At 33.0% G+C, this 58,227-nt stretch overlaps 4 protein-coding genes across 6 annotated transcripts in view; 3 read left to right on the top strand and 1 right to left on the bottom strand.

The window, feature by feature from the left end:
* LOC147395338 (phenylalanine ammonia-lyase-like) overlaps positions 1 to 1,333 on the bottom strand; it is a 3,582-nt gene extending 2,249 nt beyond the window's left edge. The window contains exon 1 of the mRNA XM_086450647.1: positions 491 to 1,333. Coding sequence (XP_086306773.1) covers positions 491 to 873 — 383 coding nt within the window. The 5' untranslated portion in view covers positions 874 to 1,333. The remainder of the gene's footprint in view (positions 1 to 490) is intronic.
* An 8,970-nt stretch (positions 1,334 to 10,303) lies between these two features.
* RRP41L (3'-5'-exoribonuclease family protein) lies at positions 10,304 to 18,264 on the top strand. 2 transcript variants are annotated; one of them, XR_015180705.1, is made up of 8 exons: positions 10,304 to 10,750; positions 11,585 to 11,663; positions 12,891 to 12,993; positions 13,082 to 13,202; positions 14,380 to 14,468; positions 16,076 to 16,225; positions 17,669 to 17,841; positions 17,968 to 18,264. XR_015180705.1 is itself a non-coding variant. In XM_086451094.1 (7 exons), the coding sequence occupies exons 1-7, from the start codon at positions 10,615 to 10,617 to the stop codon at positions 17,759 to 17,761; spliced, it is 771 nt and encodes a 256-aa protein (XP_086307220.1). In that variant the 5' UTR covers positions 10,304 to 10,614; the 3' UTR covers positions 17,762 to 18,217. The 2 variants fall into 2 exon arrangements, 1 of the variants encoding a protein (XP_086307220.1); XM_086451094.1 differs by having other exon boundaries at positions 17,669 to 18,217.
* A 1,455-nt stretch (positions 18,265 to 19,719) lies between these two features.
* LOC147395340 (RNA-binding (RRM/RBD/RNP motifs) family protein) lies at positions 19,720 to 23,600 on the top strand. The gene is made up of 5 exons (XM_086451093.1): positions 19,720 to 20,146; positions 20,477 to 20,578; positions 20,995 to 21,318; positions 21,614 to 21,720; positions 23,340 to 23,600. The coding sequence occupies exons 1-4, from the start codon at positions 19,787 to 19,789 to the stop codon at positions 21,674 to 21,676; spliced, it is 849 nt and encodes a 282-aa protein (XP_086307219.1). The 5' UTR covers positions 19,720 to 19,786; the 3' UTR covers positions 21,677 to 21,720; positions 23,340 to 23,600.
* Positions 23,601 to 24,923: 1,323 nt separating this feature from the next.
* LOC147395341 (protein CNGC15b-like) lies at positions 24,924 to 31,922 on the top strand. Of its 2 annotated transcripts, XM_086451091.1 has the most exons (8): positions 24,924 to 26,428; positions 27,264 to 27,342; positions 27,495 to 27,921; positions 28,554 to 28,766; positions 29,204 to 29,499; positions 29,752 to 29,863; positions 29,959 to 30,195; positions 30,948 to 31,922. In XM_086451091.1, the coding sequence occupies exons 2-8, from the start codon at positions 27,314 to 27,316 to the stop codon at positions 31,680 to 31,682; spliced, it is 2,049 nt and encodes a 682-aa protein (XP_086307217.1). In that variant the 5' UTR covers positions 24,924 to 26,428; positions 27,264 to 27,313; the 3' UTR covers positions 31,683 to 31,922. The 2 variants fall into 2 exon arrangements, with proteins under 2 accessions (XP_086307217.1, XP_086307218.1); XM_086451092.1 differs by lacking the exon at positions 24,924 to 26,428 and having other exon boundaries at positions 26,470 to 27,342.
* Positions 31,923 to 58,227: the final 26,305 nt, after the last annotated feature.

Here is a 58,227-nt window from a genome sequence, read left to right on the forward strand (position 1 = left end):
TGAGTTCGCCCTTGAAAAGCACTTACAAGCATGGTTTTAAATCTTGTCAGAGAGATCGAGACGACTTGTCTAATATGTCTCGGTATCATCTACCAACGAGAGGAATAGACAAGTCAAACATATCCGACGAGATTTAAAACTGCAGTTCATTTTTCTCATTGTTGAACTAGATGACTTAAACGTATTGGAAAACTCGGCCGAGACGACTCAGTCTAATTCATGGATGAGACGAGACGTCAAAAAAAAATTACAATAATATTTTAATTCCAAGAAGTTAAATTAAAGACTGGAAGAAAAAAAAAAATCAAAATTGGTAAGATAGTTATCAAAATCTAAAAATAAGTTATTTCCCAAAAAAGCACTTCCTACAACTCTCACCAACCCACAAATTCCGCAATTGTGATTCTTACCAAATTGCTTATAAGGTTCATTAAAAGCTCATCAATTATTTAAAAATTAAAATTAGAGTTAATGGTTTCTTAATTCTTACCTAATGAGTTCCTTCTGCAGAGCTCCTCCTTGCTTTGTTCTCCTATGTGAAGTTGCCCCAAAACCAGTTGTGACACCATAGCTATCCGTCCCTTTGTTCATGCTTTCCATCACCCAATCACTGCTAGCTTTCACTCCCGCTCTTGCTGATTCCGAAAGCTCCACTTTTAGTCCAGAACCTCGAGAAGCGATTGCTGCAACTTGAGAGATGCTTAGAGTCTCTCCTCCTAATCGAACAACAGGTTTGCGGTACTCCTCGACCATACGTTTAACCTCATCGAGATGGCTACCCTTTAGAGACTCTGCTGCGACTCCCCAGTACAATGGGTCGACATCGATGCAGAAGTTGGGTTCGTTCGAAATATTGGGAATTGGATTTTCCATGACGTTCTTCGATGAACCTAAAAAAACAGAGTATCTCGAAATGTTGGAGTAGTTGAAGAAAAGAAGGGATTTTTAAGTTGAAAATCGATTCGATTAAGGATTTAAGAGTGAAATTAAGAAAACCCAGACGAGAAAAGAACTCAAATCGATCGATTTCAATGAAACCGAAATGGAAGAGAAAGAAATAGGAAACAGAGACAGAAAATGTATGAAACAGATTTAACAAGTTGAAAAAAAGGGGTTTTTTAAGGATTTAAGAGTGGAATTAAGACGAACCCAGATAAGGAAAGATATTAATCGATCGAATTTACTGAAGAAATGAGCTGTTGTGGCTGAAAAAGGAAGAAAACAGAGACAAAAGCAATGGGTAAGATTGAAAAAAAAGGAAAATTTGATGAACTTTGTTCGATTGAATTGAAACAGAGGAGAAAATTCGGATTCGATTGTTCTTCCTGAGTCCTGATCACCTGCATATGGGGGCTTTAAATAGAGATTTCGTCTGATTGAGAGTTGGGTGTGAACGAAATGGGGTTAGTTGAAAATAATTTCTGACCGTTAATCTGAATATAATCAACTGACACGTGGCATCATCGTGGAACTATGGCTCCCTCAAGCGAGTTATTCTTTCCTAGTCGCCCGAAAGCAGCAAAATGGTTGGTGGAGAGAGATCGCGAAATCAAAACGTCATTCTACGTCCCACAGAAAAGTAGAAACCGGGAAATTACCTCGAATTTCATAAAGGTAAAATGACTAAATTAACCTATTGATTGATTTTAATTGGCCCAATATTCTATTCTCTGATTTATAACGAGGGTTACTGTTGCTACACCAACTTCTACTAATACTACTCCAAGACGTGTTTTAAATTTGGTGGTGTACATATTAATTAGGGTGGCGTTAGCAAAAGTTGGTGTGGCAATAGTATCTCTCTTTATAATTGGGTTTCATGTGCCATGAGAGCACATGTAAAAATGCATTAAATACATCTTAAAAATAAGTATTTTGCCAACACATGTAATACTTTCGTTATTTTTTAAAACTTCAGTAATTATTTAAAAATTTACCTAATAATTTAACAAATTTCCAAATTCTTTGCATAAAAGAAATACTGAAAGAAGCCAACAAAGAGAGCATGAAGGAAGGGAAGGAGAGAAGATTTTTTTTTCATAGATTTAGGAAGACGGGATGTGATTTGGTGTGTCAATAAATTAGCGACATCTTGTAGGATTGGGAGATTGGATCTAAGGTTGAAATAAACATTGAAAATAAATTAAGAGATATTTATGAAAAAGTGATAAATTTTTGACGAATTTACAATTCTGACTCATTGTTCATTTTAATTACCAAAACATATAACAATAACAAATTTAGAGGTTTGTAAAGTGAATATTTCACAGGTTTAAAGTGACAATTTCACTTTAAACATGTGAAATTATCATTATAAACCTATAAAGTAGTCACTTCATTTTGAAATTTCTTTTGATGGAAATATGTTCATTCACGTTTTGATAAGTAAATCGAATAGTGAGCTGGAATGGTAAATAACTCATTTTCTGCTAATGATTACACCCATAAATTAATTGAAACATGGAGAGAATTGAGAAGAGGTAAATTATGGGTAGTGGTAGGTAAGGAAATGTGACAACAAATAACCACACTTAGAAGTCTTCTAACTAAGTTAGGTGGGATCCGTCATCAAACTTGTAGGTTTTGGGAGATTGGATCTAAGGTTGGGATAACAATTGATCCAATCTCCCAAGACCCACATGGACAATTTGTCAACTAATTGGAACATGGAGAGAATAAAGAATAGATAAATCGAGAGTAGTGGTAGGTAAGGAAATGTTTCAATAGATGGCCGCACTTAGAAGTCTTTTAATTAAGTTAGGAAATGGTCAATTCCGGATAATCCAATAAGTGATGATCCTTATTGAATCGAACTCTACTTGGAAACCAAATCCTCAATCTAAATCCAAAGTTATCGGATCAAATTTCGAGTATGATCTTATCCATTGATAGCTCTACATTGGACTCACCATGAATGAGTTTTATTTATTTTTAATCTGTTTCAAAACAAATTTTTAACTTGATAAACAAAAATAACGAATCCTAATTTTGAAATAATTATAAATGACAATCATTTTTTCATTTTTTTTGCCCTTTTTTCCAATGTTTGTGTGACATTTTCGGATCAAGACATCATACCAAACGTTGAGGTTGCATATTGTAAGAGACAAACAAAATTATTAAGAATAATGATTTCCCAACTCTCCCCTCTTACATACTCTCCTAACATGACATGTGATAGAACCATGGATTTTCTTCCTTGAGATACACAACTACACATGTTTATGGAGATGTGTTGTTGTGCATCCCGATGAAAGAAAATCTACGATTCTATCACATGCCACATCAAAAGAGTAAAGGGGAAATATGTGTGAGGGGAGAATCAAAATATCACTCCTCAATTATTAAATCTAACATTACAAATGATTATGTGTCCCGTTCCTTTTTTTCTCTTTGTTTTCATGATAGGGGTTCATGACCTGTTTTTATGATAGGTGTTCAGGATCGTAGGTCCAACTAGCCAGGGCAAGGCATTAGCCTCTCCGAACACCATATCTCGCCTAAATCACTTAGTACATACAATACCCCACTCATTTTATCATAAGGAAAGTGACAACTTCAAAGGAAAATAAGAAATTTTTATATAATGTGCACTATGATTGAGTGGGTCGATGAGAAAATATATTAGAATATATAAATTTGAGAAAATCTAAAAGTAATTTTAATAAAAGATTAAATAAAGAAAAATAAATTGAGATATATTTAAACAAATAAAATATAGATCAATATTAAAGAACGTGTTTGTGTTAATTTTTTAATAAAATCTATTTTATTTTATTCTTTCTCTCATTTTTTAATCTTTTCAGCTATAAAAAGAGGAAAGTATCAGAAAACAACATGTCCTTAAACATTATTATTATTATTATTATTATTATCATGGGGAATGCTAGCATCTAATACTTCATTGGGACGTTAGTATTGTCCAACACTCTTTTTTTTTTCAATAATACTCCTCATCATTTTGTCTTTTAGTAAAAAAAAAGACAATGGTGCATTGGTCTTTTATACAATAAATGCTTATTTATTATTAAGAGCATTTAAGTATTTTGAATTATATATATATATATATGTATTTGTAAATGCTTTGACAATCAATACCAATATAATAAATACATTTATTATGTAAAAGACTAACATATTCTTGTATTTTTCATTAAAAGATAAAATAAAAAAGGATATTATTTAAAAAAAAATTGTTGGACAATACTAACGCCCCCATGAGGTATTGGACATTAGCATTCCTCATATTATTATTATTTTTATTTATTTCATCCATTTGGCCTACAATCTACTGTAGAACAAAATCATTCTCTCCCTTTGTCGACGATAGAACATATTTGAATGCAAATAACCTATCCAATCTTCTTTTATTTTATTTTATTTTTATTTATAGTTTTCTACATTTTATGAGAGATGCAAATTAAAGATGTTGGTTTTAGGATTCATTTTAGTGCCAAAAAAAAAAAAAAAAAATCAACAATAAATTGTATTGGATTGTTGTATTGTGGGAGTGTCATTGCCAATTAAACCTACAACTTATTTTAAACATACAATGAGGTCGAATGAATTAAAGAGTTCAACATTATCGATGCCTTGTACCAATCAATCATTTTCGTATCAATTTTTCAGGTTTGATCGAGTAGTTCCCATGATAGATAATTTTAGAAAATCGATTGAGTTGTTTGTATTTATTACAACTGAGTTTTATTTTAAAAGAGATCCTAGTGCCACACCAAATTTTTCTATGAGCACTCCAATTCATGTGTAAATAGTCAAAGAATTAGAACACATCTTGGGATGATCTTAGTAGAAGTTGGTGTGGCAATAGAATTATAAAATTGACAAAACAATAGAATATGTTTCATTTGAGATTAATTTAGAAACTTTTATCTTTTTTAAAAATTATTAAAAATTCAAAGAAAATAACACAAAAGGACAAAATGGTCCAAAGGACTATTTTAATTTTATTTTTTTAGTGGGTCAGGTTGTTTGTTGGTTGGTAATGACTTAGTTGTACAGGGAGCACCAATAAGACTAAACCTAAAGAATTAGGTGGATTGTACGCACGACTTTCCATCCTCCCTTGGAGGTTGATGCCAAGATATTGGGATCTCGAGGAATTTTGTGGATTTAACTTTTAATTATCCTAATATGGTAGTTCTTCAAGCTCTGTTTGGTTAGTAGTCAATTATTGGTCAACGAGTTGAACCAATCTTCCAAGCCACTTTGTGTGTGGGTCCATCAAGAGGTGGAGAAAGCGATTATCGGACGGTCAGCATTTTGATAAAGATGTCTTTATTCTAGATTCTATTGGTTAAGATTGTTCGAAGGAATTGGATCCACTATTCTTTGGGTCCCATTGGCTGATAATCTACTATTAATATTGATTTGATTGGTTGATCATAATCATTCGGTATTTTGCATTGTTAATATTGAGATACATTCATAATTATCACACCTCGAGATATGTATTGCAAATCATTAGGAATATAGTTTTCATAGTGAAGAGGTACCCACCTAAGATATTTCGATGTTCAAGTTAGACAATTAATAATGATTATTTTAAAATAAATTTTAGATCTCCATCGAGTATTCATGATCTGAAAGATTTTCTCTCGATAAGTATTTTAACTTCTAACCATCATATGTATCTCAAACGTTTATCCAACACGAAGATCGAGATTAGACTGATACATATAACCAAGTCGATTTAATGCAATTCTCAAGGTCACAAGCCATAAGACACCATTGACTTAATAAAATTTAAATTAGAATTTATACAATTAAAAAAATAAATTAACTTTTATTTAAAAAAATCTGTTAAAATGATTGGCTCTCTCTAAAGTTCAAAGACATAATTGATGATTTAGACAACAAATCTATATGTTGTTGTTCTTTTTCTCCTATTAGTTCCATGAATTTGTAGATGAATTGCTTGAGAAATTGGATAGAAGAAACTTGGTCTTGGTTTACCAAACATAGAAAGTTAAGGTTTTAAAAATCTTGAAACGTAGGATAAAGGTTTCTTTGGTAAGTTGGTGAGGGATTCCTTCCAATGGCCCAGTCAACCAAGACCAACGAAACTTCAAAGAAACAAAATATGAAACTTCACCTTATATTCTATACAACTTTAAGGTAATTTATGGGGGGTGATTTAGACATACTCCTCAAAGATTAGGTGAATTATTTAAGATATCCTTTTGTATTTTCAAAATGATGACACACACCTTGACCTTAGTCTTTTATAAGAGAATAACATCAAAAAGCTCTCTCGACTTCAATTTATATTAAAAAATCATTAATTTTCTCTGAAATATCAAACATCTTCGTGCTCTTTAATCTCAAGGATAATTTTTTTTCCCACCTATTTTGTAAATAAAAAGATTTACCTAACTTCCAATCCAAACTCGAATCTTGATGAAGATTTTCTTCTTAATTCTCGTAAAAAATCTCAAATTTAGAAATGATTCTCAAATTAAGAGCCTTCGATAATTAAATTAGTAAGAATAGTGAAAGATTGAATTAAAGAATGAATAAAAAATCCTTACTTATGTGTTAATTCTCTTATTTATAGAATTTAAGATAGAAGGAAAGATTAAAAAAAAAAATTATTCTAGAGATTGAACATGATTGATTTTCAAGAGAAAAATCAAAATTTGTTAGCAAGGGTTTAAAGAAGATGAGGGAATTTAAGTGAGTTTATTATAAATCTTCAACAATAGACCAAGGTCAAAGGATGCATGTAAATGGTTTGAAAACTCTTCACCAAAACATTGAGGGGGCATGTCTAAATAACCCATAATTTAAATATCAAAGTAAGTTTCGTGTGAATCTCTCTTAGTCGAACGGAACGTGTTTTCACTCGTTCTTTCTTTATTATTTGTATTTGTAAGTTGTCTCCATCAATGTGTAAAGGGACATGTATGTCATTCTCATGTTTTTCTTTAAACTCCTAAGACCCACACCCATAAAGAATAATTAGGGTTTTGGTTTAAAACTTGCCACGTGGATAAAGGACAGATACACGACATCGAACACACAATCCACGTTGCCATGGTGTGGTCGAGTGTGTATTAGTGGAGAAATATTGCCAGCCCTTCTTGACCGTCGTCCCAAGACTAGACTATTGGATGGTCTTCGAATTTGGAACTCATGTTGACCCATGATTTAAAATTCATGGACACCATCAGATGCTACGAGCTAAAATTCTAACAACTTAAAAATGAAAATCAAAAATTCTAATTATATTCTTATAACTTAAAAAGAAAATTAAAATATATATAATAGCATTTTAAATTTATGAGTAAAGTGGTCGATGATTTTCTCTTTTAAATATAATCTAAATCATGAACCCAGAAGGTTAAGGTGTGTCATCTGGGTGTCGTTCTTCACTTAACTAACATTAGATATCTTGAAAGATACTTTCACAAGTACCGTCTATTGATATAAGAGAGACAATGTTTATAGCATTGGAGGACCGATGTCAATATCCTTGATGATATTAAGGAGAGCATTTGTCTTAGTGTACTTCCACTTCTTATGCCTACTACAGAAATTTAAAGAGAAAAGCAAGGAGAGGAAGAAAGTCGGGGCTTAGAAAATGCTGAATCGAGAATTCCTTGTTTCCAACAAGATTCAAACTACAACTATCATTCAAATTTACATTTAAAAAAAAAAAAAATTGAAACAATGATCCTTGGAATAACTAAGCGATGAACCTAATAAGGATGAGATGAAACTTGCAAAATGTATAGGTTAAGGTAATTAAAAAAAACATTGAATGGGACAACAAGCATCAATGATGATGATGATGATGATGAATCTGTAATATATATATTAATTAGGTATGATGTAAAAGCCTAACAGGTAAGGCCTATCTACTCAGTCAAATATTTCCTTGAATAAGAGGTAACTTGTGTAAATGTTTAGTATTATATTTTTGGGTGATTTTTACTTTTTTGGATTATTAAAAGGAAAATTATGTAATATTTTCTTAAATTTTATTTATTTATTTTAGGATTTTCTATGTTTTGGGAGATAGATGCGTTTAGCAACTCCTAATTTTATAAATAGAGAAAGCTAAAACTGTAAAACCTAGGAAAGAAAATAGTGTTTGTTTTTGTTCTGATTCATGGACTTAACCACACTGTAAAACCACGTAAATACTTGTTTTTTCATGCGTGATTTATATTCTTTTTAATTCTCTTTATTGCTTCATTATTTTTACAAATTACACTTATTTCTAATTATGTAACACTTAATGAGTAATTCAATATTAAATACGGAAAAATCATGTATTAATTTTTTTTTTCTGGAAGGTGGTTGAGAATATTAGTATACTTTCCCAACGACTGTGGTTGACTTTCCATGAGTGATGGCTCTAGGATCCTCTGAATGCACCACACCCCCAAACTCATGATCATATCGACTTGCCAAATGCATCCCTCTCCACGGAGATAAAAGATAATCCAAAGTTTAGAAAATTGAAAAGAAAACTCATGTATTTTTGTATTTCATACTAATTAAAAGTGGAGGATCAGTTCAAATTGTGCCTTGAACTAAGTTTAGAGACAAATAGTTTGGTAAAATATCAGCCATCATTCTATGTGTCCATAAGTTTATGACATAAGAGCGACAAAAGAGAACGACATCATAGCCATCATCTACACCTTATGGGGTCAGCTGCCGACACATGAATCATAGTTCTCCATTCAACTCCATCTAGAGTTGTATAGTTTGTCATCAAAATAAAAGCAATATTAGACAAATATAACACTGCAAATAACTATATCAATAGGAAGGAAAGTAATATACTTATTTTTGAGGGGATACAAAATGATAAATTCTTTATTCTTGAAAGAGTGGGAGAAATTTTTCTTAAAAAACTGGAATTGTTTTGCTAGGTTTATGCCGAAATCTATGAAGAGTTTATATTTTGGTCTTGTCCTCAAGAAGGAGTTGTGAAAATAAATACAGATGGGTCAATGTCGTCTTTAATTTCATTGGTAGAGATCATGAAGGAAAGATTACATTTGCCAGTCGGTCATATTGAATGACAATGATATTGTTGCCATTGAGTTAAAAGAATTTGTGAATTGAAAGGGGTACACGAAAATTCAGATTTGTTCTTATTCATTGTACGCCATAAATTGTCTAAATAATGTGTTGATCCTGTCTTGGAAATATGAAGAACTTACCATAAAATTCCAGATTTGGGTGACAATGTTTCAAGGTTGTAGCTTTATGTTTCATTGGAGGGAAACAAATAGAGCGACAGATTTTTTGGCACGACTTGGAGCATATGGCGATGAATTTTTTGAGTCAATTCCTCAAGCATAAAATATTTGATATAACACAATATATACAGAAAAACGAGGAAAACACCCTTGAAGACAAAGTGTTGAAACTAGAGCTCCCATGGCATCGCATCAGTGCAAAATCAGCCTAAGTAAGGGCATTGTTTAAATCCAATTTTAACAACAAAATGGTGTCAAAGTTAAGGCAAAAGCAACGACATTGTTAAAAAAATCTCTCATTGAGTCATCAATATGAAAATGCCAGCTTAATTGAGGCCAATGAAAGAAAAAAATTATACATGGACAAATGTAGAGTGGAGGTAAAAATTATACATGTGTGGGAGTAAGCATGAGTGTGTGTGAAGAAATCAAAATTTTATTGAGAATTTTTTGATGAATAATACATGAACCCTACTAGGGTATTTATAGAAATTACATCAATCAAGATATGAAAATAATCTAGTATAAATATTATAATTTATTAATAATTGATATTCCTACATATTTTATTCTCCTTTATTATCTTCGTTTGTGATGAGATATATTAATAATGATATTATGTATCTCATGTATCATAACATGTTGCATCCAATTCTTTAACATCCCCCTTCAATTGCATGATCTTTTGAGAGGAATGTACACTTAGTTTCTCTAAATAATTTCTCTTGATCTCATCATGTGACATGCTATTATATCATCAAAAATCTAATTGTAAAATTCTAAGTTGTTGAACTATCCGATACGACAAGTTATTAAAATGCTAGACATTCCAGCGTTTTAAATTGTTTTTAGAAATTTTTGAAAAAATATAATCTTTTTTTTAATTAATTAAAATTTTAACCCTCTTTTTGTAAATTTTTTTAATTATCTAATCTTTATTAGTCTTTCACAAAAGACCTCAGTCAAGGGGTATGTCATCTAATTCAAAACCCTGGGGTATCTCATATATTCACCAAAATTCTGGAGGGGTATGTATAAATAAAGAAAACCCTTCTTGGCTTCACTCGACTACTGCTCATTTTGCTTGGCAGCAGAGAGTAGAGAACTATACCCCTCTCTCTCTCTCTCTGAGTACTTGCAAACCCTAATTTCACCCTTGAATCGCCCCGAAAGTCGATCAGATTGGCTATAAACTAAGAATCCAAGAAAAGATTTCGAGATTCTGGCGATTTTCTGTTCGTTATTTATCACTTTTTGGCGGTAAAAGGGTGAGTTTTTTTCAGCGCATGTTAGGGACACACACAGAGAGAGGAAGGTGCGTAGTGCGCATAGAGCCATAGATAGAGTAGAGGAGCCAGTGAGAGAGAGGAATAGAGATATGGCTGCGAAGTCTTCATCTGCAACTGCTCCAACCACGTATTCTCCGTCTCCGACACAGAAAACACGAACCATCTTTAAAGATGTAGATTGGGTTCGTCCCGATGGTCGAGGGTTTCATCAGTGCAGGCCTGCATGTCAGTTCTCGCTCCCCATCATTTACTTAATCTTCTTGATAATTTCGTTTTTAAATCATGGTGGGGAAATTATTTTTTGATTGGATCAATGTGTATTTTAATGATTTTAATTGCTTCTAATGCTTTTCATGTGTATTAGTAGGCGCCAAAGTTCAATTTATTTCGTATCAGAAGTGGTTGTTATTAAACTGTTTGATTTGATTCTTTGTAATTTTTATTTATTTGGGACAATTTAATGGGTCGTTATATTTTGATCAGATAACAATGGGTTTTGTGGATTTTGTTCTAATTTGGTCTAATTTTGTAGATTATTCAACTAAAGGGCCTTTAAAGACTCTACAATAGATGGCACATAGTTTTAAAACTCAGTTTTGCGTCTCGTCTCATCCATGCCAGATACCGAGTCATCTCGGACAAGTTTTCCGATACGTTTGAGACTTCTCGTTCAAAAATTTGTAAAATGAACGTGGGGTTTTAAATCTTGTCCTAAAAATTGACTTGTCTGTCAGTCTTGTCCATGCCTGACACCGAGACGACTCGGGTGGTACGCCTCGGTCTGGGACAAGTTTTGAAACCATGAGATGGCACTGTGTCAATGCTTTAATTTCTTTTTCTTTTAAATTTGTTTTACTCCAATTGAGAATTAATAGGCTTCATATGTATTACTGGCACTTTCTATTGTCACTCCAACCATAAAGAACTTCCATCAAATTCTGCTTGATTTACCTTTTTTTCATTATGTTTTTTAGCATTAATTGGTTTGAATTTAATGGAATGATATGGTTAAATTAGGGCTTACGTAGAAGAAGAATGCTAAGTTTTTGTGACTTGCAGTTTTGAGGACTGGCGCAGTAAATGCTGCATCAGGTTCTGCTTATGCCGAGTTTGGAAATACAAAGGTCATCGTATCCGTGTGAGTACCTATTTTACCTGGTGGAAATTCTTTCTCACTGTAATCTTTTGCATTTTTATATAATAATTGTTTGTGAACTTATGTAAAAAGGGATGTGGACGTGTGTGTCAGTATCCAACATTCGACTAAGTGACAGACACACTGACCCGATATGCTAAAATGCTCATTCAATTTGTTCTGTTTGTCGAATTTTCTCCAAAACACTTCTGTTAATTCTAACCTATGCTACACAGACACAGACCTGTGTATTGGATCTGCCTGCGCACTAGGTCTTTGACATGACACCTTTTAAGAAAACTGAAATGCGGACTTGTCAGTAATGGTTTATAGTCTAATATATTTTAGCTATGTTTAAGTGTTTAATTCACAAGTCTTTTCAAAAGAAATAACGAATGAACTATAAGAAAAGAAAACACATCTATACACCATAATTTAATAAAAGTATATTTTTAATATCAAACCATTGTTGTATATGGTTTGTTATTTATTTATTTAGTTTCTGGGAGGTGTAAGTGTGAAGGAGGGGTTTTGATCTCTGGTCTATGGTATTACCACACACAAAATTTACTGCCTCACCGAGGTGGCACTTTCTCAAACCATGGTTCTTTGTAACAACCGAGTAACTAAGTGTATAGAAACCCTCTTGGAACTCTCTCTCTCTCTCTCTCTGTTAAATTTACAGAGAACCATTGGAATAGACAAAATGATACTAGATTATGTGTTAGGATGCCTGTCGCAATAAAAACTTAAAAGGCTCGTTGCCTTGTAGTATGGAATATATTATATAAAGAATGGATTTAGGTAAGTTGAAATGCATTAAAAATCGTAAACCAATGTGTTAAATAATAGTCCAAAACATAATATAAAAAAAATTAAGAAATATTGAAAAAGTGTGCTGGCATGTCTCCAACATGTAGATGTCCGACTTGGATTTTTTATTTGTTTTGGAAAAGGGAGTGTCCTTAAGTACAAGAGATTGGATTTTCTAAAGAGAATTGTGGCATGATTTTCAAAAATTTCCTCCATATTTTGCCAGTTCTTGTATGCTCTATGCCTGATGTGCCATGTCTACCTCTATGTTGTTTGTAGACTATCCTCATCGTCTTCATGTTGGATCCCATTAAGTTCCTCTTAATTCTTAAGACTTTTTCGTTTTTTTTTTTGAATTTTTTTGTTCTGTTTGGTCGGTATTGTATCACAACATTGTATGGTTCTTTTCTGGTTCAGATTTGGTCCAAGAGAGAGTAAGAAAGCTATGATGTATAGTGATATAGGTCGGCTGAACTGTAATGTCAGCTACACAACTTTTGCTTCTCCTGTTCGTGGACAGGTATATCGGTTGTCCATCTTTTCCCATCCTGCTTGTCCTGTTTACGCAATATTTCTATGTAATAGTTGTAAAATTTCTGTGCATTCAGGGCTCAGACCACAAAGAGTTTTCCGCTATGCTTCATAAAGCTTTGGAGGGTGCTATAATACTGGAGAGTTTCCCAAAGACTACTGTTGATGTTTTTGCATTGGTGTTGGAATCTGGCGGCAGTAAGTTTGCAGTTCCATTTTTTTATGCCATTATTGAGTATAGTCACCCAATGATTGCTTTTATCATTGATCCTCTGTATTTACATAAATTTCTTTTATGTTGAGGATCCCCTATGTTTCGCCTGTCTTCCATAAAAGTTATATATATAGGGTGGCATTTGGAGGCCTTAAAGAGAGCCAAACATTTTTTCAATCTATGGGTTAGAAGTTTCGGAATGGGCTGATTTTTTGTGAGGGTGATCTCTATGATGAGAAGATCATCCTCACAAAAAATCAGCCCATTCTGAAACTTCTAACCCCATCAAAAGTGGTTTACAAAAATTGGACGGTCCACGATTCTTCAACCTGTAAACTAGGGTTAGAAGTTTTGGAATAAGCTGATTCCAAAAAATCATAGAGATCATCCTCACAAAAAATCAGTTCATTCCGAAACTTCTAACCCCTATTTTGAAAAATGTTTGGCACAATGTTTGACTCTCTTTAGGGCTTTCAAACACTTCTCATATATATATATATAAGAAAACACAACGGTGGACCTCCACTCCCTTATCTATCCCCCACTGTAAAGAGAGGTTGGGATTTAATCTCGCTACAAATCTCATGGACAACGTTTACCAATATCGTATTTCCTCCTCTTCCTTTCCAAGAGTACCCTTCCAACTTTATTGTCTTACATCTTCTACTTCCCTTTCTAAGAATACCCTTCCGACTTTATTGTCTTTCTCCTCTACTATCCCTTTTCCCATAATACCCCTCCAACTTTATTTCTTTTCCTCCTCTACTCTCTTAGTCCCAAAAGAGGATGCCTGTGCAATAGGCATGGGCAAGCTCTAATATATATATATACATATATATGTTTTCTATGGACCTTCTCTTTTTCATCTTTCAATTAGATTAGTAAAAATTCCGTCTCTTGTTGTTTTCATGATTTTGGACTAAGCATTATTACTGCTGTCAGTGCTGTCTTGGATTGGAATTTCTTTTTTCATCATCTTTGTTTTAACACATCAAAGTGAAAAATTCTCTTCAATGAGTAATACAAGCCCCATTATCGCAATTATTTAAATGGGAGAGGTTGGTGCTTAAAGAAGTTTTAATTGTTTTTTCTAATAACGCATTAACAACATCAAGCGTTGGTCCTGTTTCTGAGATTTTTTATGTGCTTCTACTCATGTAGGTGATCTTTCAGTTGTGATAGCATGTGCAAGTCTTGCCCTAGCAGATGCAGGGATTATGATGTTTGACCTTGTTACTTCAGTTTCTGTGGTATGGATGGCATACACTTTTTCCCCCTTTCTTCTTTTTATTTGCTTGTAAGCATGTGTTTTTTTTTATATAAATATTCTTTACAAGTACAATTTCGTTAAAAGAAGAGGAGGTTGAGGAGACCTGCCTGAATGCTATAGAACTAATGACTAACTTGACTCTGAGTGTAAGGTCCGTTTAAAGAAAAAATCCTTGAAAAATATGCAATTCATCAAACATATTGCACGAAAACATTAAGAGGCCTAAATAATTAGTGACTTGAAATTATTGTTCCTTCCCTTCGAAGGTTATTCTATACCTTTCCTTCTAGATCCCCCCAACTTATTGCAAAAAGAGTTAGAACCCACAAAATTCTCTCTGCCTTTGTCTGCTAACTTTGCAACAATGACAAGATTTAGTTAGTAAACACCCAAATGAGTATGGTAAAAGGTAAGGAAGTGTACAAGGTAACGATGAATCAACACACGATCATTGATTCCCCATTATCCTTACAAAGGAAACAATAATTACGAATAGAGAAATCTTTTTTGATAAGATGACTGCAACTCTAAATTTTTCTACACATTCAACCATATGAAAAAGATACCTTTGAAGGAACTCTAGGTCCCCAAATGGAAATTGTAGGAAACTCCATGGATTTAGAGGCCGCTGATGGTGAATAGAACGATTTAACAGAAAATGACCTTTCTCGATTACATATCCATTCCCTTTGGGTCCTCTTCCGATCGCACAATAAGAATTTGGTAATAGAATATTGGTGAGATTGGCGATACCTTGGACCTCCCTCATCGAAACATCTCCTAAAGCCAAGATCCCATGATAATAACTCACTCCCTAAATGAGTCAGTAAAGCTTCCACTGGAAAGTCTCTTCTAGATGAAATGGAGAACAAAGAAGGGGACTATAGATATAAAGATGACATGCCACACCACTCATCCTCCCAGAACTAAAATCTGTTCACGACCGACCCTAAATGCTATCCTCCTTAAAGGGTATAAAACAAATCTTGTGCATAACTCTATTTGAGGTCCCATTGTCAGAAAGCCCAACTTAGTTAAAGAAAACATCTCAGATTTGTAAGCATATGATTTTAATCTATGTGCATGTACAAATTAATTAATTTTCTTTAAATTCCTTTTTTTGGTTACATAGAAATATTGTCACCATTACATTTATGCAAGGAATCATTTTCTCAACTTTGTGTTCTATCTTTCTTTGGTGCGAGGTTTATCAATAATCAAATGGGGTCTTCTTGGAAGGTTTTGTAACAAAATGGGTCTGGGTGTGTAGTATTGATGTTTAGTCTGGGTTATTGTTTGTTTGTTTGTTTGTTTTTCTTTTTTCTGTCCTGTTTTTGTAGTTTTCTTGCATGGTCACCTCGACCGTGTTTTTTAATAAAGATTCTTGACTTATTCCAAAAATAAAAAAGATCGACATTGTTGAGCATGGACCACTTTGGTTATAATAGCTTGAATGAGCTTATTTGTGATAGAGTCAATATATTCTAGCTACCCTTCCTAATTGCTTCTTCCCCAAAGACTACTTGTACTCCTTTTCTTTTTTGCTTCTTGTTTTAACTCTCTAATTTTGCATTTTGGTTGTTCTAGTCTTCTCTTGGGACAAACCTTGTTATAGATCCTATGACCGACGAAGAAAGCTACCAAGATGGAAGTCTTATGATCACCTCTATGCCTTCTCGTAATGAGATCACTCAACTAACACTCACAGGAGAATGGTCTACCCCAAAGATTCATGAGGTATGGAATTTTCCCTGTATGGTGTTGTTTATCATTTATCTTTGAAATTCTCACTTGGGAAGAATTTTTTTACCTATCATCATCGAAGTCTTATACCTAGGATTGGGGCCCGCCTAGTTTTTACCTAGTTCTTTGCATTAAAATTGATTATAGCCAACTTCCAATACTCCTTTTAAGGAGTCCACGTAGAAAATCCTTAAGAAATAAATATAAATGTGATTAGATCATCCACTCCATTTCCCATTTCCAATTTGTTAAACTGATTTGCATTTGGGTTATGAAAGTTGGCTTCTATTCAATCAAGAATGTTGTGTTCATTTGATTTGAAAATAAAATTAATTAATAAGTGCGTATTAAAAAAAAAAAAAAAAAAAACAATGGAATTACTGGGCAGATTCCTGAACCTGTATTAAAAGTTAAAACAACGTAAGAAAGGAATCAATGCCCACAAATGAGAGCTAGTTTTTCATTCTTATTGATGGCCAAATAAACGGAATTAAATTTGACAGCTGCGAGGTATGAACCCACTTATAAGTAGGGCACGGTTATAAAACTTGATCATAACGTGCTGTATCAAAAAAGTTGGAGTGCCCATGGAACTTACCGGTCCACTGTTGGATTCCGACTTAATCTGAGTACAACAACAACAAGAAGTATCACAATTTCTTAATCCAAACACTCAACTGAGTTTCAAGTTAATTTGGACAGGACCCATTAGAGTTCCTAATTGCTGAATTTTCATTGGTACTGATATCTACAACTTTTCGATATTATTTTATTATGCCTGGGAGAATCTTGTTCCTCCCTTCAATTCTGTCTTGAAGTCATATCTTCTGTAAATTTATGTGCGATCATTTCTGCTTTTACTACCGCAATTCATGTAGTTGCCGATTAAATCGCCAAGTATTTTTTTCTTTGCCTTTTCTTCTTCTTCAAGGTTCATTGGTCTTTTTGAAACTTTGATTTTTTTCCCTAAAAGCCCATCATCTTCAATCTCAAATTCTTCTTCTTCCAAATCTTAAAAATAAGAGCAGTGATTTTTCCCTGAAATCTCAATTCTCTTCAACCTTTGGAGTGAAATTCATTATCCCTGAAATTTTCCCGATCTTTTTCTGAAACTTTCTTAGATCTGTCCGAATTAGGCCGATTAATTTCTGAATCAATACTTGTTTATTGTGCTTCAACTGGAGGCTGTTATTGGCGTTCGTTGCAGCTGAGCTGCATCAACTCAAGTTCCTTAATATAATCACAAAATAGAACTCTCTAAGACTTCAACTGGAGGCTGTTATTGGCAGAATTGTTAATCCTCCTTTCCACAAATATTGCCTTTGTTGACTTATAACCAATTCTGTTGATTTATGTCTGACTGTAAGACTTCTCACATATTTATTGATCACATATATTTTGCATGTTTTTATTATTATTATTTATAAATATGAACAGGCTATGGAGCTTTGCCTCGATGCTTGTTCGAAGCTTGGGAAGATAATGAGATCATGTTTAAAAGAATCTGCTTCTGCATCACAGCAGGAATAGGAAATTTACTTCTCTTTTCGCTCGTCTTCAAACGATTCTGTTACTTGGAACCGGATTATGTGCTTCAAGATATCGATCAAGTAGTAATCCCCTTTATTTGTTGGTAGAATCTCTCTTTTTTGTTCCTAGGAGATACCTGGGTGAGAACGACAAGAACATTAAATGGTGAACGTTAAATAGTGCAACTTGTGTTTTTTCTCTTACAGATACACATATGAGCAGTACTTCATCTAGGTTTGAATCCTATTGAGAGGCCCAATAGAGATTAGAAATCGTTGGAGCAGCATTACCCTTTTCCCCATTCTAGTGCAACTGGTTCTTTGGGAATATTTTTGAAAACGATCTGACGATGATTGGGTCGAAAATTGCTAAATGTCAGACTTTTGTGTGTTGGTTTGGACAGGTTTGTATTTATTACAGTTCATCATTTGTATTGAGATTTAGTTTTTTTAACTAGTCTTAATTATTATTTTTATTTTAATAAAAGGCTAACATAAATTTAATATTGTATAATTCATAAAATCCTGTTCTCTCTCTCTCTCTCTTCAATATTTTTTTTTTCATGAAAAAGATAATATTTGTGTTTTTTTTCATTTGGTTCACAATAAGTGGTGGATTGATAGTTCAACTACTAGTTTTTTCAAAACAGAGGATTTGATGGTATCAAGTTTGAAGTTTGGATTGGAGGATTGTTTAGTAAAAAAAGAGGAGAGTTTTGTAATAATATGTCAATTATATAACTAAAAAGCAAATTTTAAGATTTTAATGTATATATATTTTAATTAATGTTGAATAGGTTTGAGATGGATGGACTAGGATGTTTATATTACAGAGTCAAGAAACAAGTTGTTTGACCTGACAAAGAAGATAAATGATTGGTGTGATTTAGGGACTATGGTCCACCTTTTGTATTACGTGTCATGTTTTTAAATCTTGATATTGTCTGGACGATGTCTTTACACATTTTCATGAGAAGATTTATCCACGTGTCAATAAATATCTAGAATTCTCCATCTCTCGTGGGAATGTGGGCCCACCAACGTTAGTTACACTCGCACTTAACCAAATATGGTAGCTCACATTAAAATGGACATTAAAAAAAAAAAAAGATTCTCGTTATAGTAGGCAAGCCATATCTCTTCCAAACTTAAAAAAAAAAAAAAAAAATATCTATCCTCTCTGTCTCGGAAATCAATCAAGATAAGGGTGATTTAGACGTACCCTTCTATGTTTTGACGAATACGAATATTTGAGATACTCGTGTTTTCAAAGTAGACGTGACCTACCTCCTGGACTTAGGTATGTAATATATAGTACAACATAAAATAACTTAAATGCCCTTGTCTTCAACCACAAAAAGTAATCCCTTATCTGAAATTTCAAATTACTGGGCCTGTTTTTGTCTTTGTTGCTAGTAGAAATTTTTTTCTTTTTTTCTTTTTTAATCTGAAAATTCCTTTTTCAAAAATCCCATCTTTTCTTAAAGTTTGAAGGTTGAAGACTCATCTTCAAACTGTTAATATTAAAATAAACTAGTTTTAATTTATTTAATCTGTTGTATTCAATCCATGGAAGCTTGAAAAATTAAGGTAACTGTCTTTGGGTATAACAAAAATAAAATAAAAATCAAGGCCTCCTTCTATTTTATTTATGAAGATTGAAGGTAAGGGTAATTAGGTCATTTTACATTACCTAAGATAAGGTAAGGTGGGGGCATGTCGTTAATTTGACCAGGCTAAATGACGTTGGACATAAAGTGTCCAACCTACACTAAACATGTGCCACCGGTGTTCCCTTCGGTCTTTAATAACTCGTTGTTGTTCAAAATACAGAGCTGATTCTCTACCATTCTTTCCACGTGTTAGTATGTCATTAGTCATCGTACAAAATTACGTCCAACATCGTTTTACTAACATTTTAACGTCGAAACCCTATCCATCCTCTTTATAAAATCCCACTCTCCCTCTCCCACACATTCTCGCCCCGCGAACCCTGAACCTTATCGCGAGCCTTCGTTCTGCATCCATGGCTTCTTCTTCTCTCGTCCTCTCATCTCTGTCCCCCCAAACCCTAATTTCCCCTAAAACCAGAACCATTTCTCTTTCTTTACTCTCCCATTCTCTTTCACTCAAAACCCAAATCAAACCCATTTCAATCTCCTCTTTCTTTCTCTCCTCGCCAAGGTACGAGAGATTATCTTCTCGTTTCGTCCGAAACGTAGTTGTTTCTTCTGATTTTGACCAAGAAGAGGAGGTTTCAAGTGGAAGAGACCAAGCTAATTTCTCTCCAGATTTGAAGATTTTTGTGGGTAATCTACCCTTCAGTGTCGACAGTGCAGAGCTCGCTGGATTATTCGAACGAGCTGGTACTGTCGAGATGGTTGAGGTGGGTTTCTGTTTCAATTTCATTTTCTCAAGTTTAATGTTCATGAATTTGTTACAATGTTTGACTTTTCGGGGGTTTAGGGTTTAAGAGCTATTGGGTTTTGGTTTTTTTTTTTTTTTGCGAAAATTTTCTAGTTATTTTTATTTAGGTTGTAAGAGTTATTGGGTTTTGGGGATTTTGGAAAAAAGTTCATTTATTTATTTATAAATGGTAGATTGAAGTTGTTTCCATGGCCAGGTATTTCATTTTTCTCAATTTTAATGTGTGGGAATTTCTAACAATCTTTGGATTATCTATGAAAGGTAAGATTGAAATTGTTTCCATGGGCAGGTAATTTATGACAAACTAACTGGAAGAAGCCGAGGGTTTGGGTTTGTGACGATGTCAACAGTCGAAGAAGTTGAAGCAGCTGTGGAGCAGTTCAATAACTATGTAAGTTTGTGTGTGCGCCTGTGCGTGTGTGTGAATAAGTTACAAATATGTTAAAAAGTGAATAAGTTACAATTTTGTTAAAAGAAATATTTTATTGCAGAGGGGAAGAAAAGGGCCAGTGAGAAAAAAAAATCTTATCTTTTCTCATCATCATAAGATTTGAAAAGCAAAAAAAAAAAAAAAAAAAACCATTGTTCACTTGTACATCCAGTAAAAAATCTTGACCATTTACTCGAAAAACTAAATTTGAGACAATGTAATCTCTATACAAGACAAGTTAATTAGGTACCTTGGTCTTTATAAAGACTGCAAAATTCCAATCGATTGGTTTCAATTTTGAAAAATCTTTTTCATGTTTACTGGTTGAGTTGTGATTCTTCTGGGTCTTTAATCTAGAAATCATCATGTTGTGGCAGGAAATCGATGGGAGGCCTTTAAGGGTGAATTCTGGACCTCCTCCTCCTAAGCAAGATTCCTTTGGCAGCAGGGCACCTCGAGGTGGGGGAAGTTTCGATTCTCCCAACCGGAGAAGTTTTGATTCTTCTAACAGGGTCTATGTGGGGAACCTCTCGTGGGGTGTTGATGATTTAGCTCTTGAGACCCTATTTAGTGAGCAAGGAAATGTTACGGAGGCCAGAGTGGTTTATGACAGGGACAATGGTAGGTCGAGGGGTTTTGGATTTGTCACTTTTAGCTCTGCTGAGGAGGTCAACAGCGCAATTTCAACCTTAGATGGTGTTGTAAGTATACATGAATTTTCTTTTTCATTTTCTTCGAAGCTAACCCAGTAACCATATTAAATTAGTTTGTGATATTTAGCCTTGCTAAAAATATCTCAAGTTCTATAGGAATTAAGCTTATTCTCTAAAATTCCTACATTTTGCTGTTTTGTAAATTAGTTCACAATCATTTTGTGTATGTTTACTTCTGATTTTCTTTATCGTCATCATTATATATTTTGTGTTTCAATTTATTTGCCATGCAATTTGTTTTTTCCTTCTAATTTAGCCATACCTCATTTTGTTTATGATTCAGGATTTGAAAGGGAGACCGATTCGAGTATCCGTGGCTGAAGCTAAACCAAGGCGCCAATTTTGATCATTGGATCTTTCCAATTTACTTCAATCCAGAAAATGCTTATGGTATGGTATTAAAGTGTTCATTATTATTGCTTTTTCAATTTTTATGCAAGGGTTTCATATGTGTGTGTGTGTGCAATGGAAAAAATATCTCGTGATTGTTGTTTTAATTTGTTAATGAAAAGATCTAATTAGATCAATTTATGTGGATTGATGTTGTGGAATGAAGTAATTTAATTGGTTGTTTGTTTTCCACATGGATTAGAAAGATATATATTGTTTTCTTTTTAAAATATTTCCTCTTGGTTCTCAATTTTTCACCATTGTGAAATTTATTTTTAGGGAACTTGGATTGTGAAAATCATTTTGGAGGGGAATTGGACTCTAAATAGGAGTTTGACCTCCCCTTATTTCTCACACCAAGACTCTCTTTGGGAGTCCCTAGTGGTTACTTGGCCATATGAAAAAAATTAAATATTTAATGTAATGTAATTAATAAAATACAACGGTGGACCCCTCTCTTCTATCCCCCATGTAAAGAAGGGTTGGGATTTAATCTCAATGAGAATCTCAAGGACAACTTTTAACTTTATTGTCTTCCCTCTCCTACTTCCCTTAACAAGACTACCACTCCAACCTTGTTGTCTTTCCTCTACTACTTTTCCAACAATATCCCTTGAACTTTATTGCCTTTCCTCTTTTACCCCTTAACCTCGAAGAGGAGGGAAATTCTAGTAATACTAAAACATATAATATAATATAATGAAAGAAAATGAGAGAGGCCTATCCAAATTGGATGGCTGTCTTGTGGCCCCAAATGGGCCCAAGGCGGGTGATTAATGAGTTTTAGACTTGAAAAGGTGCCTCTAGTGTGACCAGGTAGTGCGAAATGGGTTTTGGTCCCAAAGGGTGCCTGTTGATGGTCTCGCTCCAACATTTAAAAAGAAAAAACTGAAGGGCACTTCCAATGAGTTTGGCAACCCAATTGATCCCCGAAGACTTTGTGATTGATTCTCTCTGTGAGACATTCATCTGTATATGTATGCATATGAATGCATATAAAGAGGACCTATTCGGTCTAAAGAATGCATATGAAAAAACCCCAGAACATGTCTCTCTCGGTTTCTATTTGATTCTAATATTTCTCCCACTGTAATGACTTTTAAGAGAGAGTGTGGTATCATAGGAAACACATGACTAGCTCTGGTGTAAAAATTGAGAGAAGAAAGAGTTTTGGCAAAACTGGGTTTTGTTGTATTTTGAAGGCAGATTTGTCAGAAATCTGATTGTCCTGGGGGATTTGCTGTCTTTAAGACAACATGGTAAAAGACATTACTCAACAATTTTTAATTGCCAGACTTTTTTTTTTGTAATAGTCTTGAGTATTTTTTAATTCCCTCAGGCAAATTTGATGGTTCTATTATGTATTATGTTAGGAATCTCAGCCTCACAAGCTGATGTGTTGTGATTATTAAACTAGGATTCTCAAATGTTAGGAATCACTCTCGTCATAGTGTAGATTAGATGTGATGATCAACATTTAGTTAATTCGGAAGTCCAAGCTTCCCTCTAAAAGATTCTTGCATGATGTTTTAAATATCAATTTTAAAGGTTTTGTCCTGGCAGAGCATTGTATGAGTGGGTATTGAATTTGTCCTAAAATCTGTTTATGTTTCAAATAGGTTGTTTTGGAGGAGCTAAAGTGGTAAATTAGCAATTGGGGATGGATGTTGCTTTTGCTGCCACCAATGTTACAAACTTACATGCTTTTAGCACTGTAAGTTCATCTCTCTCACCTCCAATTTGCTTCTGCCTCGGGGTGATTAAGTTGTACTGTAAGCTGCATTGTATTGGTTCAAATACTAAAAAACTCGATAATTCACGCCAGTAAACAATTTGTATCTCAGATTTGATATGGCAGAATTTTGTTATTATTTCTTTAATCTGGAATTGAATGGTAGAATGAACTTGAAATTCATGTGTTGAGGCAGCAGCAGTGGCGGTGGCTGTGGGTGGGGCTTCATTTCTGACAAATAAAATCACTGCCAACTTATGTGAATGGTTATCTTTAGATCTAAATTCTAGGTAAAAACAAGTTACTCGGGTGGTTTGTGAGGTTATTGTTATTGATAATTATTTTGCTTATCATCCCACCCTTTGAGAGAAGACTAATCCCACCTTGGTACGTGAAAAATGTGAGAATGCTTATCGTTGAAAGCCTAACGATAACCTGACTCAATTTTCACTCTGTTCGTCGTGGCAAGTACACAGAATCATATTTCTTTTTCTTTGCGACTCTTGTAGAAATGAACAGTGTCTTGGGGAGGAGGAGGAGTTGATCTGATATGGTATTGGATTGGATTGGATCCGATCAGGTTAATCTGAGACCAATTTGGTAAAGACCACCCAGAGTGGATCCAAATCAGATTTGATGGTCAATCAACGAGTGACAGCATTGGGATCATATTCCCAAGTTGTTCTCCTTTGTGAAATAGATACCTAGAAGATGTGGTCTGATCCTCCTAAGGTTTCTTCTCTCTTCTAACCTCAAGGGGGGGCCCTATAAACGCAATTATTGTCACAAATTGTTGGGTTGGGGTTTTATTGGACCCGGTATTATATTGTATCCTGCTTGAAAGGGCAAATTCTCATTCTAGACCTTAAGTTGTTGGATTGATTTTGGGTCTGACCTCATCCATAGGTAGTGTATATTAGGTTGTATATATGAAGTGGTTTATTATTATTATTATTTTGTATATTAAATTGGATTTGATCTCTCATCCGGACAAAATCCTAATATTGAAATTTGATAAAATAAAAATACCTTATCCAATATGGATCGATTCCAGATCTACCCTGATGTGATCAAGACCCGATCCATTGATAGCCAATAGAAATCAACAAATACAATACGTTTTAGTTGGCCCAAAATAGTTGTCCACGTGGCAGTTTTTTGACCCTAAAATCTAAAAAAATTGTCCAACCGTTCCAACACCGAACCAGCGACTTATTCAGCAAAACCTGATAGTCAAACAATTAAGAGTCCTTTTTGTTTTTAAGGTAGGTGTAATATATAACAATAACAATGAAGAGTCAAGAACTACTACTCCGCAGTCTTCACGGTTCAGTACCCCCCGGCTCGCGACCAAAATGTTTGACCCATTCCTTCGTGGGTCAGTTATTCAAAATAGCCTTGGAAATCAAGAGAATTTACTAAATTTACCCTACTATCTGATCAAAAAAATAAAATAAAATAATATAATGGATGAGATTTCGTCTGGCTGGTGTATATTGTTACACACTAACCAAACCAAGTTTGGATTTGATAGGATTTTGATTCAATTAATTCAAATAAATTTATCAAAAATTAGACCTTCTTTTTGAGGATTATACAAATGGTACTTTTGGGTTTACCCATTGAGATCTGAAATGTTGAATAATATATAATTTTGAAGACAGGGTGCAAGTGCAAATTTTTACACTAGTCCATGACTAATTGATAAATTGTTGATTTAATTGACTAATCCCTAATTGAAGAATTTTATGATTTTTTTTTTTTATTAAAAAAAAAAAAAATAGAAAATTTAATGACTTATGTTCCTATAAGATGTAGATTGGGTGGTTAGGGACGGTCTTTAACTATTGTATTCTAATTAAACGGCCTAGATTAATTTAAAATATATAATATTGCATACAAAGCCGGCAATGGCATTCTAGTAATATTTTATCAAACCCAAGGTTACTACTTTTGACTTAAACCTGTGACCTTGATTTTGAACCTAGAATTTTACACATGGCATAATATTATAATTTTCCGAGAAATCTAACGTAGTCAACTGGTCCAAGATTTTATTAGAATTAAGGAGAACTTAATTAACTTCTTTCCTCAACCTTTGAACCTTCAACCCTGTTTTTGTACAGCTCAGAGTTGTTTACTTACTTTACCCCCAGGTCCACTAACTCATCAAAGCTTAGTCCACCTTTTGAAGGAACTGCACACCAAAAATGAAATTGATTGGTGATTTCTGATTATTGGATTTGATGGGTTTTTTTTTTTTTTTTTTTAGGTACTTCGTAAACCCACTTACAGATTTGAAAGGCCAAATATTTATGGATTAGTGGATCAGAACCAAAATCTAGTCCGTTCCATTTCAATAATTTTGGATCTCAATCCACAATTTTGGGTTGCGATAAGGATTTGATTTAATTAACCTATTGGACTAGCTTTAGATAACAACGTCCCGATCAAATTTTTATTTGTTCTTATATCTAAATAAATGGCGAATCTGGTCCAAGTAATAAATGCCCAAATTTCCTAGGGATCAACCCAATTCTTATTAGATCGGTTCCTGCCTTGGGGTCCAATTCGATCCTTATCAGATGTGTCTACTGCATACAAATGAACTGTAGTAAATTAGCTACCCAAGTTCCTATTGTAGAGGATCGGTTAGCAATTCCGCTTCTTCAAAAGTCAACGGATGTATGTCAAATATGTTTTATTATCTAGGGATGTAATAAAAAAGTCAATTAATAAGTCTTATTTTTGAGCTCAAGTCCTTTTGTTTGGAGATCCATGGATTCATCTATATGTCTTTCTCTACCAATGTTTCAGGGAATAATTAAAATTTTTTAATCTCCTAATAAATGTATGTTGTCGGCTAAACTACAAACATTTTGTAAATTCTTAAGCTGAAAATAATTAAAACCCATCATTCAGGAGATAAGAACAATGAACAAGCAGATAGAGTTGAGACTGGCCAATGAAATACTTGTAAGTTCTTTCATAGTATCTGTCTTTCTAATTTTAATTTTTGTTTAAATTGAAATTTTAATTAGACCCATTTGTATCTAACTAGTAACTTTGATCTTCACTTCTCTCATTCAATATGAAAAAAAATCATCCATAATTACATCATAATTTCAATGAAACAGTACTACATCAATGAGAGGTTGGTTCGATAAGTTGAGTTAATTCTTTTTCCCCTTTTTAATTATTCTTAATTTTCTAAGATTCTAAATTCTTTCATTTTATCTGTTTTTTCTTATTTGTTTATGAAAAATTAGATCTTTTTTCAATATTTTTTGTTTAAATTAAAATTTTAGTTATACCCATTTCTAGTCCAAGAAGTAAATTAGATTTAATTATTCTAAATTTTCGTAATTAATCTTACTAATTTAGATGAGATGTTCTTGGTAGTAAGATATAAGTACTTGTACCTCCAACTAAACCAGTTCATTATTTTATTGTATTGAAATCTGGAATCTCTTTGTGATTTAAGATATTGGTCTTGTTTCTTTGTTTACTATGGTCATAAATTACGAGGTTCGAATACATATTATATGCAAATTTTATTTATTTCTACTTAAATTAAGGTTGAAGAATTAAGAAAATTCATAAATTAAGGGGAAAATGTTTAAACATATTGATCTTCTTGTATCTTTAGGAAGATATAGATCACATGTTTGACCTACACTTTTTGTTCACATGGTCCTTGATGAAAGGAGTCAAGAAGGTTCTTTAGTTCTTGTGGCTGAGAATTCAAATCTCATTCTTTCTACTAATCCATGACTCGATGTCTTTATGAATCTCTTGTTGCCCTTTATAGCTGATCAAAGCCACTAGTTGAAACCACGACGAGAACTTCTTCGAAGAACAATGCCTTATTGCAATTCAAGACCTTTAAGGTTGGTCATCAGTCGCTACGTTTTGGTTTCAGTAATTTAAATTGATATTTGTTCTTTGCCCAATTAATTTGAAATGGGTATTAATTTGTTTGATTCTATCATGTAAGTATAGTTAAATTAGTTTGATTTTCACACAATTCTTTTTTTAAAAGATTTCAAGATGATCATGAAGAAGCAAAGTTCCGAAAAAGCAAAGGAGATAATGTGCTTAAGTTCATGCACAAGGAGAAGATATTCGATCCTCGAGGGCCCGCCATACGTCGATGGAACAAAATTTTCTTATTTGCAAGTTTAATTTCTCTTTTCGTAGATCCACTATTTTTTTACTTGCCCGAGGTTCGAAAGGAGATGTGCATTGCTATAGGGATACGCCTTGAAATAGTCCTCATGATTATACGATCTCTGGCCGATATCTTCTATATGATTCAGATTTACGTGCGCTTTCGAACAGCTTATATTGCACCATCTTCTCGTGTATTTGGAAGAGGAGAGCTTGTTGTGGATACTTCAAAGATCGCCTCAAGGTACCTACGCAAAGACTTTTGGATCGATCTCATAGCTGCAGTACCCATTCCACAGGTAAAGGACTAAATTTTCCCTTTTATTTCGGTAATTCTGTAAAAACTCGTAAAACTCAAAACTCTAGTTTGACCCGATGACCAAAAGTCCTTTATTAATTTTTTGAGTTTTCGTTCATCATCATCGACCGTTTGGGTATTTTTCTTGCTCTTTCAGAGCCTTTGATTGTATATACCTTCTACCTAGGGCTATAATCGGTCATTGTCAGATCATCTTAATCGACTTTCTCTTAATTTATTGTCTGTTGGAGCAACTAACTCAGTCGAGTTTCGTTGGTCCCAATAACTTGAGTTCCCATCTGGACTTGTATAAAATTTTGCTTGAATAAAATAGATAGAGGATTAAAAGATTATTAGAGATGGTCATTTGGCTTCTCTTGGGATATGGTCTCATCCAATCTATGAAACTTGTTTACATGATAAAATGACCAAACTACCCTTTCCTTCGAAAGGAAGGAAAGCCCATGAATGTTAAAGCAAGGCATAGGATAGAGTATTTCATTACTTTTGTTGATGATAGTCCTTGAAAAGTTCAAAGAATTCAAAGTAGAGTTTGAAAAGTTGAGATTGCCTTGTAATTGTTTGATTGTGTTTTTGTATCTAATTGCAAGAAAATCCTTCTACATATTACAGGTGCTAATTTGGGCTATAATTCCCAATCTAAGTGGTTCGACAATTGCGAATACCAAAAATGTCCTTCGCTTCAGCATTATTTTCCAATACTTCCCAAGGCTATTTCTAATATTTCCACTCTCATCACAAATTGTGGAGGCTAATGGAGTTGTCACAGAAACTGCATGGGCCGGGGCTGCTTATAACCTGATGTTATACATGTTAGCAAGCCATGTAAGTATATCGACGGGAATTCAATATAATATACTAAGCTTATTTCGAGAGTTTGGTAGAGAATTAAAATCAAAATTCTATCGGCTTAGATTAATCTATTCTAGATGGGTGTAACTTTGTGATCGGTTATCAGAATAGAAAGTTAACGACAAGTCCATTGTTTCAGAGACAAATCACAAAAAGAGGTCGTTTCAAGGATCAACTTTCATTTTGAATTCAAATTTTACGATTAGTAATTTTTATTTCTTGCTTTATAGTTTTTAATGATTTTTGGAGTTCAAATTACAAGTCTAATATTTTGGGATTAGATACATGCACAAACATGTTTTACATGGTAAAATGGCCCGTCGATGAATTTGCCTGAATAAACATTCTTTCTTCCAACATTTTGGATTAAACAAAAACTCTAAACTCATTCATTTTCCTTGCTCAATAAGGTACTTGGAGCTTGTTGGTACCTCTTATCGATTGAGCGACAAGAAGCATGTTGGAGAAAGCTCTGCGGTCTTCAGAGCTCATCTTGTCGGTTTGAATTCTTTGACTGCCATTATAACATGGGTAACTCTAGTAGGGTTGATTGGTACAAAGTGAGCAACATCGCAGACTTGTGCAGTCCGACGAGCAACTTCTTCGAGTTTGGTATATATAAGGATGCATTAACTTTCTATGTTACATCCTCGACGTTCTTGGACAAGTACTTCTACTGTCTTTGGTGGGGACTTAGGACTCTGAGGTAATAATTCTGTTTTAAGTCCTTGCTTACTTACCTCTGTAAATGGAGATTACGCAAGATATAAATGCATTTATTATGTAAAAAAATCAACATACCCTTGTTTTTCACTAAAAAACAAAATGAGTAGGTGTATTATTGAAAAGTGAATGTGGTAAATAAATGTTAATGTCCCCGTGAGGTCTTGACGTTCCCAGTATATATATTTTTATTTTTATTTTAAAACTGAAAATAAGTTTCTATCCATCTGTGCAGCTCGTTAGGACAAAATCTCTCAACAAGTACTTACGTTGGTGAAATACTCTTCGCTATCATCATCGCGATTCTTGGGTTGGTGCTTTTTGCACAACTTATTGGAAAGATGCAAGTAAGTCTATCCATTCAAGAGAACTAAGTATCAATACTTGGTCTTTTGGTTCATCATCATTGCCGTTGTTGATTCATCGTAAATTTCATCGACAGACATACCTTCAATCCACAACGATTCGTTTGGAAGAATGGAGGGTCAAGAGAACAGATACAGAGCAATGGATGCAGCATAGGCAGCTTCCTCAGTTACTGAGACAATGTGTACAAAGGTATGATCAATACAAATGGGTGGCGACCCGAGGAGTGGACGAAGAAGCTCTTCTTAAAGACCTTCCCATGGATCTTCGCAGAGACATCAAACGCCACCTATGTCTTGATCTAGTTCGACGTGTAAGCCTACTCTTTCTTCGTTTCTTAATGTCATTCTAACATCGAATTAAGTTCCATTAAAACTAATGATGTTCATGCAACAACATTAAACGACACGAAATATAAATTACTATTGCTTAGAAGTATGAATTAGATTGAACTATACGAAAAAAAAAAAAAAATCTATTAAGTAACATGAAGATTTATGTATTGTTTCTTTAGTGATATATGGTCACATTTATTTTTTAAAATTTGAAACCATAATATAAGGTCCATTTTACTATTTATAAATCATTATTTTTAATATGATGGGTGTTATAACAGATTTTTTATCTTTATCTAATGGCCGTTAATTGCCAAACTAATTAGCTCGTTTAAATCTTGATTGGGCTCACTAAATGACTTGGCTACACCAAGTATTTCAGAAGAGAGCTGCTATTGCCACACCAAATTTTACTATCACCACACCAATTCCTATGTATATCACCAAAGAATTGGTTGGTGTGGTGTTTGTAAAAGTTGATGTGGCAATAGTAACCCTCTTTTAGAAACCTAATTCCAGACTCGGGCCCAAGCCCAAGTACACAATTGTGATTCAGATACAGTCTGCAGCAAGTTACCAGCCCATGGACAAGCCTTGGTCTTAAGACCTTGCTTTAATAAATTCATGGTTATGTAGAATTTTATTGGAACAATTATTTAATTCTAATCTGATTTCCCAGTACTGATGGATTGCCCATTTCTCTCAAATTTGAAAAAAAAAAAAAAAAAAGGTACCGCTCTTCGATCAGATGGATGAGCGGATGCTAGATGCCATATGTGAGAGGCTCAAGCCCGCCCTATGCACCCAAGGCACTTGCCTAGTCCGAGAGGGTGACCCCGTCAACGAGATGCTATTTATCATCCGAGGCCACCTTGATTCCCACACCACTAATGGTGGTCGAACTGGGTTCTTCAACTCATGCCGAATAGGTCCAGGTGATTTTTGTGGTGAGGAACTATTGCCATGGGCCCTGGACCCACGCCCGAATGTCATTCTCCCATCATCAACACGTACCGTCAAGGCCATCTCTGAAGTAGAAGCGTTCAAGCTTATTGCAGAGGACTTGAAGTTCGTGGCGTCACAGTTCCGAAGACTACATAGCAAGCAACTTAGGAACAAGTTTCGTTTCTACTCACACCAATGGCGCTCCTGGGCTGCATGCTTTATACAAGCAGCGTGGCGTAGATTTAAGAGAAGGAAAAATGCAGCCGAATTGAAGGCTAGGGAGAGCCCAGTGACCATGTCACCCGAGCCCACATTGGGATCCATAGACACATCAGTGCCCCCACAAGGGTCAAGCTTAGTGGTTTATGCAGCCCGACTAACAGCTAACAATAGGATGATTGGAGGTAAGCCGTATCGGTCAGATTCCAACATGCTTAGCCCATTACGAAAGCCTGCCGAGCCAGATTTTTCGGAGAATGAAGAATGTAGACATTGGGTTCAAGGAGGCCCACATGTTTGAGCCCACACTTTCACTTGGTATGCCTTTACATATATAGGTATTATTTACAAGTGTTTTGTTGGTCTTTTTTTGGGTGAAAGGAGCCTCTAGTAGGTTATTTTATTGTTATATGTACAATTACAAATTACATTCTAATAAAAGATCATTATTTTCCTACTGAGACAAAAAAGTTTTTTTTCCCCTTTTTTTGTAAAATATTAAATTATTAATGGCATCTAATACAACGGAATTTTTTTTGTATTATCTTATTTGTAGGGGTATTTCAGGGAAAATAATCAATTAAACTCGATTACAATCCGAAATAGAAGAATTATTCAAAATGAATGTCTCAAAGGTACGAGAAAAAGACCAAATGAAAATATGAACTCACTTGTAATAACAGAAGACTTGGCTCTGAACAGAATGGAATGAGGAACATGATTCATTTAATTGACTCCAAATCCTTGGGATAAGGCACTGTTGTTGTATTTTGACAGACAAAAAATCGTTGAAGTTCGATATGTGAAAAAGGTTAGAGGTTCAAGGTGTTTGGGATGCCATCATGATATTGTTCGGATTAATGATAAGAGAGGTGACGGCGGCGTTGCAATAATGGCGCTTCGGATTTCGCTGGAGTTGAATAAAGAGGATTTAATTGTGCTAGGAAATGGTGAGTCCCACTATAATTTTTATTAAAATTTATGGAAAAATATATAGTACAAAATATTTAAAAATTAAGAATTAAAATTTTAATTTAAATAACAGAAATAACTGTAAGTAACTCCTACATGTTTCAGCCATCATCATGATCACCATCATCAAAGCCTTAACAAAACTCTAACATGAATCATTATCAAAGTTTTGCCCAAACCAAGTGGCCCAACTTTTGGTCTGGACCATATAAAGATGTTTGTGCTTTAGCACTTTTTTTTCTACCAAAAGAGCCCTGTAATTGTTAATGTACTTTTGAAAAATCTTCTTTTGACCAAAAGCCTGCTTCAAGCTTTTTATTAGTCCTCATAACTAGTTTTGTGAATTTTAATACAAGTTTCAAAGCCATTTAATATTTAAAAAATTAATATTTCTTAAAAAAAATATTTAAATTTTTATTTCCCTCCATAGTTTTTTTTTTTTTTTTTTCGAAAAATGTAATTTGTAGGAAACCCATATTCTCGGGACCAATTTCTTGAAAAATTGATTTTTGAAGAAAATATTTTCTTCACAACCATGGAGAATTGGAGATCTAAAATGTTCATTATGTTTTAATTTCTCCTTTAAACATGCTTGAGTTCACCCACATGGATCATCTCCTTTTTGCTTATGTTGTGGCTTTGAACAAACTAACAAACACAAAGTATTGAGAAGGTACATATAGTTAGTTTACCTCAAAGTAAGTTTGGTTGAGGTGAAAGAGTGGTAGACATGGTGATGGCGTAGAGCAACATATAGCATCTCAAAGGGAGACATATCAATAAAGAGAGGCAACAAGAGTGGGGCCAATACAAGCTCAGGTATCTCCCATGTTCTTCTCTGTCATCAAACCATTTATATGGGGGGCAAGGTTTGGGCTCTTGTGCCTCTTATCACATTACAACCCATTCCCTTTTGTGTGATTGGTCAGTAGATATGGACCCACTTTGACTATTGGCCTGGCTAGGGTTAATTAGCTTCAAGTTTCTATAGTAAGAAAAAACTAAAAGACAAATCAAAATAATGACAAGGAGAGTAAAAAAAAAGAAAAGGTCAATTTTTTAATTTTTTTTTTTAATTTTTTTAATTTTAAATTATGGCTTAGAAATTAAGCAAAAAAATAGCCAAACTAAATATATGTCCAAATGTATAGAATGGGTCCACCAATATGATAATGCCACGTCTTTATTGTGATGGTTTTGATTATTATCACATCAGCATTTTATAGAAGCTTTTGTTTATAAGTCGTGATAATCTGACTACCTCACGTGGTACAATCAATCAACTCTTTTGATTTGACAAGTTTGAGAGTTGTAGATCTATACACATCGGGATACACATTTTATGAGGAAGTGTAGTTGGGTATCCTGAAGCATAAAGATCTACACGCCACCCCCAAACTTGTTAGGTTAGGAGAGTCGATTGAGTGTGCCATGTGGGGGTAAGTAGATTATCACATTTATTTATTTATTGAGTTGTGCTGGAGTGACATTAACAATGACATTGATTTATACATTGATGATGTGAAGGTGCACACAGAATCATAGATGACCTAAACATTATTAGATATTTCAAAACATTTTTAGGTAATTTGCAATATTTTCAAAGGAAAATGCTAGAATGACACAAACAGAAGCACAAGGATGACAAAAATGATGTGGTGGTGCATACATAATCGTAGATGCTTTTTACTCGTATCTTGCAAAAAAAAGCATATACGGTAATGTGCACGACACCACATCATTTTGTCACCTTTGTGTCTCTATTTGTGCCACCCCAGCACGACTCATTTTCAAAACATTCAATGTTTCACGGAACATAATTTGTTTCCATTTCGACCAAACATTTTAGGGAAAAAATGAAAATTTGAACCTAATTACAACATTTAAGTTCTAAATTAGGGTACAATTAAGATAGAAAATCATGTTGTATGGAAGTTATGGAGACCATTTTATTTGAAAAATAAAGAATTATCAAACTACGCCATCATAGTAGACATGTTTGGAAATCGAGGAAGACCATGCTATCAAGGTAAATCATGTTTCTGTACAAAAACCGATGCAAAACCCAATCATATATAAATAGGCTCTTATACTATCTTGAAAACAATGAGAAATGATTAAGACAAGAAAAATCATACAATGTGGTCCAACATGTTTATTTTAATTGTGGGGTGTATCCCAAGGTAATCTCATCTGCCCAAAAAATAAGGCTATTAACCTAAAAATTAATCAAAATTAGTTACCTTGCCCTAGCATGGCCAAGGAATTCGACAAATTAAGTAGAAAATATTGTAGTCCTCTCTCTCTCTCAGTCGCACATATTTCGTAAATTTGATACATTCTCGTATTTGTTATTGGGGTATATCTATGGGTGTTCTTTGACGTTCCTAAAAAATACGCCATTGACCTAAAAAATGAACCAAAATATATTGTCTTCTCTCTCTCTGTCCTTTTCATTTCGTAAGTCCGATACATGCTCATATTGATTATTGGGATGTATATTATGACATTCTCTGACGTTCCTGAAAAATACATTGTTAACCTAAAAAATGAATCGGGAAATATTGTCTTCTCTCTCTTTCTCTCATATTATAAATTTGATACTCATATTGATTATTGGGGGGTATATCGTAGGGTGTTTTCTGGCGTTCCTACAAATATGTTGTCGACTTAAAAAATGAATCGGACTTAGTTACCTTGCCCTAGATTGGTGCATTAATGCTTTCGACTCGACCCCATGATGTTAGGTAGGATGAGACTTGGATCAATAATGGACCATTTGCATTGTCACTATTTTTTTATTAGAAATTAGGTAAGAAAAAACACTTGAGTTTCAAAGATTATCATGCAACGTAGTGATAAGTTGTGAGAGAACCGAAAAAAGATGATGATCACAAGTGGGGGGGGAGGGAGCATATGTGATGTGATGAGTAGACTCTGCATCAATAGACCAAGACACCCATCTTTGAAGAACCAAACAAAACTCTAAGCCCTAGAAAGCTCTTCACCCATTATAACCAAACCCCACACTTTGTTCATGCTTCCATGTGAGATAAAACAACAAAGGCCAACAACCCAAATCATAACACAAGCCACATTTTTTTTGGTAAGGGTGGTTGGTCGGTATTAATTTGTCACCTTTCCATATATATATTTTTTTAAATTTTGGTAATTTTGAAGTATCCCTTTGGATTTTGATGAAAATTTGATATACACACGCTTTTCAAATTGATGAAATACCCTTATACTTTTGTCTTCATTACATATATTAAATGACCAAAATACCCTCATCTTCAATCATCTGATAAAACCCCTAACTTCATCTTTTTTTTTTCCCCCCCTTTGAAACCCATAATTTTTTGTTCTTTTAATTTCTTCAATCTCTTGCTAAAAAAAATCCATTATTTTTAGGTTTTGAAGGTTGAAGGTCAATTGTACAACTTTTATGCTAGAGATTAAAGAGAATGATTTTTTTTTTTTTTTTTATTTATGAAAGATTATAGAAAAGGGTATTTTGATAATTTTATATTAATCTCTTATAGAATATGGATGTCAAGGAGGGTATACTAGTTTGAAAGAGGTAGGAGTACCTCTAATACTCACCAGCGTCCGTGGAGCCAGCTCAAAATTACTCTCTTTGGCTCCATTATGGGGGGAGCCCCTTACAACTTTGGAGCGGACATCGGCTTCAAAATTTCGAAGGAACCCTCTCCTTTGATTTACACGTGGCATTTTTAAAGAGGTATTCTAAATGAGTTGTGATCCAAGATAGTGTCCCGTTCCTAAAAAAAATTAGGTGTTTATGTGAAAATTTTTTATTGGAGTTCAAACACATCGGGCTGCATGCGCAATTTGGTTAAGAGCAATAGGTATTTTAAACACCAATAAAAACATGTTTTGTTGACACCTTAACTTTATTATAAGAATGGGACATTATTATGGATCCTAACTTATTATAAATATTGACAAAAATGTGGGGGTATAACTGCCACATGTCTTGTAATGAGGAGGGTTCCTTCAAAATTTGAAGCAGATGGCTGCTTCAAAGTCAGGCTCCGGGCTGAGCAGACTGTTATGATCATTATAGAGATGAATTTATTAAAGTTAAAAAAAAAATTGCTGAAAAAAATTGAAGTTTGAAAGATGAAATTTAAATTTAAAACCTTTATGACGTCATTATAATTTCCTTGGAAGTTGGAAGGTCTGTATTTATAGTTAATAATAGCATTGAAAAATGAATCCATAGGAATCATTTCGAGATACCTATGAAATTTGTATTGTTCCTTCCATCAAGAGGTAATATATTTGAGATCCCTCTGAGATTTCAAATTGATTGTATACCCCTTGATTGTGGTCTTCTAGATGACACATAAAATAATCAAATTACCCTAAATTTGACCTCAAAGATAAATTTTTTATGAATAATGATAAATTGACGCTCTTTATACGTTCTCTGACGTGGTAGTGCATAAAATTATAGATCTTTTTTTTTTTTGGGATACACAAGGAAAAAGATATGTGGTTTTGTTCATTTTTCACGTCAGAGAACGTACCAACAACGTCAGTTTTCACTATCCAATTTTTATCATTGCCTTCAACCATAATAGTATATCCTTCATCCTCAAAAATTCAAGAAAGCAATATAATTTTTTTATATATTTTTGCATAAGTAAAAAAAAAAATTAAGGATCTTAATAAGTAGATGAAATTTTATAGAATAATGATTTTTTGATGCCCCCTCTGACATACATACCCTTGTACGTCCCATGACATGGCATTGTGCTATAACCATAGATTCTTTTCCTCCGAATACACAACTGCATATATTTATAAGAATCTACATTTGTGTATCCCGAGGAAATCTAATGCTTTTAGCCCATGCCACATCAAGGGACGTTAGAAAATCATGATTCAATTTTATAGGATGGTGATAAGATCAACTATGCTTTTATAGAACTGAATGTTTTATTATATAGAAGAATCATGTTAATAAATTAAATTTAACATATATGATGATAATGAGAAAGATTAGTGAAATAGTTTAGAAAGATAAAATTAAAAACAAACTCATTCGAAAAGAAAAACAAAAAAAAAATGTAACAATAACTCTAATAAGTGATAAACTAAGAGAATGCCGACTGAGATTGTTTAGTCAGATTTAATGAAAATTAATTATAATCTTAACTAAAAGAAATATTCAAGTTGGTCGTCTTAGAAGATTAAAATGAAAACTTTAAATAAAAAAAATGTGAATAAAAACAAACATGAACTAACTTTCAATAATAATCGGAGACTTGACTCTAGAATGTAATAGACGAACAAGATTTGATTGACTAATGGCAGATAATACAGAGAGACAAGACTTTGTTGTGATTACAAGAGGTTAAAAAACTTTAGTTTTTTTAATATATTTTTTCATGGGTGGGTGGGGTGGTGGGGGTATCTCAAATAAAGTCAAAACCTGCAGGGCTATATAAAAATATGCCCTAGAATTAGCATCAATTCATTCAATTGGTGTGATGGTTAGTTGTGATTGCATCTTGGAGATGGTCCATTGATTTAACTCTCAAGATTTCGTGTCGGATATAATTTAAATTCTACCAATAAAATAACTTTTTGCTACAAACAAAACCAGCACTATTTTGCAGTCACGCATGGGACAAAGGTATCTGCTCTCCAAATAAGAAAGATTTTGTTTCGGTTAGGGTTGCTTCCAGTCAAAGCACTTTTATAAATCACTTCTACAAGAATCAAAGCACTTTTATAAATCACTTCTACAAGAATCTTAATTGCAAAATTTCTCAATTGATTTCACTTCTTAGGAAGTAGTTTTGAAGATCTAGAGAAGTCGAATGGTGTTTAACAAACAAATAGCTTCTTCGGACTCGTAACTCAATTGATTGGCATCCTGCAATGCAATTTTGAAAGTGTAATGATTTTCTGACGCTTCCCTATGTTCTCATCACATAATTGTATATCATTTGTCTCGGGATACATATAATCATAAATTAAAAAAATGTGTATCCCGAGATAAATGATTTTTGATTCTGTGATGGGGACGTCATGTGTCAGACGGGGTGTCGTATTATCATGACTCATTTTGAAATCATGGTAGGTTCAAGTCAAATTACTCATCCAATAAAAAAAATTTATATAAAAAAAATCTAGAAAACATCTTCATTCAAAAATAGTTGAACATAAGTGTGGATCGAATTCTTATAAAAGTTGGTTTAGGCAACTTCGACTTTTATTCATTCTTAACTTTTATAGCTTCTGCAAAGTCGAAAACTTAGGAAAGGTCAAAAAAATGAGTCGTTATCAAAAGTCGATTTCATAGCCTAAAGCATTTTTAAGGGTCCAAAAAGTGATAATCTAACACCAAAACGCGTTTCTAAAAGCAGCCTAGACCTACTTATAATGTTTAACCTGACACGAAAAGCTACCAATACCAATAAGATTGTGCCATGGAGATGGGAAACCAAGAGGGTGTCCGTTGATTAATGGGTAGATTATGACTTTGGTGGTTGATTGGATGGAAGTGTGTCAAACATGACAAGCACAAGATATCTTATCCTTGTCCCCCTAAACAATACAAATATCGGCATGCCCTAACTTAACATTCTTCCTCCCCTCCTTTCCCATTTAAAGATTATAAACATGACGTTTGTCTACTCCCACCCATGGGTCACATGACCCCCACAATCTAAGTTATGGTTAATTGACAGATGGCATAATTTTAATGGGTGATCTTTGATCACATAATACGGCCAATCTCAAAATTAGGTTAAGATGTCCAGAAGGGGGATCCTAGATGCTTGTGTTTGATAAAATCCCAAAAGAGATTGGTAGAATCTACGATACGTCATGCTACAAAAACAAATTTTAATTTTGTTTTATTTGAATATCACATCTCGAAAGTTCAAATTACAAATAAGAATTTACGCCGTGCTCATATGCTTTTTTTAAAAAAAAGTAAGTTGGGGGTTAGGCAAACCCCCGATCAACTATATTAAATTAACAAAAAGAACATTACATTCTCAAGAAAATTTTCCCATAGGCATCTCTCTCGATAATTTTATTAAAATCCCTAGACAGAAGGGGACACCATTGAATTAGATCAGAAGACGACATAAATGAAGCTAGGTGATCAATGGTTCAGTTGGCCTCTCTGTAGGTGTGCTCGTAATTATGCCATTGGAATTTGTTCGCTATAATTTTGATAGTGTGCACTATGTCTTTGATCCTCCAAGGGACCTCCCATTTGCCTAATAAGCAGTTTATAGCAATGAGAGAGTTGACAGCTCATAATAGAGATTGTTTGAATAATAAGATGTCTTTAGGATTTATCTAAAGAATATGTGATGAATTCTTGGGATATATGTACTATCTCAATAGTTAGATTTCATGTTTAGGCAATCTTGCTCCCAATTATATTGTAATGGTCAATAACAACAAAGCCTCACCCCAAAGATTTGATGTCAACTAAATGAATCTTGTTCCTCTATTCCATTCTGTTCAAAGACATGTCTTATATTATTAAGAGACGATTTAGAGTTTTTTTTTTTTAAATAGATAATTGGGTATCCCTATAGAAAATGGACCGGGCCCGTATCTAGGCTTTGCTCAATCCATAGACCATGGTCTTGTCCAAGGACCAGTCCCGAGACATGTGCCATGCCCGCATATCGCACACACCAAGTAAGTGAGGGGCCACCTTGAGGAATTAATGCTCATTGTCTCCATTCAAGTTCTTTTGGGTCTTCTTCTTGCACTTTTATAACATTTTTGTTAAAATTGGGAATGTAATTTGACCTATGTTAAATATGGCTATACCGTCGCAATTGACTTTATTTTATCTTATCGTCTATTAGAGTTACTCTAATATTTTTTTTCGAATGCGTTTGTTTCTAATTTTTTCTTTCTTAGTCTTTCAACTAATCCATCTCAATATACTCATCTTGACTTTGTATGCTCAATCTATTAACATGACACCACTTGTAACTACCCAACACTCTATAAAGGGTGATTGTTCTTACTATCATCATATACAATATTCCTAGGAATATATTAGAAATTTATTCCCATTTTTTTGACTTACTTCTTTGCTAAATCTCTCAATAGATTCACTATTTTCAATTCCCCTAAAGTTGGGGTCACCAAGATTAGATTTTAAACCTTTAAGGCTCCTCACACAGGATGAGTTTATATTGCCACACCAAAGTTAATTATAACACACTAAGCAATGAAAATAAACTATATGACGTACGTTTAGTGTCTAGATAATCCTTCCAATTTTTAATGATATCTTCCTCTTTTCTTTTATTCTTTTTATCCGAAGAAGCTCTTCAAATCAGAATCGAAAATGGTTAAGAAAAGCTTTGAGTGCTAAAGGACTGATATTGTGTGCTTATGTCACCAAATAACTAATTAATTAATTTTAATATTAATTTAATTATACTTTAATTTGAAAAGTTTGGATAACTTAATTAGTTCATGGTGTGTAGTTAGCAGCCACTAATTAATAGTCAAAGACTTTATCTACAATAAGACTTTCAAAAGCTTAAGCAACCAATTAAGCATGTTAACTTCTCTAGTTGGGTCAAAAGGAGACTAATATTCTAATTCTAGTTATTAGTCATCAATCATCACTCATCATTCTCTAACTGCAAACCTAAAGTGTAATTCACCCAAATTTGACTTTCTTGTCGGAACTGTCCAAGTTCCTATAATTCAGGGATTCCAAGGAAGTTTTTGGGGGGGTCCAATGATATATGTGGGAGGAGTATTCCTCGAGATCTATAACACATCACTCGTCTCTTATCTTCTTTATTTGATGTCGAACACTGGTGTGATATTTATCATAAACTCTCTAATCTATAATACCTAAATCAAAATCATATGATTAACTTAAGTTTTGATGGATCAATTAAGCATATTTTACCTTTATTTATAAGTTGGCTACGTTAATCCTTTTTAGGAACTTTCATCAAAATAAGTCATCCTTAATTATCACATTTCTAAATGTCCTGAATTTCCTAGGATCGGTTTTATTCATTTTCATGAACCACACTTTCTATTACAACTTTTAGAGTTCTTGTCTAGATCGTATCCATGTATTTAATGTAGTGGGATCCATATTAGTTACCAGGTTGCATTCATTGGGATTTGGTGAATAAATCCAAGATAGAGATTTATTTGACATGCATCTCGAGGTGATATATGTACAGTGTTCTTCTCCTTTAAGATATTTCTCTCTACAATACATATTTTTATTATTATAATGAGAGAAGGAGTAAAAGTGGTTTGACATCAAAATTTGGATTCAAAAATTTCCCCACCTTAAACATTTAAACGTAATATAGTGTGAAGGTCATTTTGGAAAAAAAGAAAATTGCAATTAGATGTCCTTAAAATTACTTTGATTAGTTTTGAAAATTACAAAAATATCTTTTTTTTTTCCAATGTAATCATCACAACTATCCTTTAATCAATATTTTAAATTCAAATAAGCCCTTTTGATACATGTGCATTTGCAGATGTCACCTTCCAGTTATATATAAATACTACAATTCGCCAAAGACAAAGGGGTAAACACAAAAAAAAAAAAAAAAAATGATAGGTATAATTAAATATCTTTGGAGTTAAGGAGTTAAAAAAATAAAATTGAAGATGTATTATTAAGAAAGAAAGTAAAGGAACACAAGCATCTTCTTTCGAGTTAAAAAGGTAAATAAGAAAATGTTGTAAAATTAAAGGGATAAAAGATGAAAGATAGTAAAAATTGGAGGATTATTATTAAAAAAGAAGAAGAATAGATGGAGGATGAGATAAAAGACAATAAAGTTGAATGAGTGAAATTAAAGACAATGAAATAAATTGGGTGGACCCCTACAAAATTGAGCAAATTGGATGTTTATCCTCATAAAATTATAGTAAATTAAAGGTATATTATTAAAAATAAGGAGATGGAAGACAATTAAGTTAAATGGGTGAGGAGGTAAAAGAGGTTAAGAGGGTAAAAAATGAAAAATAATAGAGTGGATTAAAGAGGTAAAATAGAAAATATAATAAAGTTAGAGGGGTAAAGAAGAAAGACAATAAAGTAGGTTCCACAAAAATTGGAGTTCAATGTAATGTTTATCCCCACAAAAATATAGTAGTTGTGGGCCTTACAATTGTATTCTATTATATAAACTAGAATTCGCCAATGCGGCACATGCATCTTTTTGTGTTAAAGGGGTAAAAATAAAGTTGGATAGGTATTATTAAAAAAATTAAGGTTACGGGAAAAAATATGAAAACAATAAAATTGATTGAAGAGATAAAATAGGAAATATAATAAAATTAGAGGGATGAAATGGAAAGATAATAAAGTAAGCTCCATAAAAAATTATAGTTTGATGAGATGTTTATCCCTACAAAATTGGTGAAACTATGGGCTTACAATTGTATTTTTTATATAGATAAATAATGAATTAATTAGATTTGATCCAAACCTAATCTAGAGCATTTCGACTAGAATTAATCCAAAACCATATTAATTACGTTTAAATGAAAATTCATTATTCAAAAGACTCCACTATAGACATGTTTCCTCATTGGCAAAAAAAATCACAAGAAGAACCTCTTTTTATCCCCTAATTTGTGGCTTTGATTGATCTCATTGCCACTCCGTCCACATGGCATAAGATTAGAGATTTATCGTTTTTTTTTTAAATAAATAAATTGTTTTAAACATTTCAATATATGTAGTATTCAAGAGCAAATCCATGTATAGTTTTCAAGTCCAAGACTAAGAAAATAAAAATAACCACTAGAAAATACCAATCGATCTCATATTTAGTGGATAATCAGAGATAGACAAATAGTCATGTGCAATTAATCCAAAAAGCTTGTGCCATAGGATAACGGAGAGGAGGGGTTCGTTAAATTGTTTTCTTTGATGCCACAACTAATTTTATTGACATATTGTAAATTTCACTTCAACGTCCAAATCAATTTACAATTTAATATAAACAGGATTCAAATATTTTAAAATGAAATTGTACTTTTCTTTCTTCGTTTTCCTTCCTCTAATGAAGGGTTGATCATGATAGACTATTTTCAACTCGGGCTAGTCATAATCAAGAGCCATATCCTAATTATCAGCTTCCTTTGACAATTAGAGATTTGATCAGCTCGATCACATCCATGGTATGTATCTTAAGGATTTGATATGATCCTTAATTGCTCGAGAGTTGCATGAATTATTATTTGCTAGAGATCCTATCTACTCTATGTACACACATGAAATTTTAGTGTCTTAATTGCCTTTAATTAGAATGCAATCTTGTTCTAACTCAATTCTAGAGTTGACTTATTTTTTAAGACACAACTTTTTTTTTTCCTTTTTGAAATCGAGGTATCTGGGCCTCTCAGAGTACCTAATTAATCCTCGAGACATGTGCAATCCCCTCCCCCCCAATGTATCAGGTAATTTATGGGATTTAAGAGGGAATTCAAACTCAAGACCTCTACTTCTTCATTCCATCTCACCAAATCGTAAATGGTTACGAGACACAGTCTTAGTCCTAATGGATAAGTATCGGAAATCTCGTTATGATATGTGGATGAGGGGATTGCATGTACTTTTGATCCTTATTATGACATCAATTTTACATTGGTCAGTGTTTGGATTCATGCCAATGGTTAGATGATGATGATGATTTGTATTTAGTGAGATTTTCTATTTTATAATTTTTCTAACATAATGAGGCTGAAATTCTCACATTATCTATTTTACAGATATATATGATATAAGCTTTGTCTTCTTCCACCAAAGAAAAGCACTCCTTCCGTGTTGAAGATGCCAACCACTCCCTACCACACAACCTTTAAAGACCCTTGTCTCTTTTATATTTTAACATTATAGCTTTTGCACCCGTGATGCTTCCAATTGCACAATTTTTCTTTCTCTCTAAGGACCCTTTTTACTGATATTTCTCTATCAATACTTTGAATAATCTGCTTGGACTCATCCTTGTAACCCTACATAGGACTGTCAACGGATCGGATCCGGGTTGAATCAGAGCCGATCCAAGACCAGTACAATAAATATCACACATTTTCTCGCAGATTATCGGAAGGGTGGGTCGCTACCCAATGATTGATCCAAAAACTTATTGGATAGATTATCAAATCAGATTATTGTCAGATAAAATTCGTTGTCGGGTTTAATACGATCCATTGATTTTCCTAACTCCATAATATAGTAATTATTACCCAATTATCAACTTATAATACTTTTAAAAAATAAAAAAAAAACTGTTGATTAAGCTTTTAAAATATCATATAGTTTGCAAATCCATTTGAGACAATAACATAGTTAAAGTGTAGAAACATAAAATATTTTTAGATCATATAATTAGGGTTTAAATTTAAGTTGATGAAGTGAGAAAACCCATCAATGTCTCGCCCACAATGTTTGACCTAAATCAAATGTGGGTCAGATATGGGTTGAAGAAAGATAGAAATAAAATCCTAGGTAGATGGTCCTATGGGGGACAAAACATGGTCCCTAGGCTTAGTAGATGTAGATGGAGTTTGAGTGGAATTGTTTTAATCTACTCTCCACAGCTTAGAAAGCCAGAGATACAAGTGGGAGAAGAAGTGGATGATAAATTTCCTAATAGGATTTCCACCACAAAAAGCCAAAAAGTAATTTTAGAATTTTTTTCTTTTAAATTTATTTTAGATATTATTAATTTCTTATATTTCCCTAACTTAGATGCCACATGGCACACCTTTTGGATCTACTTATATCATGAAATTTTGATTCACCCTTTAATGAACTTATAAACACAAATAATCTGTCACATTGGTGAATTCTAATTATTAGATTTGAATATTTTTTTTGAGGAAGTTAATTTTATTAAGAGTCATGATAATCTAACATCCCCACTGAGATACACCCCATCACAAAATCATAAATCATTTATCTCGGGATATACAAAAAAGGATTAACAATTCTATGTAATCTGAGAAAAATAATCAGATTCTATGATAGGGTGTATATCAGAGGGGTATCAGAAAATTATTATTCTTTTATTAATTGATTGGACCCACAAAATTATCCTCTGAATCAACAAACGAAGGCACAACAAACTTCCTTAAGCCGAACAAGTCTAGACCCCCTAATCGAATTCAAAGTATGTCAGGGTGTCGTACAGGTCTATTTTTGTTGGATTCAAGACTTTATAGGTATAGTATAGTTGTGTTTTGGTCTATATGTACATCTATGGTTTAATACATACATTTTCCAAGGTGTGGGCCAGGTTTGTGACACTGAAAGTTGATGCCACGTGGTGGGGACCATTGAATTTCAGTGACCTAGGGGTATGATATCAAATCTCTAATATTGTAAATTTGTGATCATACGAAGAAGTAAATGACCGATTTGCCCTTGATGGGTTAAATAAAGTCCAAACTTACCGATTTTTTGCTCTCTTTGGGGGGACACAGTTTAACCTCCACATACCTGGGGGCCCTTCTAGCCTTTTTAGGTTGAACATCTCTTGAAAATCTGCTAACTTTCGGTGACCCTTATAAGGGGTAAAAGAAAGGTAAATCTACTATTACTACATCCGGAGTAGCATGGATTCGTAGAGTTAAAGCTGGTGTGCTGTGATTGGCTAATAGGATGGAGTTTCCATTCAACAAAGCTGCTTGCCTCTCTTCCACGTGGTTGTGTCCTAATCGTGAGGAACTCGACACAATGGTACACGTAGATATCAATTGTTCATATGCCACGTGTCGTAAGAGGGATGTCTAATCATTTATCCAAATTTTATTATAGATAGAAATGGTGGGATATATTACGACAGCAAGTCTTTATCGTTTTGCAATCGTTGATTGATCCTCCGTCCTGACCACTAAACAGATGGGCCCACCTTTATGTTTTATGACTTAAAAAGGTATTTTGATCCAACGGTTAGGGTGCTCTATTGACTTGTTTTATTTGAACACATGTGGCTATTAGATGGCTAGATGGTTAGTTGATAGTGTACCCCGTTTGTATTTGTGCTTGGGGAGCTGTTTCAAATTTTAAAAAGCACTTTTTGATCTTTAATTATCATTTGAAAAGGTTGTAGATTCTACTTCTCCCCAAATACAAAAGAATCGTGATAAGCTCATGCTCCTTTTTTAAATGCTCCCTTTACAAATCGTATATTCATTTCTTTGGGATACACAAGAACAAATATTTATGATTTTGGACAATTATGTGAAGGAAACGTACAAAAAACATAGAAAAAAAGAACGTCAAATTATCACGACTTAATACAAAAGCATTAAATGGTTGGAAACTAAAAGTTGTCAAGATCAACTTCTTGCTTTAAGTTTTTAAAGGAATTTGACTCATAAGTATTGTAATTTTGGACGAAAATGCCATGGTTATAATTAGTTAATAACTAAAAAGACTAAATTTGTTAATATAAAAGATCTAAATAAAGTTATTTTCTAAAAGCATCTCCCAAGCATGATCATCGGACACATGCTTTTGTGGTTACTTAAATGAGATTTATTATAAATCTTATCCTATAGTTTGTGTAAATATTGTATGTCAAATTGGATTTAATTGGTTTGGATTAGATCAGATTTAGATCTCATTGCTAAGATATGATAAGGATCTGATACTATAAAATCCCGAGTCCAATAAATAAACATCTCATACCAAGATTTGATATGATTCTAGTCAAATAGACACATTGAACCAATATCAATTCAATTCATTTATAGCCCTTTAAAACATTATAATTATTTTAAAAGTAAAATAAATATAAGCCAAGAAGTATCCTCATAAGAGGAATAAGTTTTTTTTTTTTTTTAAACAAAAAAAATGTGCATTTTAATTTCATTTATGATTTATAGAGGGAAATAATTGCATAATTATCTAAGTCGTACATGTGTCCAAACTGATTAAATGGTATCATGTACAGATCAACATACGGGCGATATCCTTCAGTAGGGCAGGTCATTGTAGAGTTCTCCTTAGTATGGCTGGAAGAGCAGCATAGTACTAAATGAGACCTGGTTTACCAAACAGGGCAAACTTGATCGCAAAATAATTGTAATCCTGATATGTGTACGTCAATCCCAGAGATCTCGGAGGAGGTCTCTGCAGTATAGTACGACCAATCCAGAAAATCCTCGTTCGATAAGTGGATCCACAGAATTATGAGATTTCCCAGAATCGCTGCCCAAAAAGAGGGAAACGATGATTCACAGTCAGAATCTATAAAGGGCACGATAAACATTAGTGAAAGGATCTTTTGACAGATTGGAGGTCTAATCAGTTTTCTTAGACTATTCATCTACTTCTCTAACTTGAGCGTCGGAGTGATTTTGACAGGTACCACATCGACACGAGGAGAGAGGTGACTGGAGTGACTTTAGATCAATATGGTAGAGTCCATTAGCACCATCTACCAGATTATCCTATAGTTTGTATAAATATTGTGTGTCAAATTGGATCTTAATTGGTTTGGAACCAATCAGATTTGGATCTCATTACTAAGATATGATAAGGATCTGATACTATAAAATCCCGTGTCCAATAAATAAATATCTCATACCAAGATTTGATATGATTCTTGTCAAATAGACACGTTGAACCAATACCAATTCAATTCATTTATAGCCCTTTAAAAGATTATAATTATTTTTAAAGTAATATATATATATATATAAGCCAAGAAGTATCCTTATCAGAGGATTAAGTAATTTTTTTTAAAATAAAAAAAAAATGTGCATTTTAATTTCATTTATGATCCATGTCAATAATCTAACAAGTTATGGGTCCCAAATATTTGTGGTCCAGTGGGAAAAGGAGGTAATAAAGGTTGAGGTCTGATGTTTAGCAGGGTTGAGGGTATCACCCCCACACTTGAATTAGAAACTTTGCAGAGACAGAACTGAGGCAATAAGATAGAAACAGACCCCACCATCCACCTCAGTACCCTACAAAACAAAAAGGAAGGTTCATATATTCTTACATATCTTGGAATAAATTTTATGTTTAAATTTCCAATTAATGTCTATTTACTTTAAGTAAGTTTTATAGATATTTAGTTCACAAATGTATATTTGGGTGTAATACGATGGATTATAGTAAGATGCAAAAACATCTTCTCATGAAACCTAGACGTCATCGACTCACGTTGGAACGTGACTTGTATCATCTGCTTATTTTCTATATTTATATTGGATAAAAATATAAATGTTTTGCACTATAACGTGTGAGATTGATCAAAATATATCTAAATACATAATCAAATATTTGAAATTAGTATTCATTTCGATTAGGATTAGAATCAATTAGAAGGTGGCATATGCAACCACACATATATCAATAGGGCTTATTTGTAATTTAAAGTTAAAGATTTTTTTTTTTTTTTTTTGAAGATTAGTGAGTAAAAATGGATATTTTTATAATTTTAAATATTAAACAATGTGATTGTAGAATTTTGACTAAAATGACTCTCAATGTATTAAATATAAATATAAAAGTGGGGGCATTTATGATCACTCAAATTTTGGTGCCGAAACACTTCTACTCCGTCTTTTTTATATTAGATTAAGTTAAAAAATAATTAGATTATTGTAATTTTTTATAAGCCATGATTTGCTTAATTTCATTTTATGCATCCAATTCCAATAAAGTCTACTTTTTAACATAAGTTGAATCTGCTGGTGGAGGTGTGTCTGAGGTTCAACATATATTCAAGGATATAAAGTTAAAAAATAAAATGGTCTCTATTTGTACACACCGAGAAAATGACTTGTTTGGAGTGGAATGTACACAAAGAAGTGGGTGCAATTAGTCATAAGGTGTGTGCAAATAGAACGATCGTTAAAAAAGGGACACGTTTGTTTCAAAATTACTGACGTAGACACGTTTTTAAGATATTTATCAAAAAGACAGTATGTATCGAATTTGGTATTTATTTTTTTACCAAAATGAATAGTTAATGTACGATTGTTTTACTGAATTTACCATTATACCTACTTGTTTTATATAGAAATGGTCTTTTATTTGAGGTTCACGAGAAAGGTATAAAAGTAAGAGTCCTGCTAACCTTACTAAATTAGTAAGAATTTCACACTTACCAAGGGTCTTTGGACTCATTTTTTGGCATCCAAAATTCTTGAAATTGTAGAGGACAAAATTTTATGAAGTTTGAAAAAAATAAATTTTCAAAAAAGTATTTTTCGATTTTATGTTTGGGAGTTGTGTGAAAGTTCAATGACCATCCATTTTCAAAACCTTGAATAAAAAGTTTAAAATAATTTTTTTTTCAATCTTTTTTTTAATCTGAATTTTCAATAAAGAGTAATGATTTTATAATGCAGCCCCTTTGACATACATCCGCATCACAGAGCTATAGATCATTTGCCTCAGGATACATAAAATCATAATTTTTTTTCTTATATATCTCGAGGCAAATGATTTACAATTCTGGGAGGGGGAGGGGGAGGGGGAGGGGGAGGGGGATTGTGATGTTGGATTGTTGAGCAAATGAACCCTTAGTAAGGTTTAAAATCTTTATTAAGTTAATAAGGAAAATATTTCTCTAAAAGTATTTTATGTAAAAACAAATAAATATCACAATTATGCCTTTTTTGATAAATATTTTAAAAATGAAAAAAAAAAATCTTGCTTATAAAAACACCTTATATTCTAAGTACGCACGTACACTTGCACCCCACGAATGCAAGCATGCACTCACACAGTGATTTTATATTCCAACTAATTCCCATATTAATAAATAATTAGTCGCTTGAAATGAAAGTAGGGACAACCATAAAAGAGGAAAAGAGCAGAAGACAAAAAGGTGGTTATGGGGATTGGGTATTAGAAAATGATACAATAATTAATAAACATTAATCTAAGAGCTTCGGTTCAGTCCAGCAAGCTAAGCAATGAAAGTTAAATTAAAATAATTAAAATAATAATAAATAAATAAGAGAAGTGAGTAAACAATAATAAAATTTTGTGACATGGTGGTGTTAAACTATAATAATTTTAAAATGTGGTTTTAAGACAAGGGAAGAGACGGTGCATTTAATTTCTTGTATGACATATTTTACAATTTTACAATTTTTAATTTTAATTTTTTCTATTAATAGGGGTATCCTAACTTACGTTCAACTAGTGGGACCAGGTGAGGCAAGGCCCGGACCAAGGTATATGGGTCCCTTCCTAGAGCATGTGCACCGCCAGCACTTCAAATGCACTAAGTGAGGGTGCGCCTTCACGGGTGGTCTCGAAGGAAAAGTGCATCGTGAAAGGTCTTTCAATCTCATAGAATCTATCTCGAACTTTTTTGAATAATTATTCTTAATATTATTTATCTAACATGAATGACAATATTAGGAGTGGGAATCATATTAACCTTTTTTTTTTTTCTTTTAATAAAAAAAAAAAAAAGAGTTCCATCTACCAGCAATTAAGGTTGAAAATCTTGTCTCGACACAATGTCTTGGTCAAGAGAAAAATCAAGTTTGTCTCAATCAAAATATTTTGAGACATTCTCTGGTAATCCAAAATTTTCTTAGAATCTTCAATGTTTGAAAATGAATGTTCTCTCTCTCCCTCTCTCTCTCTCTCTCTCACACACACGCACAAAACATGATCAATGTGTGAGAATGAATGAGTGAAGATGGTTGAGACAAGCAAACAAGAAGAGATGAGAATCAAAATATCTTGTTTGTGTGATTGGATTACTGTGTGATGTGTGGTGCCAAGAACTGGCCTGCAAACTTTAATTCGCCATCAATTCATAATGATAATGACACCCCGAATTCTAAATTTTGGGTCTAATTTGGTTATTTAGTAGGTTATGCCCTACTTCAACTACCATCACCATTGAATATGAGCGAAATATTTCATTCTTTCCCAACTCTGTTTTCTTGTACAAAATCAAACATTTAAAATTAAACATAGTGTATATTTATTGTTGTGGTTTGTGGAGCTTGATTTACACGGACAATGTAAAGGAATAATCTATAATTAAGAGTTTTCTCTTCATATTAAAATCAGTGTGATCTCTGAACATATCTCAATTTTGAAGGAATCACGTAAAATCTCAATGTTTCTTTGTGTGATTGTATCTTGTATTTGTTTCTCGATTTATTTTATTGTTTCAATTGAATCTGTTTTCTTAATATTTATTAATTATGGATGGAAAATATTGAAGTAACATTGAAATAGACATCGTTTCAAACATTGTTGATGTGGATGTGTGTACAGAACCATAGATGATTTTCATTGAGATATGAGTGACAAGCATTTGTGGTTCTGTGCACACCAATGTGTGAAACGATGTCAATTTCAATCTTACTCCAACACGACTTATTATGAATACATGCATACATTGTTATGTGACTAATAATATGGACAATCTAATGGTATTTGGAGTCATATTGGCACCCTAATTTTTTACTTATTACACTCTAATTGTTTAAATTATTGATCACACACACCCCAATTAAAGATTAAAGCACACTTCAAACACTACAAAAGTTTAACTCGAGTTATAATCTCAACATTATAACACTCGTTGAAACAATTTTTATAGTTTTTTACTATTATAATTAGGCTCATATAAAATCCTAAACCCAAAATAACTTAGATCTAGGAAAAAAGCGTTAGAACTTCTATTGACGCCCAAACTTTTACCTATTCTCAACCTTTCAATTATTTTCTTTATTTTTAATTGGGTGTAGAAAGTAAAAGTTGGGGTGCCAATGACAGCTCTCCAATATAATTATCATTTTCACAAAAAATCAGTCCATTTGAAATATCATTAGGTTCAGCAACTCACCCTACAAAAAAAAAAAAAATTATGTTGTCCTAACTATTAAAATACAAAATCCAATGGTCAAGAAAATACATGTATCCAAGGAATACATCATGGATCTGTTTTACGGTCAAGATTGCCTCACTTTCATGAGTCAACGAATCCCAACCCTTCTAACAATACTAATTACATGAAAATGAAAATTCTGATCAAAGGTTGAGAGGGAATGAACTTCCGAGGGATTTCCTATAAAATTAAATCCTTAGGAAACTTATGTTATATTCCTCCCAACTCGATCAAGTATACATCTTTATGCATCAAAACATTGTCAAAGATTATAGAGGTCCATTTAAAAATTGACTCAATAGAACAAAATTTTCCACATTAGATAACTTGTTCAGCAGATTAAGAAGGCAAAGATAGATTTAATTTTTGCGAGGATGACCTTAAATATATGGGTAATTCATTGAAGGGTTGAGATCCAACGACACGAGAAAAAAATCATAAATCTTGATGGTCAAAGCATGAAATCCAATGGTTAAGATAAAAACATATATCTTACACATGTTATGTATCCAGAGGATAAATCCCAATTGTTGCATTTTGCATTTCAAAAGTCTAGGTTTTCATGTTTTTTCATTAAGTCAATTGATCCCAACCCTTCATTGTATGTTTGATTGTATACTATTATATCCATATGAACCACACAAGCATGGTTTTTAAACTCATCCGAGACCGAGACGTATCGCCCGAGTTAACTCGGTATCAGAGCTGAACGAGACCAACTCACAAAGTGATTTTTTTTTTACCGAGTTTTACATGTCATGTACAATTTTTCGAGTTATCTCACAAGACGTCTCAAACGTATCGGAAAACTCATCCGAGACGACTCAGTATCGGAGCTGAACGAGATGAGACGCGATACCGAGTTTAAAAACCATGCACACAAGTGGGATAACTTGTAAAGAGTAAAAAGGAGTAAAATCAAAGTATATACTACCTTTTTCTTTAGGGGAAATTATAAATAAATAAAAAATTCTGTAAAAATAATTTATTATTAAAAAGTATAAGTTTATCAAAATTTATAGATAGGAACCTAAAATGCCACTTGTAGTGGCATTTTTCTTTATATCGATACTCGAAGTGGCATTTTTTCCATGGAATGACCATAATACCCTTGTGCTTATGAAAAAAAAAAGGCACTTAAAGTGGCATTTTCTCTAGTTTGAACAACTCCGTCGTCCTCCTTCTTTCCTCTTTCCTCTTTCATGCTTCTGGTTAGAACTCTCACATAAACACCTACGAAGTCTTACTTAAACGAAGGTAACTAGATCTAGCTAGATCTTGATCTAATATTAAATTCATCATTAATTGATGTTTATTAAATAATCTTGATCTAAAATTTCGATGATGAGAGAATTAGAGAGATGAGAGTTGAGAAATGTGATGAAAAGAATTAAGTATATATAACATATATATAATGGGTATAAATGATTTTAAAATTAGAGAAAACGCTACATCATGGGGTGAAAAATGCCACTTGAAGTAGCATTTTTTAGGGATAATATAGTAATTTTTGAAAAATGATATTACAAGTGGCGTTTTAGGTTCCTATCTATAAATTGATACTTATATAATAATAATAATTTATTTTAACTTGTTTTTTTTTCTCTATAATTTCCCCTTTTCTTTATATGTACCTACGTATATTGAAAATGCCAATTTAATAAGTTGTTTAAAATTTGTGAGTGTGATATCATGATATAAGTTTAAATTTCATTTTCTCTTCTCCCATTTTTCAAGAATAACCCTACTCTCCTATTCAAGAATATCCCTTTGATTTTATATATTGTCTAACATCTTTTTTCCCATTTAATTTCAATGATATTCCTCCGACTTTATTGGAAAAAACTTTGAAACAGCCAGCTCGCATTCAAAATTTTGAAGGAATCCTTTGCGTTAGATTATGCGTGACATTTCAAAAGAGGTATTTCAAATTTTGGCAGAAATGTAAGGACGTGAAATAAATTCAAAATGCCACATGTCTAATAACGAGGAGGGTTCCTTCAAAGTCAGACTCAACTTTAATGTCTTTTCTCTTCTACCCCCTTAATCCCAAAGAGAATACCCACACTATTAGGCACATGCAAACTCTAGTATTTTATAAAAAATGAGTCTCCCCCTTATCTCAATGTTTATCCTCTCATTAAGAATGTATCTCGAAGATAACTTTATTTTCCTTCACGTTCTCCCTTATTTTCAAATAATACCCCCGCCAATTTTATTATCTTTCCTCTTTTACCCTCTTAACCCCAAAGATGAGGCTTATGCCTATTTTGTTTATTTTACAAGACTCGACGATATTTAACGGTGTTGTCACAAATAGTTGTCCCCAATCCTAATCATCTTTGATAGCTTAGTTGGTTGACATATTGCAACCTCAACTTTCAAGTCATGGATTGCCCATTAAGATATACCTACATGATAAAACACAATGCTTGTCTTACCCTAATGTTTATTCAGAAAGAACGGTTTAGATTCAATTCCACATGCATCTTGAGTAATAATTTCAACTTTATTTCATTTTCTTTTTTCTTTTTCAAAGAATACTCCTTTAACTTTATCACTTTTTCTCTTTTACCCCCTTCCAATAATACCCCTCTAAATTTATTGTATTTACCCTTCTACTCATTTTTCAATAATACATTTACAATTTTATTGTTTTTTCTCTTTTATCCCCATAATTGCAAAGAGAATAACCAAGCGGTAGGCCTATAAGAAAAACTCTAGTATAGATTATATATGTGTATGCATGTTTATCTATACTTATTCCTTGTTTATATTCATTTTGTGGGACCTACATGACCATTTTGTTTATACTTATTCCTTCACCACAAAATGTATTTTATAAAATACATCAATTCATTTAAAAACTGTTGAATCATTTTCCTGAATTAATCACCTAACTTGATAGTCAATTTTTCATGATGATAATATTGTTTATTTTATTCTTAAAGTTCTCTATACAAAAGCAGGTACATGCTTAAGCCCATCATGTTAATTATCAAACTTAAAAAAATTTCAATTTTATTTATCATTTTAGTATTATTACATATTTAAATATTAAAAGTGGAAATAAAACATTAGAACCCAAATAGTAGTAATAAGTATAAAATATTTTAAGAGTTCAGCTCTCCCACGATCGTTCGTGGGAGAGTAGTATGTGAACTACCTCCATTGCCATCCGATTTAGTCAATACAAATCTCCAAATAATTGCCTCCTCCTTCTTCCACGCACTCCAACTAAAAAAACTCAAGTTGTTAGGGTTTTTCTTCCAAAATCGTACCAGCAACCAACCCTTCTTCTTTGTAACGTGGATCAAGTTCCGATGAACGAAAAATCAAGCTTCGACAATAGAAACTAACGAAGCCCATGCTATATGAAATTAAGATTCTCTTTTTCTCTATTTGGATACATGATTTGGAACAAAAACACCGTTAGTAGCATGAAATCTTCTTCTTCTTGTCAAGTCTGGAGAACCTTTTATTTAGTTTCTCTTATTTTATCTAAGTCTGGATGTTCTGAATTTCTTTATTTAGTATTTGGTAATTGGGTTTTTCTTACTCTCATGATCTTGAGTGTTTTGGTTCTGATTTTGAAGTTTGGGCAAATTTAAGAAATTTTGATGCTTGATTTTGGATTTATTCCTAAAATAGCTAACGGTGAGAGACCCATTTCTCCTTTTTATTTTTTTGATTAATTTGTATATGTTCATGTATGGATGAGTTTAACTTATCTCCATGGTTTGGAATTAGAATGATAGAGCATTAATGTTCACGGGGAGTTTTTTTTTATTTTTTTGAGGGGGGTCTTGTCTTTGACTAGCTCATGTGTACTCTATTCAACTAGTTTAAATATGTCATACCCATCTGTATTGGAAGGCTTTCCCCACATCCAATATTTGCCTAGATTTTTCTTTTAAACAACTATCATTGCTCTTTGTGGAGTGTGAACCAACCAAGTGTTAGCATTATCTAGACATTGTTAAGCTTCACTTTCAAAGTATGAAATTTGAGCACTTGAAGTTGACTACTTTGTAGTATTTATAAACTAAAAATAATAAGTGAAAGAAACTAGCACCAGATGTATGTGAGCTTTTTGGGTGTTCTCTCTGAAAGTAATCTTTTAAATTATCTTTAATAAATGAAATATTAGAAATTTTAATGATATATTTTGATGTTGCAGAGTATTGGTGGACATACATGAGAGTTGATTCTGAAGGATTAGATGAGATTCACTTGTTATTGGAAGCTGAGAAACTAAAAGAGTTTCTTAAAGTAGTGTTGGAAGTGGACAAAGACAAATCCAAGAACTCCAGTAACACCATTTGTGATTAGAATCATTTAGAATTTAACTCTTGCTTTTCTGCAGATCTAAATGTTCCAATTTGACAATATCATGGCAATTAGTTCATATATAATTTGGGAACCCAGGTACCCTCAAAATGTATTTCCTTTGTACAATATACACTAGCATTGTATAAAGAGGAAATGATAAGAATGTGTCCCCATGTGACTTGCTTTAATGGAGATTTTGAGTGACAAATTGGTAATCTGCAAAAGTTATAAATGCTGATTGGAGGTGAGTTTATGTCCAACTAGCTACACGTAAATGTTAGCATCTAATTTAAATCCACAAGTGTCCAGCTTCTATTATCATTTGGAAATCTATATGAAAAAACGTCAAAATATTAGTAAAATTGGTGGAATAAAATGCAAAAACAAAATATAAAATTTTTTATATTTGAGAATTAAGATGGAAGACCTTATCATGACAAGGAAAAGCAATTATTTGGATAAAATTATAACGATTTAATCATTTATATTTTATTTAATTTCATCTTTACTTGGTAAATGATAGAAACAATTTAATGATAATAGAAGAATTAGTCTAGCCTAATTAACTTAGTAAAATTTCAAATCTCATTAAGGGTCAAGAGCTGACATGTTGGCATCCAAAAACATGATCCGATGACACAGGGTAGTAGAGGACAAAAATCTAAGAACTTTAAAAGAAAAAAAATTATATATATTAGTTCTCACCGTTAACTTTTAATTTTATGTCTTGGGAGTTTGGTGACCGTGCATTCTCAACACCTTAGATCAAATTTAAAAAAATTATTTTTTTAAATTTATTTTTTTGTGAAATCTATAAGGTTGTTGTGTTTGGGTAGCCAATCTGGTGATCCATGTAGGCTCAACCCTTAATAATATTTAAATCTATCTAATTAGTTAGGAAAGTTATTTCCATAAAATAAGAGAGCTGCACCCCAAATTTTTCTTATTACACATCAATTAAAATTAAAAATAAAATATGTGAATGATTGAGAATAATTAAAAGTTGGGTGCCAACAGAGATCATCCATGGTTCAAACACTATTGCCATTTTAATACTTATACCACAATAGATTCATTGAGGAAGGGGTTGGGAAAAGAGTAATTATAAAGCACCCCATGAGTTAATAAGGGCAACCCACACATAACCAAATTATTTTATCTTATAAGGGTTAAAAGTTTCAAAATGAGTTGATTTTTAGTGAGGATGATCTCTATGATAAGGACATCATCGTCACAAAAAATCAGCTTATTTCGAAACTTCTAACCCTATCAAAATTGGTTTACAAAAAAAATTGACAATTTAAGGTTTTTAAACTTGTTTTGATGGGGTTAGAAGTTTCAAAATGAGATGATTTTTGGTGATGATAATTTCTTCATCATAGAGATCATCCTCACCAAAAATCAGTTCATTCCAAAACTTTTAATGGATATAAGACAAAATAATTCGGTTATGATGTGAGTTGCCCTTATTAATTTGTGGGGTGCTTTTATAATTACTCTTTGGAAATTTTCAAAGGCTCAATCATACATTCATGGACTGATTTTAGGGTCTATTTGGTTCCTAAACTTGGATTTATGAAGTTTTAAGTCTATAAAGTTTAATAATCAAGTGAGAAAGAACACCAAAAATTTCCCAAC

The sequence above is a fragment of the Akebia trifoliata genome, chromosome 8, assembly GCF_017979445.1.
Source record: "Akebia trifoliata isolate Shusen 1 chromosome 8, ASM1797944v1, whole genome shotgun sequence".
Classification (NCBI taxonomy): domain Eukaryota; kingdom Viridiplantae; phylum Streptophyta; class Magnoliopsida; order Ranunculales; family Lardizabalaceae; genus Akebia; species Akebia trifoliata.

What these genes read in the sequence shown, in the direction of transcription:
- RRP41L (XM_086451094.1), top strand. Translation starts at nt 10,615, where the DNA reads ATGGCTGCGAAGTCTTCATCTGCAACTGCTCCAACCACGTATTCTCCG. An exon ending in ACAAAGGTCATCGTATCCGT is followed by an intron (nt 11,664 to 12,890) that starts GTGAGTACCTAT and finishes TTTCTGGTTCAG; the next exon opens with ATTTGGTCCAAGAGAGAGTA. An exon ending in CTACCCCAAAGATTCATGAG is followed by an intron (nt 16,226 to 17,668) that starts GTATGGAATTTT and finishes AAATATGAACAG; the next exon opens with GCTATGGAGCTTTGCCTCGA.
- LOC147395341 (XM_086451091.1), top strand. Translation starts at nt 27,314, where the DNA reads ATGCCTTATTGCAATTCAAGACCTTTAAG. An exon ending in TGCAATTCAAGACCTTTAAG is followed by an intron (nt 27,343 to 27,494) that starts GTTGGTCATCAG and finishes TTTTTTTAAAAG; the next exon opens with ATTTCAAGATGATCATGAAG. An exon ending in AACTTATTGGAAAGATGCAA is followed by an intron (nt 29,864 to 29,958) that starts GTAAGTCTATCC and finishes TTTCATCGACAG; the next exon opens with ACATACCTTCAATCCACAAC.
- LOC147395340 (XM_086451093.1), top strand. Translation starts at nt 19,787, where the DNA reads ATGGCTTCTTCTTCTCTCGTCCTCTCATCTCTGTCCCCCCAAACCCTA. An exon ending in TGGAGCAGTTCAATAACTAT is followed by an intron (nt 20,579 to 20,994) that starts GTAAGTTTGTGT and finishes ATGTTGTGGCAG; the next exon opens with GAAATCGATGGGAGGCCTTT. An exon ending in TTTCAACCTTAGATGGTGTT is followed by an intron (nt 21,319 to 21,613) that starts GTAAGTATACAT and finishes TTTATGATTCAG; the next exon opens with GATTTGAAAGGGAGACCGAT.